Source organism: Dermacentor variabilis, chromosome 7 (assembly GCF_050947875.1).
Source record: "Dermacentor variabilis isolate Ectoservices chromosome 7, ASM5094787v1, whole genome shotgun sequence".
Classification (NCBI taxonomy): domain Eukaryota; kingdom Metazoa; phylum Arthropoda; class Arachnida; order Ixodida; family Ixodidae; genus Dermacentor; species Dermacentor variabilis.
In genome coordinates, this window is record NC_134574.1 from 125,676,873 (window position 1) to 125,748,961 (window position 72,089).

General features: G+C 46.1%; 2 protein-coding genes across 2 annotated transcripts; one reads left to right on the top strand and one right to left on the bottom strand.

The window, feature by feature from the left end:
* Positions 1-18,214: 18,214 nt before the first annotated feature.
* LOC142588836 (endothelin-converting enzyme 1-like) lies at positions 18,215-25,231 on the bottom strand. The gene is made up of 2 exons (XM_075700656.1): positions 25,196-25,231; positions 18,215-20,224 (listed from the first exon to the last, which is right to left on the bottom strand). The coding sequence occupies exons 1-2, from the start codon at positions 25,229-25,231 to the stop codon at positions 18,215-18,217; spliced, it is 2,046 nt and encodes a 681-aa protein (XP_075556771.1).
* Positions 25,232-28,241: 3,010 nt separating this feature from the next.
* Positions 28,242-35,360, top strand: LOC142588837 (endothelin-converting enzyme 1-like). Its single transcript, XM_075700657.1, has 2 exons — positions 28,242-28,277; positions 33,351-35,360. Exons 1-2 carry the CDS (start codon positions 28,242-28,244, stop codon positions 35,358-35,360), a joined length of 2,046 nt encoding a protein of 681 aa, XP_075556772.1.
* The last annotated feature ends 36,729 nt before the right edge of the window (positions 35,361-72,089 follow it).

The following is a 72,089-nucleotide window of genomic DNA, read 5'->3' on the forward strand; positions in this document are numbered from 1 at the left end:
TGGGAGCCGCCTTCTCTTCAGTGTTGCTTGCGGGAGCGCTTGAAATAGAAGCAGCGGACCCGGCAGTCACTCTGGAGGAGGTCACGGCGAACGAAAGCATGCCAACACCACACAAAGCCGCCTCCATGTCCAGACCTCGAAGTCCACTCCCCGAGAGCGCAGCGCCAGGCTTCCTTCCGGCTTTTCGCGCCTTCCAGGCGCACCAGGAGCACCTAGCGAACGACAAGACATTCTCTCCGGAAATGATGTTCTTCATCAGCTACTGTCACAGTCAGAGCAGGGTGCGGATTTCCTTCGACTGCAACGCGGCGCTTCGAGGGACCGCGAGCTTCGTCTCGGCGTTTCACTGCAATAAGGGTTCCAGTATGAACCCCTGATGCCCCGAACGCAACGAGAAGGCACGCGATTCCGGTTGTACACTGCATATATACCACCATCAGCGGAATCACGTGCGCGTCTTGTTTGCGATTTCTTCTCACGCTTTCTTTCGTCGACAGTGGTCTTTCGGGAGCTTAATTTAGTGCGGCGACCTAATACTGCGACTGAAACCAGCCGTTTTTATCAAGAAACCAGCGGAATTCTCCCTGCAATTATGTGGAACATTTTGTTTTGTTTTCGGTCCGGAATTCCTACGAACATGAACAGACTCGAAACGGGAGAAGTTGCTCTGAATTAACTGTTAGCATCTAATCTCGCATATACGCGTATTGCACCAAACGCCGCGACATTTGACATTAAATGATATCCATGCGGGGTGCAGTATTAGGGGTGATAGTCATAGATGCCTCCTAGCGCAAGTAAACAAGAATTGAGGAGGCCAGTGCACCACGCAATAAATCGAAACAAAAGCTACAAAACACCTTAATATAGCTTAGAAAGTAGAAGCGCCAGTAAAGCTTCCCGCAAAAAGAAAAGGTAGCGCAAATTTGGAGCTGCAAACGGAAGCTGCAAGCATGGCGGTTTAGCCTGCATGCGAAAGGCGTCTAGTACAATGGTGATGATGATTATTAGCTTTCTGAATATGACACGTATTAACTAAGGTTCGCATAAACTTTGTTTGTCTACTTCCAAACGAATTTGACGGCATTGCATGTTGGCCGTCTCTACCGAAGCACAGCTTTGAAGTTGTTGTAGTTGCCTCAAAACATAGCTCGTACCCACAGGTGATATTGGCCACAACAGTTTGATTGAAAAGACCATCCAACAAAATATCAAAATGAGTGGAGGCAAACATTCACACACACCCGACGCTTCAATGAATTTGCGTATAGCAGCAATCACCGCGCCATGGCTTGTTCCTAAGTGACAGGAACCAACGCACAAAATGTTTGTTGCAGTAAGTGCTAATCCCAGATTACTGGTTGTAAATACGCGAAACACTCCACTAATCGAGACGAATCGGCGGAAAAAAAAGAAATCCTCCATAGTATCCGGTTCATTGCAAAAAGAACACGTTAAGCAATGGACAAACGAAATCTCTGAACATAAACATTTTGATTTATTTATTTATTTATTTATTTATTTATTTATTTATTTATTTATTTATTATACCTCAAAGGCCCCAGAGATGGGGTATTACATGAGGGATGGGCTTTAACAAAACACTGTTTCGAGAGCAGCCTTGAAGTGATCAGTGTCGGAGTGGTGCGTGATGTCGGCGGACAGACCGTTCAGTCCCTGGCGGTTTTAACAAAAAATGATCGTAGATGAAAGGTAGTCTGCGCCGGGGGAGAATACACGGCTTTGCTGTGGTTAATGCGGCTGGACTGACCATGAGCTGGTAATATAGGTGAAATGTGGAGTGGTGAATGATAGAATTTGTGAAAAAGACACAGTCTAGAAATAAGACGTCGCGATTCTAGATTAGTAAGACCGGCACGGGATTTTAGTTCAGACACGCTTGCATGATAAGAATATTCAGAGTAGTTAAACCGGGCTGCACGGTTTTGAATTGATTCCAGTGTATTAGATAGGTTATGTTGATGAGGATCCCAGACAGAGCATGCATATTCTAACTTAGGGCGGACATATGTAACATAAGCTAACAATTTTACTGATGGGGCAGCAAGCCTTAGATTCCGGCGGAGAAAACCGAGGGTTCGATTCGCGGCATTGGCTAAGTTAATGACATGATGTGACCAATTTAGGGTAGTGGAAAAGGTTATGCCGAGGTACTTATACGAGTCTACGGATGAGATTTCGGCGCCGTATATGGTGTATTTCCCCGATTGGTGATGCTGTCTACGATGGAAAGAAACTAGCGAGGTTTTTTTAGTATTCAAAGACATCAACCATTTGTTACACCATAATTCAATGCGTTTTAGGTCATCTTGAAGCAAATGCACGTCTGAAGTGTTAGTTATGCGTTGATAAACTACACAATCGTCTGCGAATAATCGAATGTTAGAAGAGATCGCAGTAGGAAGATCATTAATGTAAATTAGAAAGAGTAGTGGTCCGAGAACTGTGCCTTGTGGTACGCCCGAAAGGACAGAAGATCTTTTAGATGACTGTGTGTTAGCAAATACAAACTGTTGTCGGTTAGTGAGGAAGCTACGTATCCAGTCTAGTACAAATGGATTAATCTTGAGACGGGAAAGTTTTAGGAGTAGCCGTTGGTGTGGAACTTTGTCAAATGCCTTTTCAAAATCTAAGAAAATAGCATCTACAGGTACGTTCAAGTCGAGGTTAGAGCTTAGATCATGAAAAAATAAAGCTAGTTGGGTGTCACATGAGAGACCTTTACGGAAGCCATGTTGAGCTGGGTGAAAGAGGTTATTGGATACTAAAAACTTTACGATCTGAGAGTAAATAACATGCTCCATTAATTTGCAACAAACACTGGTGAGTGAAATGGGGCGATAACTAGAGCACAGCGATGGAGGACCTTTTTTGGGGACTGGAACAATCTTGCCTACTCTCCAGTCTTCCGGCACCACTCCTGATGACAATGATTGCTGAAAAATAGCACATAACATCGCGCTCACATTTGTTTTGGTGTTTTTCAGCATTTTAGCATTTATTTCATCGACGCCAGAGGATGATGTAAGTTTTAATGAATCAATTAGTTTCTCAATGCCGTAAGGACAAAAGGTAATATCAGGCATGGCTTCATGATCCGAAAGAGGGAAGCGAGGTAATATGTTCACTGGTTCAGTTGTGAAGACGGAAGAAAAAGTACGGTTAAGTTGTTCAGCAATTTCGCAATCGGGAATACGATTGTTTTGATCGTCAAACAGAGCTAATGGTTGGGAGTTATTAGGGTTAATAACCTTCCAGAATTTTTGGGGGTTATTTCTTAACATAGACGGCAGCGTTTGCGAAAAAAAAGTGCGTTTTTCTTTATTTGCTACAGCTTCGAATTCTTTTTCTGCAAGGTAATACTTATTCCATGCGCCTGCATTGTTAAATCGTTTAGCCGAGCGAAAAAGCCTTTTCTTTTTATTGTTAAGACGCTTTAGTGTGATATTAAACCATGGGGATGACTGTTTTTCGGTTAGGGTAATAACGGGTACGTATCTCGCGAACACATCGAGCATCTTGTTTTTAAAAAGCAGCCAGTTAGTTTCGACCGAACGCATAAAAAAACTGGCGTGGAATGAAGCAGCAAAATGTGCGAGTTCCGAGTTAATTGCCGAGTAATTTCCTTTGTCATACAGTTTGATCACTTTGGTTATCTTTGTAGGTTGTGTAAGCTGACAGGAGTACGATGCATGGATTATAGAATGATCACAAAGACCAGGCAAATGCGTCATTGCATAAACTTTGTCAGGAACAGAGGCAAAAATGAGGTCGAGTATGTTAGAAGAATTACAACTTTGACGTGTAGGTTCAGTGACAAGTTGCGTTAATCCAAAGGATAGGCAGGAGTTAACAAAATCGCTTTCGGTACTGTGTTGCGAAGTTGCTGATGTTAGGTTAGTCGAGTTTATGGCGGGGAAGTTAAAATCACCGAACAGTAACATCGGAGAGTGGTGATGCAATTCAGTTACCGAACGCAATGTTTCGTGGAATTCTGCAACAAAGTTAGGATCATTACCAGGGGGGCGATAGCAGACTGCGATTATTGTGGGTGGGTAAGAGGCATTACACAGGACGAACAGAATTTCTAGGGAGGACGATGTCTTAATTTCTGTACATTGAAGGTCCTTATGAGCGCCAATGAATACGCCGCCACCACGTTTGGTAGTTCGATCATGTCTGAAGATATTGAAATTAGGGAAAAATGGCAATATTTCAGAGTCTTCTATTGTAGAATTCAGCCAAGTTTCAGTAATAACAATTAGGTCAGACTCTGTTGTGTCGGCAAGATTACTGAGAGCGTCAAGCTTCGGAAAAATGCTTCTAATGTTAGTAAAAACAAACGAAAACAATTTTTCTTGGAGTTAGCATTGCAGGGGCCTAGGCATTTAAAGCATGATGGACAACCTTTTGGGCGTTGCGGTCAAACGTGTAAGGTTTCTTTCCAATAGTTAGCTTGTCATGTCGGAGCTTGAATGGTTTCTGTTGTGTCTTGGCGAATTCGACTAAGCGCCTTCTAGCTGTTAGAGTGTTAGGAGAGTAATCTTCTGAAATTCTATATTCAGTGCCCTTCAGTTTCCTACCCTGTGAAAGAATTTGTTCTTTTACTTTGAAATGTAAAAGTTTTACAATAATTGGCCGGTTGTTGTTTACTTTGAATTTGCCCAAACGGTGGGCACGTTCGATGTCCACCGACTGAATAGTTATATTTAATTCTTTACGGCATAGATCTATTATTAACGATTCTGACTCGGCCCACGTTTAACGTTCGCGATCTGTTAATCCCAAGAATACTAGGTTTGAGCGTCGCGCGCGGTCTTCCGAGTCGTCCAGCCTGGCCTTAATCAATCATATATCTTTTGCATTTTGATCGGCAAGCGTCCGGATATCGTGAACTTGTTCTTTTATTACTACCAGGGATGCGCAGTCTTCTTCAATTTTGACAAGGCGGTCTTTAATCTCCTTTATAGTGCTGTCGCTCTGGGACAGCTTACGTTGCAGGGATTTCATTTCTTTTAGTAGTGAAGCTTGGCCAGATTGAATTTCAGTCAGTGCTGTCATTATGTCACTGGATGTTTGCGTTTCGCTTGCACGGGTGCTTGGACCTGGGTTTAACTCGACGTCTCCGGGCAGTATTAGTAGTTGATGAAGGACACGTGCACATGGCACACTACAACGGAAGCTTGATAAGGTCACCTCGCATTGTCCTGAAATGCATTTGCTCGTGTTCGGCCCGAAATTTAGTTGTTGAAAATTATCTGCGTAAAGTAGGCATCGTTAATAGCAATTTAGAGATAAAAGTTGCTTAAATCTAGCTTCTGTTATCACGGCGAAATCAGGAAGAATACTTAAGACTGCGCCATTTAGTGACGACGATGCGAGTGAGACAGCTGACTAATTTAATAAACATTTAACTATGACCGGTGATCCAGACAAAGCGAACGTCGGACAAACTGTCGGGAGCAATATTCGAAAATATGCTCAGCAGCTGGGACCAATTATTTGAAGTCTGTACAAAGCGAAAGCGCATCGATAATAATTGTTACTTTAAATGTCTGTCAACACAATTTTCTGATGTCCAGAATAATTGCCTAAAATTCTACAAGAAATATTTGGGTGTAATCAGAGCGACAGAGAGCAAAAGAGCAGTTAAGCTGATTTGAAAAGATGGCAACTCCTGCCATCTCTAAATTTTGTATCGCATCCGTAGATATCACCAAGTGAGACGGAAACTAGCTAAGCTGGCACACTTGAAGGCGACCTTCAAGTGCGGCTACGGGAAGCTTTGCGTGTTTTGGAAAAAATCTAAAAAATTAGTTTCACCTTTAACGCATTACTGTTTGGAAAACTCTGGCGAGGTAGCCGAATATGAAGTTTTGATAACAGCGTCTGAAAAAAACGAACTTGTGGTTGTCGATAATGCCGTGAACGTGCTGGGAAAAATGAATCGGGAGAATTTGTGAAAACGGACTGCAAACGGAAGAGGGATGCATTGTAGGGCTTTTGAGAAAAGTCCGGACAGTAAATTGCTTACATCTGCAGTCAAGGGTAAGAATTACAGCTTCCAGATAGATCACATCCTCACCCACAAAACTTGCAGCCCAAGGCAAGGCTTGCATTTCTAATAATATTAAAGATCTCACCTTGGTTTGCTGCACATCCCGAAAAAAGGACACCACCGAATTGGAGAACGGGGCGGACGTAAAGCTCATAAATAATCAGCAACGTAGCCCTACGCAAACCAGTCATTTTATTACTTAAACGGCGTAACAAACCCATTGCATGTTCTCCTTTATTACCATCTCTTTCGATTTGCAGCTGCCAGTTCAGCGTGCCATCACATGTTATCCCTAAGTTCTTCAAGGCGGCAACTTGCGGTATCACCTCATGCCGATAATGAAGAGAAATTAAATCAAGGTTTGATAATGAAAACACTAATAACGGCCATTTCTTGACGTTAAGCAAGAGAGTGACAGAGAGAGAGAGAGAGAAAAGATTTATTTCGAATACCGAGGTCGCTGCTCTTGAGGCCGGTGAATGTGTCCTTATTCTAGGACTTCACTGGCCATGGCTGGACTTGCTGGATGAGCGCTTCTTGGCTCGCCAGGGTATCAGCGGTCATCTGTGCCTCCTACCTCTAAAATGACGTGCTAGGCGTCTTTGAGCGTTCAGATTTGCCCCCTCACCCCCAAGAGATGTCGAAGAGTGTAGGGCGTGTGTAGTCGCAGCAATGCCAGATCAAGTTCCGGCTGGACAGGCTATTTTTCCCTTGAAGGGCCCCTCGCCAACCCCCATAGCAAATTTTGGTTATACTCTGGAAGTTGTTACGTGTCCTCTAGGGAGCGTTCTCCAGCAAAAAGTTTTCAAATCGGCTCATTATTAGCCAATATGGAAATATTTCACTGCCACGAACGCATGATTTCAGGAAACGAGCTACGCTGCCAAGCGAGATACTCTCTCCCCTTTCCCCGTCTAGCCTCCACAAGCGAAATGCCTTCCCTGCACTCTCCCATACAGCACCTCGAGAATCACGTGACGTATACGTCAGGAGCGCCGTCTTCATTTGCTTTCCCCTCGCTTTTTTGCGCCACGGCGCACTTCCGCTGACGGTCTCTCGCGCAAGCTGTTGCGTTTGTCTCGTTTCGCGCAGCGCATCATTTTGCGCGCTGTGCACGCGGACACCTGACTATCGCTATAAGTCAGTGCTACTCGAATACTGAGGCAGACACAAGCGGATCTCCAGTGCACGACGTGGGAGCGTGATCTCGAGCGCAATTGCACGACGGGGGAACAAGCAGACGAAACTGAAGTACATCTCTCTTGCTGCGGTGCGAAGTAAAACGAAAACATGCATACATCTGGTTTGTGTGTTTTATTATTTTTCTAAGCTTTATTTCGTCTATTCAAACACCATATTACATAAATAACAGATGTTACCTAGAATAATTCTCGAGGTCACGTGTCGCCACCTGTGACGTCACAGCAAACACGTGTACGTAGGCCCACTAGCACGTGCACGTCCACCTCCGGCTTGGAGCGCAGCGGCTGCGAGGGGAAGGGAAAGCTGCGTTCGCTTTGAAATTTAAGATTTTTGCGCTGCGCGTAGGGATGTAATACTTTGTAGAGACAACCGTTATCGCGCATTGTATGCTCTGCTTGTTAACTCAAAATAACCAGACCTGGTTAGGAGCCCTTACTGTCGCAAAATGTAGACACTCACATATCGTGACGTTCAGGCAGAAAGAGTCCCTGCAGACAGCACTGGAGTGCAGACAAATAAGATTGCAAAATTTGGCCTAACGTAGTGCCATGCCACGATGAGAAGGAAAATGCAATTTCATCAGCATAAAAATAAAGAATTGTACATCCCGCGGAACTAGTCCATAACATAATAAAGTATACAACAAAAGCCGAGCAAGATCTGACCCCTGCGGAACGCCTTTTGTCTGTTTATGTGAGCCCGATGTAACCCCATCCTTGAAATAAAAGAATTGACTGTAAGAAAGCAACTCTTCTAATCTAGGCCACTATAGAGTGTGGAGCAGCACGGCTGGCTAATCTAGAAATTAAAAGTCCATCCTCGACATGTGTCATATGCTTTTGCAACATCTAAAGTTACCAAAGTTAATACATATCCTGATAGTCCTGGCAGTCGAATACAGCTTTCTAAGTCAATGTGAGCTGACCATATGGAACATTGAGACCTTAATACGATTTTTGTCGAGCACAGAATAACCTCAGAAGAATTAAATTCATTGCACCGGACATGAATTACGTTTTTTCTGTTATTTTGACTCGATTCACTGTAAGGGAAATTTGCTGAATGTTGTCCAAGATATATCAGACGATTTGATGTTTAAGTAATCGCACAATTCATGCAATTTTCCAAGAGTCCGAGATCAATGTATATTGAAGTGAACAGTTAACCATATGCAATACGTAATTTGGGTGTATTTTGGCGTATTGAACAGTTCAGTTGGTAGCCTCTGTTCGTAATCGGGAAGGCCGGTTGCGCAGAGCAGGAACAGCTGGTTGCCCGAATGGCTCACGCTCGTGCTAAGCACTGGTGATCCGGCTGGCCTACAGGTTCCAATGCAGGCACGGAACAGACGATCTCGCTGGCCTTGTTCTTGCGCTCTTCTTCTTCATTGCAATTTCCCCGGTGCAAAAGCGAAGCCATCCTAACGACTTACGACGTGGAGACGAGCGGCGTAACATTAGCTGTTAAAAAGTAGCACTATAACGTTTAATCACGATTCAAATCTTAGAACTATAAAATTCTTAGCAACATTCGGAAGGTCTTGAAGCATGCATGATTCCAGTTGCAAATTTCTAATAGGAAGTAAGAGAAATGCTGGTGGTGTATCAACTTGTAGCTGTACTAATGACGTGTTTTACGTGTGGTTAAATATTTACGTAAGGTATTGGCGAATTTCCAAGCTAATCTTTGAACAAACTGCGGATATAAAAGCGTTGGTCTCCGCTTAGAGTGCCGGCATGTTAAGCGTTAACGAGGGGATATGGTGGCCCGGAACGTCAGTGGCTTGAACCCCATCGCCGTACACCCACCAGTTCGTAAGATGGGCAAAAGGATACCCGGGCGGAAGGTCGTGCGGCTCTCTCCAGGATGCGCTGCTTAAGAGTGGACTCGTGGCGACTCTCAGGTTCTCCTTGCAAAAACTAAAACAGAACACGGCGACGGTCTTAACGCCTTGCCACCGACGTGCGTAGGGCCTAAGAAAAACGAATTCAGCCGCGCCGTCACTCGCTGCGCGACCATAGCCACGATCGATGTGCCGCGTGCACAAGGGTTGGCAAATAAATAAATAAACACCGCGACAGTTTTGTATCCCGTTTCGTAGCCTACTACACACAGGGATACACAAAGTGGCCCAGCGACAAATAGCAAAACAAATATCCATTGTCGTATCCTACTACACACAGGGATACGCCAACTGGCCCAGCGACAGAGAGGCCATAGCAGCCATCTGGGCCTGTTCTGGGCCAATCAGAAGTGAACGAGATGGTTTTTTGTTTTGCTACTTGTCGCTGGGCCAGTTGGCGTATCTCTGTGTGTAGTAGGATACGACAATGGATTTTTGTTTTGGTACTTGTCGCTGGGCCAGTTAGCGTATCCCTGTGTGTAGTGGGATACGAAAGGGGATACGAAACTATCGCGGTGTTTATTTATTTATTTGCCAACCCGTTTGGACGCGGCACATCGATCAAGGCTATGGTCGCGCAGCGAGTGACGGCGTGGCTGAATTCGTTTTTCTTAGGCCCTACGCACATTGGTGGCAAGGCGTTAAGACCATCGCCGTGTTCTGTTTTAGTTTTTGCAAAGAGAACCTGAGAGTCGCCACGAGTCCACTCTTAAGCAGCGCATCCTGGAGAGAGCCGCACGACCTGCCGCCCGGGTATCCTATTGCCCATCTTACGAACTGGTGGGTGTCCGGCGATGGGGTTCAAACCACTGACGTTCCGGGCCACCATATCCCCTCGTTAACGCTTAACGTGCCGGCACTCTAAGCGGAGACCAACGCTTTTATATCCGCAGTTTGTTCAAAGATTAGCTTGGAAATTCGCCAATACCTTACGTAAATATTTAACCACACGTAAAACACGTCATTAGTACAGCTACAAGTTGATACGCCACCAGCATTTCTCTTACTTCCTATTAGAAATTTGCAACTGGAATCATGCATGCTTCAAGACCTTCCGAATGTTGCTAAGAATTTTATACTTCTAAGATTTGAATCGTGATTAAACGTTATAATGCTACTTTTTAACAGCTAATGTTACGCCGCTCGCCTGCACGTCGTAAGTCGTTAGGATGGCTTCGCTTTTGCACCGGGGAAATTGCAATGAAGAAGAAGAGCGCAAGAACAAGGCCAGCGAGATCGTCTGTTCCGTGCCTGCATTGGAACCTGTAGGCCAGCCGGATCACCAGTGCTTAGCACGAGCGTGAGCCATTCGGGCAACCAGCTGTTCCTGCTCTGCGCAACCGGCCTTCCCGATTACGAACAGAGGCTACCAACTGAACTGTTCAATACGCCAAAATACACCCAAATTACGTATTGCACATGGTTAACTGTTCACTTCAATATACATTGATCTCGGACTCTTGGAAAATTGCATGAATTGTGCGATTACTTAAACATCAAATCGTCTGATATATCTTGGACAACATTCAGCAAATTTCCCTTACAGTGAATCGAGTCAAAATAACAGAAAAAACGTAATTCATGTCCGGTGCAATGAATTTAATTCTTCAGAGGTTATTTTGTGCTCGACAAAAATCGTATTAAGGTCTCAATGTTCCATATGGTCAGCTCACATTGACTTAGAAAGCTGTATTCGACTGCCAGGACTATCAGGATATGTATTAACTTCGGTAACTTTAGATGTTGCAAAAGCATATGGCACATGTCGAGGATTTACTTTTAATTTCTAGATTAGCCAGCCGTGCTGCTCTACACTCTATAGTGGCCTAGATTAGAAAAGTTGCTTTCTTACAGTCAATTCTTTTATTTCAAGGATGGGGTTACATCGGGCTCACATAAACAGACAAAAGGCGTTCCGCAGGGGTCAGATCTTGCTCGGCTTTTGTTGTATACTTTATTATGTTATGGACTAGTTCCGCGGGATGTACAATTCTTTATTTTTATGCTGATGAAATTGCATTTTCCTTCTCATCGTGGCATGGCACTACGTTAGGCCAAATTTTGCAATCTTATTTGGCTGCACTCCAGTGCTGTCTGCACGGACTCTTTCTGCCTTAACGTCACGATATGTGAGTGTCTACATTTTGCGACAGTAAGGGCTCCTAACCAGGTCTGGTTATTTTGAGTTAACAAGCAGAGCATACAATGCGCGATAACGGTTGTCTCTACAAAGTATTACATCCCTTCGCGCGGCGCAAAAATCTTAAATTTCAAAGCGAACGCAGCTTTCCCTTCCCCTCGCAGCCGCTGCGCTCCAAGCCGGAGGTGGACGTGCACGTGCTAGTGGGCCTACGTACACGTGTTTGCTGTGACGTCACAGGTGGCGACACGTGACCTCGAGAATTATTCTAGGTAACATCTGTTATTTATGTAATATGGTGTTTAAATAGACGAAATAAAGCTTAGAAAAATAATAAAACACACAAACCAGATGTATGCATGTTTTTGTTTTACTTCGCACCGCAGCAAGAGAGATGTACTTCAGTTTCGTCTGCTTGTTCCCCCGTCGTGCAATTGCGCTCGAGATCACGCTCCCATGTCGTGCACTGGAGATCCGCTTGTGTCGGCCTGAGTATTCGAGTAGCACTGACTTATAGCGTTAGTCAGGTGTCCGCGTGCACAGCGCGCAAAATGATGCGCTGCGCGAAACGAGACAAACGCAACAGCTTGCGCGAGAGACCGTCAGCGGAAGTGCGCCGTGGCGCAAAAAAGCGAGGGGAAAGCAAATGAAGACGGCGCTCCTGACGTATACGTCACGTGATTCTCGAGGTGCTGTATGGGAGAGTGCAGGGAAGGCATTTCGCTTGTGGAGGCTAGACGGGGAAAGCGGAGAGAGTATCTCGCTTGGCAGCGTAGCTCGCTTCCTGAAATCATGCGTTCGTGGCAGTGAAATATTTCCATATTGGCTAATAATGAGCCGATTTGAAAACTTTTTGCTGGAGAACGCTCCCTAGAGGACACGTAACAACTTCCAGAGTATAACCAAAATTTGCTATGGGGGTTGGCGAGGGGCCCTTCAAGGGAAAAATAGCCTGTCCAGCCGGAACTTGATCTGGCATTGCTGCGACTACACACGCCCTACACTCTTCGACATCTCTTGGGGGTGAGGGGGCAAATCTGAACGCTCAAAGACGCCTAGCACGTCATTTTAGAGGTAGGAGGCACAGATGACCGCTGATACCCTGGCGAGCCAAGAAACGCTCATCCAGCAAGTCCAGCCATGGCCAGTGAAGTCCTAGAATAAGGACACATTCACCGGCCTCAAGAGCAGCGACCTCGGTATTCGAAATAAATGTTTTCTCTCTCTCTCTCTCTGTCACTCTCTTGCTTAACGTGAAGAAATGGCCGTTATTAGTGTTTTCATTATGAAACCTTGATTTAATTTCTCTTCATTATCGGCATGAGGTGATACCGCAAGTTGCCGCCTTGAAGAACTTAGGGATAACATGTGATGGCACGCTGAACTGGCAGCTGCAAATCGAAAGAGATGGTAATAAAGGAGAACATGCAATGGGTTTGTTACGCCGTTTAAGTAATAAAATGACTGGTTTGCGTAGGGCTACGTTGCTGATTATTTATGAGCTTTACGTCCGCCCCGTTCTCCAATTCGGTGGTGTCCTTTTTTCGGGATGTGCAGCAAACCAAGGTGAGATCTTTAATATTATTAGAAATGCAAGCCTCGCCTTGGGCTGCAAGTGTTGTGGGTGAGAATGTGACTTATCTGGAAGCTGTAATTCTTACTCTTGACTGCAGATGTAAGCAATTTACTGTCCGGACTTTTCTCAAAAGCTCTACAATGCATCCCTCTTCCGTTTGCAGTCCGTTTTCACAAATTCTCCCGATTCATTTTTCCCAACACGTTGACGGCATTATCGACAACCACAAGTTCGTTTTCTTCAGACGCTGTTATCAAAACTTCATATTCGGCTACCTCGCCAGAGTTTTCCAAACAGTAATGCGTTAAAGGTGAAACTAATTTTTTAGATTTTTTCCAAAACACGCAAAGCTTCCCGTAGCCGCACTTGAAGGTCGCCTTCAAGTGTGCCAGCTTAGCTAGTTTCCGTCTCACTTGGTGATATCTACGGATGCGATACAAAATTTAGAGATGGCAGGAGTTGCCATCTTTTCAAATCAGCTTACTGCTCTTTTGCTCTCTGTCGCTCTGATTACACCCCAATATTTCTTGTAGAATTTTAGGCAATTATTCTGGACATCAGAAAATTGTGTTGACAGACATCTAAAGTAACAATTATTATCGATGCGCTTTCGCTTTGTACAGACTTCAAATAATTGGTCCCAGCTGCTGAGCATATTTTCGAATATTGCTCCCGACAGTTTGTCCGACGTTCGCTTTGTCTGGATCACCGGTCATAGTTAAATGTTTATTAAATTAGTCAGCTGTCTCACTCGCATCGTCGTCACTAAATGGCGCAGTCTTAAGTATTCTTCCTGATTTCGCCTTGATAACAGAAGCTAGATTTAAGCAACTTTTATCTCTAAATTGCTATTAACGATGCCTACTTTACGCAAATAATTTTCAACACCTAAATTTCGGGCCGAACACGAGCAAATGCATTTCAGGACAATGCGAGGTGACCTTATCAAGCTTCCGTTGTAGTGTGCCATGTGCACGTGTCCTTCATCAACTACTAATACTGTCCGGAGACGTCGAGTTAAACCCAGGTCCAAGCACCCGTGCAAGCGAAACGCAAACATCCAGTGACATAATGACAGCAGTGACTGAAATTCAATCTGGCCAAGCTTCACTACTAAAAGAAATGAAATCCCTGCAACGTGAGCTGTCCCAGAGCGACAGCGCTATAAAGGAGATTAAAGACCGCCTTGTCAAAATTGAAGAAGACTGCGCATCCCTGGTAGTAATAAAAGAACAAGTTCACGATATCCGGACGCTTGCCGATCAAAATGCAAAAGATATATCATTGATTAAGGCCAGGCTGGACGACTCGGATGACCGCGCGCGACGCTCAAACCTAGTATTCTTTGGATTAACAGATCGCGAACGTTAAACGTGGGCCGAGTCAGAATCGTTAATAATAGATCTATGCCGTAAAGAATTAAATATAACTATTCGAACTATTCGACATCGAACGTGCCCACCGTTTGGGAAAATTCAAAGTAAACAACAACCGGCCAATTATTGTAAAACTTTCACATTTCAAAGTAAAAGAACAAATTCTTTCACAGGGTAGGAAACTGAAGGGCACTGTATATAGAATTTCGGAAGATTACTCTCCTAACACTCTAACCGCTAGAAGGCGTTTAGTCGAATTCGCCAAGACACAACAGAAACCATTCAAGCTCCGACATGACAAGCTAACTATTGGAAACAAACCTTACACGTTTGACCGCAACGCCCAAAAGGTTGTCCATCGTGCTTTAAATGCCTAGGCCCCTGCAATGCTAACTCCAAGAAAAATTGTTTTCGTTTGTTTTTACTAACATTAGAAGCATTTTTCCGAAACTTGACGCTCTCAGTAATCTAGCCGACACAACAGAGTCTGACCTAATTGTTATTACTGAAACTTGGCTGAATTCTACAATAGAAGACTCTGAAATATTGCCATTTTTCCCTAATTTCAATATCTTCAGCCATGATCGAACTACCAAACGTGGTGGCGGCGTATTCATTGGCGCTCATAAGGACCTTCAATGTACAGAAATTAAGACATCGTCCTCCCTAGAAATTCTGTTCGTCCTGTGTAATGCCTCTTACCCACCCACAATAATCGCAGTCTGCTATCGCCCCCCTGGTAATGATCCTAACTTTGTTGCAGAATTCCACGAAACATTGCGTTCGGTAACTGAATTGCATCACCACTCTCCGATGTTACTGTTCGGTGATTTTAACTTCCCCGCCATAAACTGGACTAACCTAACATCAGCAACTTCGCAACACAGTACCGAAAGCGATTTTGTTAACTCCTGCCTATCCTTTGGATTAACGCAACTTGTCACTGAACCTACACGTCAAAGTTGTAATTCTTCTAACATACTCGACCTCATTTTTGCCTCTGATCCTGACAAAGTTTATGCAATGACGCATTTGCCTGGTCTTTGTGATCATTCTATAATCCATGCATCGTACTCCTGTCAGCTTACACAACCTACAGAGATAATCAAAGTGATCAAACTGTATGACAAAGGAAATTACTCGGCAATTAACTCGGAACTCGCACATTTTGCTGCTTCATTCCACGCCAGTTTTTTTATGCGTTCTGTCGAAACTAACTGGCTGCTTTTTAAAAACAAGATGCTCGATGTGTTCGCGAGATACGTACCCGTTATTACCCTAACCGAAAAACAGTCATCCCCATGGTTTAATATCACACTAAAGCGTCTTAACAATAAAAAGAAAAGGCTTTTTCGCTCGGCTAAACGATTTAACAATGCAGGCGCATGGAATAAGTATTACCTTGCAGAAAAAGAATTCGAAGCTGTAGCAAATAAAGAAAAACGCACTTTTTTTTCGCAAACGCTGCCGTCTATGTTAAGAAATAACCCCCAAAAATTCTGGAAGGTTATTAACCCTAATAACTCCCAACCATTAGCTCTGTTTGACGATCAAAATAATCGTATTCCCGATTGCGAAATTTCTGAACAACTTAACCGTACTTTTTCTTCCGTCTTCACAACTGAACCAGTGAACATATTACCTCGCTTCCCTCTTTCGGATCATGAAGCCATGCCTGATATTACCTTTTGTCCTTACGGCATTGAGAAACTAATTGATTCATTAAAACTTACATCATCCTCTGGCGTCGATGAAATAAATGCTAAAATGCTGAAAAACACCAAAACAAATGTGAGCGCGATGTTATGTGCTATTTTTCAGCAATCATTGTCATCAGGAGTGGTGCCGGAAGACTGGAGAGTAGGCAAGATTGTTCCAGTCCCCAAAAAAGGTCCTCCATCGCTGTGCTCTATTTATCGCCCCATTTCACTCACCAGTGTTTGTTGCAAATTAATGGAGCATGTTATTTACTCTCAGATCGTAAAGTTTTTAGTATCCAATAACCTCTTTCACCCAGCTCAACATGGCTTCCGTAAATGTCTCTCATGTGACACCCAACTAGCTTTATTTTTTCATGATCTAAGCTCTAACCTCGACTTGAACGTACCTGTAGATGCTATTTTCTTAGATTTTGAAAAGGCATTTGACAAAGTTCCACACCAACGGCTACTCCTAAAACTTTCCCGTCTCAAGATTAATCCATTTGTACTAGACTGGATACGTAGCTTCCTCACTAACCGACAACAGTTTGTATTTGCTAACACACAGTCATCTAAAAGATCTTCTGTCCTTTCGGGCGTACCACAAGGCACAGTTCTCGGACCACTACTCTTTCTAATTTACATTAATGATCTTCCTACTGCGATCTCTTCTAACATTCGATTATTCGCAGACGATTGTGTAGTTTATCGACGCATAACTAACACTTCAGACATGCATTTGCTTCAAGATGACCTAAAACGCATTGAATTACGGTGTAACAAATGGTTGATGTCTTTGAATACTAAAAAAACCTCGCTAGTTTCTTTCCATCGCAGACAGCATCACCAATCGGGGAAATACACCATATACGGCGCCGAAATCTCATCCGTAGACTCGTATAAGTACCTCGGCATAACCTTTTCCACTACCCTAAATTGGTCACATCATGTCATTAACTTAGCCAATGCCGCGAATCGAACCCTCGGTTTTCTCCGCCAGAATCTAAGGCTTGCTCCCCCATCAGTAAAATTGTTAGCTTATGTTACATATGTCCGCCCTAAGTTAGAATATGCATGCTCTGTCTGGGATCCTCATCAACATAACCTATCTAATACACTGGAATCAATTCAAAACCGTGCAGCCCGGTTTATCTACTCTGAATATTCTTATCATGCAAGCGTGTCTGAACTAAAATCCCGTGCCGGTCTTACTAATCTAGAATCGCGACGTCTTATTTCTAGACTGTGTCTTTTTCACAAATTCTATCATTCACCACTCCACATTTCCCCTATATTACCAGCTCATCGTCAGTCCAGCCGCATTAACCACAGCAAAGCCGTGTATCCTCCCCCGGCGCAGACTACCTTACATCTACGATCATTTTTTGTTAAAACCGCCAGGGACTGAACGGTCTGTCCGCCGACATCACGCACCACTCCGACACTGATCACTTCAAGGCTGCTCTCGAAACAGTGTTTTGTTAAAGCCCATCCCTCATGTAATACCCCATCTCTGGGGCCTTTGAGGTATAATAAATAAATAAATAAATAAATAAATAAATAAATAAATAAATAAATAAATAAATAAATAAATCAAAATGTTTATGTTCAGAGATTTCGTTTATCCATTGCTTAACGTGTTCTTTTTGCAATGAACCGGATACTATGGAGGATTTTTTTTTTCCGCCGATTCGTCTCGATTAGTGGAGTGTTTCGCGTATTTACAACCAGTAATCTGGGATTAGCACTTACTGCAACAAACATTTTGTGCGTTGGTTCCTGTCAATTAGGAACAAGCCATGGCGCGGTGATTGCTGCTATACGCAAATTCATTGAAGCGTCGGGTGTGTGTGAATGTTTGCCTCCACCCATTTTGATATTTTGTTGGATGGTCTTTTCAATCAAACTACGCGTATATGCGAGATTAGATGCTAACAGTTAATTCTGAGCAACTTCTCCCGTTTCGAGTCTGTTCATGTTCGTAGGAATTCCGGACCGAAAACAAAACAAAATGTTCCACATAATTGCAGGGAGAATTCCGCTGGTTTCTTGATAAAAACGGCTGGTTTCAGTCGCAGTATTAGGTCGCCGCCCTAAATTAAGCTCCCGAAAGACCACTGTCGACGAAACAAAGCGTGAGAAGAAATCGCAAACAAGACGCGCACGTGATTCCGCTGATGGTGGTATATATGCAGTGTACAACCGGAATCGCGTGCCTTCTCGTTGCGTTCGGGGCATCAGGGGTTCATACTGGAACCCTTATTGCAGTGAAACGCCGAGACGAAGCTCGCGGTCCCTCGAAGCGCCGCGTTGCAGTCGAAGGAAATCCGCACCCTGCTCTGACTGTGACAGTAGCTGATGAAGAACATCATTTCCGGAGAGAATGTCTTGTCGTTCGCTAGGTGCTCCTGGTGCGCCTGGAAGGCGCGAAAAGCCGGAAGGAAGCCTGGCGCTGCGCTCTCGGGGAGTGGACCTCGAGGCCTGGACATGGAGGCGGCTTTGTGTGGTGTTGGCATGCTTTCGTTCGCCGTGACCTCCTCCAGAGTGACTGCCGGGTCCGCTGCTTCTATTTCAAGCGCTCCCGCAAGCAACACTGAAGAGAAGGCGGCTCCCAGACCTCCGTAGTTGACGGCAACGTCACCGTCGAGATTGAAGAACGGCTCGCGTGCGAGCAACATCGACACCGTGGCTTCGTTGAGAAGCGAATCGTAATAGATCGGTTCCTTCGAGAACGAGTGAGGCAGCCTCTTGTCTTCGAAGTAGGCGTCGCTTCCGATGAGCTTCGCGTTGGCTCGACGCTCAGTGATCCAGTGGTCTAGCGACGTCGCCTTGCTCGTGTAGTGCGAGGCATAGATGCGCTGAAGTTTCTCCCGAGAGCGGTACTCGGGCTTCGGCCATAAGTTGATGTTCATACTTCGCAGCTTGTGTCCGACGTTCTTGCCGGCGAGCGAGCCCGACTTCTCGAACAGGGCGGCTGTCTCTTCGCGAACGTTGCGGAAAATTTCGTCGACTTGCTGCCTGACTTGGTGGGGAAAGTTGAGGGCGACGTGCTTGGAGAAGAGCAGGATCTTGAAGGAACTCTCCATCTGAGTCTCGCAGAATAGCGGTCTGATTAGGTCGGCCAGTTCTTTCGTGCCGTACTTTTGGACGAAAAAGTGGGCGTCCGCGATCGGTGCGTATATCTGGAGCACCCACCAGCCCATGTGACTGCGGAGAAGTGCGGAGTCGTGGTTGGCCGTGATGTAGCGTACGGCTTCGCTGGTGCCTCTTTTCTGGACGATGGCCGCATCACCTGGCCCGAGGGCTTTTGCAGGTCGAAAATACTCGTTCATTAGGTTTATAAAGTGATCGGGAGGCTGACCGAAGGCCTTCGCCAGCGACTCGAAGGTGTGGAACTCGGGGCCGGCGTTTTTGTGAACGGCCTCCAGCATGAACGTCACGTTTCGTGTGAAGTTGAACGTCAAGTAGGAGTCGATGATCTGCGACGCGTTTTCCCCGTAGTCCTCATCGAAGTAGAAGAGGTACTGGCCGATGTACTGGCGTATCTCGGCTTCGCTTCCCATCGACCTGTACTGGCTGCCCCAGAACTTTGCGTACACGCTCGGACCGATGTAGACCGCACGTCTGCTTTTGAGCGCGTCTTCTGGAAGGAGCCTGACGTCGAACCACAAGGGGATGTTCCAACGAACGCAGAGGCTGAAATGGACGTCGAACGGGTCAGCGTTTCCTGTGGGCACTTCGGGCCACGGAATGTTGTGGACTCGCAACAGCATCTTGAACATGGCGCGAGTCTCGAGCGCGTTCTCGGCGGACCGGCTTTCGCAGGACCTGAAGGACGACGCCACTATGCTCTCCGGCGGCGAGGCGTAGTGCGGGCCGCTAATCTGTTTGGCCAACGAGCGCATCCATATGTACTTGACGTCCCACTTGGATTTCCAGTACTCAGTCGCGTCGCTGTGTGGGTCCGGCAGCCAGCGTGACGTCACGAACGCCTTGAAGTCATGGCACGGATCCGCGCTAACGTTGAGCATTTCGACTAGCAGCCGTCCGGGCGAGAAGCAGTCGTGGCAGTCGAGGCTTCCGAGGTACTCCTGTCGACTGGACTTGCCGAGCGCACCCGCGAAGAGGTAGGAGACGAGGATTCCCGTGACCAGCGCGCATCCGGCCACGAAACATAGAAAGCTGCAGACCCAGCAGTTCAGGTTGCCGAGACACTTCCTGTCCATGTCGCTGTCCCGTGGCGTGCACTGCGAGGGAAGAGAAAGGGCACGGATCAATACAGCAAAGAGACAGGGCGGCGAGAAGGGGCGGGCCTTTGGCGTGCTCGCATCTGGGTAAAAAGTGTTGAGTAAAGCTCAAAAAAGTAGAAAGGGGCGAGAAATGGTGGAATATTACGATATCACAAGCATCGGCTGTTCGATATGTCAGATTCTGCCATGTGTCGCTGACAACGACACCGCGATAACATAGGCGAGGAGACGCGTTTGTGGTCACAGCATACACTTCGTTAGCTGTGTGAACCATAAATTGTTCATTTGCACCTAACGAGACACAATAGAGGGATATTTCGCTAAAAGGGCCTTGTATAAATGGAAACCCAAAACAAATATATACTGGCATATACATTGCTTTTGAAATTTCACTTTGAAACACCCGCGTCGTTACCTAACTGTGACGTCATGAATGTTTGTGGCGTTCCGCATTCTGGGGTCTCCGTAGTGGTGGAGTGAAAGCTCTCGAATCTTGTTAAATTCGGTCTTTTGTTCACTTAAATGTAATGCATATCATTTTTACCAATAAAGAATTACTTAGGCCCAAGCAGGAGCCGTACATATTCACGTCTAGAAGGCGAGCTGGTGTCAGAACATTAGTATGGCGATGCCAGCCGCGTTTGGTTCTTGAGCCTTATCTAGCTCCGAATGGTGTTAGCATTACTTTGGAGCTTCATCTAGTTTGCGGTTTGTCCCTACGTTTTTTGTCCACGCCTAACATCTTTCCGGCCCAGTTGTGTCCCTCGGTAGTCCACTGTCTAATGGGACGACAATTGGGCTGCTGTTCAGAGGGAACCGGGTTTCTACCCACTTCCGGACCTTTTGGATATGTCCCGCTTTTCGTTGAACCTTTTTGATGCCAACTTTTTGATGCCAGCTTTAATGCGATTGGCACCCTTAAGGTATTTCACGTACTTTCCGAGGGTTAAGTGTCTAATTCCCTAACTTTCTCGCGCCAACCTGACTTACTGTGCAGCCCGTGGCTCTATGCAGCCCATGCTACTGTGCAGCCCTTGGCTCCATGCGCCGCTCTTTAAGTAACCTCTTTCACGCCGAGATCAGTATTTAAAATCAGTATGTTCCATTAGTTATGCACCTCTTTTCAACGGGCCTCTTTGATGCCAACTTGTGCCATTAGATGGCTGCCGCTCATCAGTGAACGTTTCTTACGCCCGCTTGAGCCACTGTTTATGCACCACTGGGAATTTGCCGCTTTCTTTGGCCCTCTTGGACAGCTCACTATGGCACTATGGCAATGACAGAAGAATTATTTAAAAGTTCTGCGCGGCTTGAGTGGAATCGTCCAAGTCATTGATGGAGTGTTAGCTAAAAGGCCGAACCATTTCGATTAAGCATATTTACATAACCTACATGAAATACGAGAGCCTACGCTAACAATCACATTAACCTGCCTTCTTGAAAACATTTTTATGGGAAGAGATCATTGAAATGTAATTGGACCATAATTTGAAATTATACACCGTATAATGTTAAAACTGATCGCTTTTTACCAGCAATGACCCCCCCAAAAATTAAAGGGCTTTACGTGCCAAAACCACTTTCTGATTATGAGGCACGCCATGTTGGAGGACTCCGGAAATTTTCACCACCTGGGGTTTTTTAACGTGTTCCTAAATCTAAGTACATGGGTGTTTTCGCCTCCATCGAAAATGCGGTCGCCGTGGCCGGGATTCGATGCCGCGACCTCGTGCTCAGTAGCCCAACACCATAGCCACTGAGCACACCAGCAATGACGAACTTCTCATTCAATATTTGAATAATTATTTTTTGACTACAAATTATGAGCTTAATGCGCAGTTATTGGTATCTTGATAAGTTTTGTTATGCGCCATATATTATGTTGCTGCAAATAAAAAGTACGCGTTTCGCTAAAAGGTTGCACCATTAGCCGCGAAGGTTGTAGGCTGCAAGAATAATTTATGTAGGTTTAGTGAATTCCTTGTCGGAAATAAATGAAAGGAAAATAAAAACTGAAATGAATCGGCAATAAATGCATATAAATTAAAGTTGTCTGAATGTACATTCAGACAACCATCACAAGCGCGGACTTCGCGGCGTCGTCACTGAATGACGCAGCGTGTTCAGTCGGAAGCGCAAGGTTATGAATACGCACACACCCACGTCTCAAACGCAACGCGTCTCTGCGGCAGCAATACAGTGGATCGCCGCATTGCGTCAGTGCTAATCGCATTACCGTCGACATTCATCGTGAGGCGAGTTCTGCCGGACCTCCTGTTATTGTGCCTTTAAGAAGCAGCCTAACTTTAGCGTGGTCTCTACTCTAATGCCACCCATTGAAGCATTGTAATATGCAAAAACGCTTTTTCTGAGGTAACGTTTAGGCTAATATTATTAGATTATTGTTATTATTATTATTATTATTATTTTTTATTTTTTAATATTAATATAATAATAATAATAATAATAATAATAATAATAATAATAATAATAATAATAATAATAATAAATATTATTATCATTATTATTAGTTGCAATTCAGAAAGAAAGTTATATTGGAGTACTGTGGGCAGCGGAATGTTGACTTAGAACATGAATGTTTTTACATAAGTGAGAACTTTACGAATACGTAACTTTGCAAAGAAAACAAATATTGTAGTTCTATAAACTGTATCCGGTAAATAAATTTAAAGCACGCAAATTTGATGTACTAGTTAATGTTACGTGATTCTTTCACAACATTTAGAAGGGTTTCGCAAACGTCCACTCATATAATATTGGTGTTATGAAGAGCCATGTGTCACAAATCAAATTTCTCTGCTTTAGATGTACCGCTAGATGGAATTTACAGAGTTGTTATATCAGTATTCATCGCTGAGTTGGAGATTCAAACTTGACAGTATCATTTTCTGAAACGTTGCAATATTAAACAAATTTTTGTTGAAATATTACGGCCTAAATAAAAAAAAATCCGCTTGCAACAATCACTGGAGGCTGTAACTCTTTTTCGTTTACACGCAACAAATCTCGTCAAATTTCGTGGAATGCTTAGCGGAAAAGCGATTTCTCATTTCCCATGTATTTACATAGAAGCCCCGAGGCGAGAGCTCCGTCTCAAACTGCATGTGGAGATAGTACCGATGGACGTCTTGTCACCAAGAACGAAGGGGTCGCAAATGATAAGATACGTAGGGACGCCACGTTAACCTTTGGGCGGCTACTCCAAACGGCGTTGTTGTTTATGACCTGTCTTGCAAAAAACTAATTGTGCACCCACAAGGAAGGCTTGCATTGTTATTCGAATGGTACCAACGACTGAACGTAGCTAGCACAGATAACTTTTCCTCGCCCAATATCCAACAATTATATATAAAAGACTTTGAAAGCCGTGACGTCACATTCACGTAACGAAGCAAAGGTTTGGTCGCAAATGGGAAAAATAAAGCTAGGATCTTCATTTCTGTCACCAGTAATCTGCTGTTCCCGCCAAAGAAACTGCCAAACAACTGTTAAGTAATATTTTTTTTCCGATATGACTTTGCTTTGTGTTGCCCAATAGTGTCTTTTTAGGCAACGTCCTCCCAGTTACAGTTACAGCTGCTGCAGCCGCAGTTGTGCTCTCAAGTAGTTCTCAATAATAAAAGCGCTCGTCTCCGCATTTTTCGTAGATTCCGACATCAGGACTGCCTCCGTCGCGTCGTAGGGCAGAAAGTGTTCTGCAACAATCACGATCCCAGTGGCTTCACTTCTTTCTGTACATTATGTGTTACAAAAGTGATAAAGCGTCGTCACTTCACTTTCGTTTGATTTGCGAAGGTGGTGCTCAAAAAAATTCGTGGTTTCATGTACGGAGGCTTTCACGATTCGGCACGTAGTTGTAGAAGCGCAGCGTACGGAAGCACTGTCACGTTCCGAAGCTGTGCTAGATAATTTTGAAGACAAGGTCTTCTAAGCCAATTTTACACGGTGTTGGCGCATTTGGGATCTGGTAACCTTGTAACCACTTCCAGATGAAAAACGGCCCTTTTGCGCCCCCAGAACATCGTAGCTAGTCGGAACAAATAGGAAAATGTATTTAGCGAATACAGTTAGGCTAGTCGGGGTTTAGTATAGACTTGATACACTAACCAGCACGAGAAAAACATCGGACGACAGGACGAAAGCGCACTGTCCTTTGTGGTTCTTGCTGTTGTCCGATGTTTCTTACGCTATTGTTAATGATGCCTGCAGTATGAAACTCTAAGTGTCAACGCGACAAAAAACAAGGACGACTTAGTCGCAAAGTAGGTAAAAGAAAATATGATGCGGGCGTAATTAGCGCCAATATAGTCGAAATTCACCGCATGCGGGCATAGTGCCCCTCTAAAGCGTGCACCGCCCCAGGGAGAGTCATGCTGAGGCAAAGCCGCCACACGGCATATTTTTGTGAAATAGAGCGATCTCGTTTGGGCTAAGTTGGGTTCGCGCGAATCAATCATGTCTGGAAAGCAGCCTCGCGGGTGCCTTCATGAAGCGAGAATTAGTCGCTGAGTAGATAAAATTAAGAGAACGAGGGTAATTAGCTCCAATATTGTGGAAATTTAAGCACATTGCACCATAGACTACGTTATCTGCGGAATTGGCTCGCCTGGTGGTCTCTTGGCAAGACAAATTTAGGTTCGACCAAGCGCCCACACTAAGCAGGAAAGGTCCCCGTAATGGCGAGTGAAATGAATAAGGTACGAAGTGAGCGAATCATGAACATGGAAAAAGAGACATCGAGAGATATCGTCAACATCGAATCAATAATTGAAGTATTTGAGTCGCCGCCTGCCTACATTAGGCCCGGGTCAATTACCACCAGGTGACCGCGCCTGGCCCGACGGTCCGAATTTCGCCTCTTCGTCAAGAAACCTCAACGAGAAGCTAAGGCACTCCAGCTTGCCTTGTTCACTGTCGAAGATGCACGCACGCTGCCCTCGTACTTACTGGCATCGCCGATATCCGGTGGTGCTCGGGTCTCATCACGGCAGCCGTTTTGCTTTGCTTCGCTTTGCTTCGCTTTGCTTTCCTCCGAGACTGGCTCACACCCACTATGGGGTATAGGCCACGAATGGGGTGATTTAACAAAAAGATCATCAGAGTCTCAAAACAATCACCATTGAGAAATTTTAATCAATAAAGAAATGAATTGCGAAAAAAAAATTTTGAGTTTAAGAAGGAACTCGTCCTGATTTAATTATATACCCCGTGACGGCTGCACCAACATCCATATGATAATATTCTTGTTCCTGGTCTTGTTCCCTAGGGAATTTGAGGAAACCACCTTGGGGGATCGGCCGTGAATCGCGCGGTGGAGGAAGTGTTAGCATATTTTAAAAATAAGTTAGGGTGAAGTGAAAGAAGTATCTTGCGAATGGAATTTAAGATGTCTACTGTTTCAGGTATGATAAATGAATTATCTGGATATTTTTTGAATTTTGTGAGCATATTAAGTATTTGGAAGAATTCTAACATGCAATGCGTTTTGTCTCATGCAGAAAGATGCAGAAGGCTTCACAAACGTTCCTGTGGCTGTAACCCAGTACTAGCCCACAAGAAAGAACTACAGGAGAAGTCAAATTCAAGCCAAAGTTTTGCAAGAGTCCTTCTCAGAAATCTGTTCCGCTGAGTAATGAAACGGTGGCATGTCGAAAGGAATTGTTCCGGAGATTCATTCTCATTGCATAAGGGGCACAAGGGCGATATAGGCAGAGCACACCTGTGGAGGTAAAAGTTCTTTGGGGGGTCTCGGCACCGTTGTCTTGTAATCGTTACTTTAATTCTTCTAGAGGAGCACCATTTGTTGCTACAAGAAAACTGCGATGCGGGAAATCACATGTTGATATTAATGATGAGTGCGCGAATTTATTTGTAGTAGTACATTTTATGAATCGCGCCGCAGTGATTAAAGCTGACGTAGGTAACGTGGGGCTTATAGGACCGTCGTCGGATGCTACTGCTAGGGTGTCTGCATATTCGTTCACCGCTAGAGAAGAGTTTTTGGGCTTGCTCTTCTACTTCAGCTAAAGCTATGGCGCATGCCCACTGCGGCAGGCTGCCGAAAATGATGTACCAAATTTGTTCAAAGTGGCACGATTGAAACGGAGGATGAAGAACATCATGTTAGCTTTAATTTAAACGACGAAGTATTAAGGATGGCGTAAGAATGAAATTGGAGGAAAACATGCGTTGTCGCAGTCGGGCGCCGGATCCAAATCTCTTGCACGCGGCCATATTACACAAATCTTGCGGCTCTTTAGCTTTTAGGCTATCGCGACTGCTACCCCTTCCATCAACGTTTTCTGGGCATTTCTGTATGCGTACAAGATTAGTTAGCGGAGTTTTAACTGGGAGACAGCGAAGGAACACACGTTGTGGATGCTATAGTCGAAGCAAAGGGAGAAATTGACACTGACGATTGCGTTCTGACAGCATTATAGTATATTTATTATAATGAAAAATATATTTCGATGAAACGCTCCTAAGACGGCATTTTAGTGCTTACAGTGTATAACCGAAATTGTAATGGTGTGTTGGAAGGGGCCCTTTAACCGCGGGCCGCACGTAGTATGTCAGTATAACAACAGCCAACTTATCGGTCAGTTACCTGAATGAAGGTCACTTATTGGTTAAATAGACACTAAAGGCGAGCGATTAAATCAGTTTTGAATAAAAAGTGATTTCACCGAAAGCTACATTCTTTAATTTGATGTAAGATCATCATTACAAAAAAAAAACTTTTTTTATTATTTTCACGACGAAACACCATTGCCAGCCCGTTAGCATGATGAAATTTATTTTCCTGTATTTCTTTAGTACGGCTGCCGTTGTAGAGCCTAGCAGACGTTGTGAAAACATGCTAAGTTCAGTGTTTGACACATTAAGAGTACAATGTAATCTAAATTTAGTGATACAATGTGATCTATGTTTAGCAATAAAGTACCTACAACGCCCAAACAGGGAATGTTAAACATGCGTGACGTCATAGCAGGCTTGTGCGGAAACTTCAGGACGGTGGCGCCGGCCGTCTTCTGTTCGTGGCCGCTATTCGAGACCTTGTCACAATCCACCATATTATTACATTTGGTGATGGCGGCATTTTGAATCAATCAGACAGGCCATAGCAGCCATCTGGGCCTGTTCTGGGCCAATCAGAAGTGAACCAGATGGTTTTTTGTTTTGCTACTTGTCGCTGGGCCAGTTGGCGTATCAAGACAACGGTGCCGAGTCCCCCCAAAGAACTTTTACCTCCACATGTGTGCTCTGCCTATATCGCCCTTGTGCCCCTTATGCAATGAGAATGAATCTCCGGAACACTTCCTTTCGACATGCCGCCGTTACATTACTCAGCGGAAAAGCTTTCTGAGAAGGACTCTCGCAAAACTTTGGCTTGAAATTGACTTTTCCTGTAGCTCTTTCTTGGGGGCAAGTACTGGGTTACAGCCACAGGAACGTTTGTGAAGCCATCTGCATCTTTCTGCATGAGACAAAACGTACTGCATGTTAGAATTCTTCCAAATACTTAATATGCTCACAAAATTCACAAAATACCTAGATAATTCATTTATAATACCTGCAACGGTAGACATCTTAAATTCCATTTGCAAGATGCTTATTTCACTTCACCGTAGCTTAATTTTAAAAAATGCTAACAGTTGCTCCACCGCGCAATCCACGGCCGATCCCCCAAGGTGGGTTGCTCCATTTCCCTAGGGAAGAAGACCAGGAACATGAATATTATCATATGGATGTTGGTGCAGCTGTCATGGGGTATATAATTAAATCAGGACGAGTTCCTTCTTCAATTCAAAAATTTTTTTTCGCAATTCATTTCTTTATTGATTCAAAATTTCTCAATGGTGATTCTTTTGAGACTCTGATGATCTTTTTCTTAAATCACCCCATTCTTGGCCAATAGCCCATAGTGGGTGTGAGCCAGTCTCGGAGGAAAGCAAAGCGAAGCAAAGCGAAGCAAAGCAAAACGGCTGCCGTGATGAGACCCGAGCACCACCGGATATCGGCGATGCCAGTAAGTACGAGGGCAGCGTGCCTGCATCTTCGACAGTGAACAAGGGAAGCTGGAGTGCCTTAGCTTCTCGTTGAGGTTTCTTGACGAAGAGGCGAAATTGGGACTGTCAGGCCAGGCGTGGTCACATGGTGGTAATAGACCCGGGCCTAATGTAGGCACGCGCCGGCTCAAATACTTCGATTATTGATTCGACGTTCACGATATCTCTCTATTCTGTCTCCTTATGTCTCTTTTTCAATGTTGATTCGCTCACTTCTTACCTTATTCATTTCACTTGCAATTACGGCGAGCTTTCCTGCTTAGTGTGGGCGCTTGCTCGAACCTAAATTTGTCTTGCCATGAGACAACCAGGCGAGCCAATTCGGCAGAAAACGTAGTCTAGGGTGCAATGTGCTTAAATTTCGACAATATTGGAGTTAATTACCCCGTTCTCTTAATTTTATCTACTCAGCGACTAATTCTCGCTTCATGAAGGCACCCGCGAGGCTGCTTTCCAGATATGATTGATTCGCGCGAACCCAACTTAGCCCAAACGAGATCGCTCTATTTCTCAAAAATATGCCGTATGGCGGCTTTGCCTCAGCATGACTCTTTCTGCGGCGGTGCACGCTTTAGAGGGGCACTATGCCCCCCATGAGGTGAATTTCGACTATATTGGCGCTAATTACGCCCGCATCATATTTTCTTTTACCTACTTTGCGACTATGTCTTCCTTCTGTCTTGTCGCGTTGACACCTAGGTTTTCATACTGCAGACATCATTAACTATAGCGTGAGAAACATCGGACAACAGCAAGAACCAGAAAGGACAGTGCGCTTTCGTCCTGTCGTCCTTTGTTTTTCTCGCGCTGGTTAGTGCATCAAGTCTATACTAAACACCGACTAGCCTAACTGTATTCGCTAAATACATTTTCCTATTTGTTCCGACTAGCTACGATGTTCTGGGGGCGCAAAAGGGCCGTTTTTCATCTGGAAGTGCTTACAAGGTTACCAGATCCCAGATGCGCCAACACCGTGTGAAATCGGCTTAGAAGACCTTGTCTTCAAAATTATCTAGCACAGCTACGGAACGTGACAGTGCTTCCGTACGCTGCGCTTCTAGAACTACGTGCCAAATCGTGAAAGCCTCCGCACTTGAAACCACGAATTATTTTGAGCGCCACCTTCGGAAATCAAACGAAAGTGAAGTGACGTCGCTTTATCACATTTGTAACACATAATGTACAGAAAGAAGTGAAGCCACTGTAAGAGTGATTGTTGCGAACACTTTCTGCCCTACGACGCGACGGAGGCAGTCCTGATGTCGGAATCTACGAAAAATGCGGGGACGAGCGCTTTTATTATTAAGAACTACCTGAGGGCACAACAGCTGCAGCAGCTGTAACTGTAACTTGGAGGGTCGTTGCCTAAAAAGACACTATTGGGCAACACTAAGCAAAGTCATATCGGAAAAAAAATATTATTTAAGAGTTGTTTGGCAGTTTCTTTGGCGGGAACTGCAGATTACTGGGGAAGGAAATGGAGATCCTAGGTTTATTTTTTCCACTTGCACCCAAACCTTTGCTTCGTTATGTGAATGTAACGTCACGGTTTTCAAAGTTTTTTATATTTAACTGTTGGATATTGGGCGAGGGAAAGTTATCTGTGCTAGCTAAGTTCAGTCGCTGGTACCATACGAATATCAATGCAAGCCTTCCTTGTGGGTGCACAATTAGTTTATGGCAAGACAGTTCATAAACAACAACGCTGGTTGGAGTAGGCGCCCAAAGGTTAAGGTGGCGTCCCTCCGTATCTTATCATTTGCGACCCCTTTGTTCTTGGTGACAAGACATCCATCGGAACTATCTCCACGTGCAGTATGAGACGGAGCTCTCGCCCCGGGGCTTCTATGTAAATACATGGGAAATGAGAAATCGACTTTCTCGCTAAGCACTCCACCAAATTTCACGAGATTTGTTGCGTGTAAACGAAAAAGAGTTATAGTCTGCAGTGACTCTTGCAAGCGGATTTTTTTTTTATTTAGGCAGTAATAGTTCAACAAAAATTTGTTTAATATTGCAAACTTTCAGAAAATGACACTGTCAAGTTTGAATCTCCAACTCAGCGATGAATACTGATATAACAACTCTGTAAATTGCATCTAGCGGTACATATAAAGCAGAGAAATTTGATTTATGACACATGGCTTTTAATAACACCAATATTATATCAGTGGACGTTTGCGACACACTTCTAAACGTTGTGAAAGAATCACGTAACATTAACTAGTACATCAAATTTGCGCGCTTTAAATTTATTTAGCGGATACAGTTTATACATCTACAATATTTGGTTTCGTTGCAAAGTTACGTATTCGTAAGCTTCTAACTTATGTAAAAACATTGATGTTCTAAGTCAACATTCCGCTGCCCGCAGTGACTCCAATATAACTTTCTTTCTGAATTGCAAGTAATAATAATAATAATAATAATAATAATAATAATCTAATAACATTAGCCTAGACGTTACCTCAGAAAAAACATTTTTGCATATTACAATGTTTCAATGGGTGGCATTAGAGTAGAGACCACGCTAAAGTTAGGCTGCTTCTTAAAGGCACAATAACAGGAGGTCCGGCATAACTCGTCTCACGATGAATGTCGACGGTAATGCGATTAGCACTGACGCAATGCGGCGATCCACTGTATTGCCGCCGCAGAGACGCGTAGCGTTTGAGACGTGGCTGTGTGCGTATTCATAACCTTGCGCTTCCGACTGAACACGCTGCGTCATTCAGTGACGACGCCGCGAAGTCCGCGCTTGTGATGGTTGTCTGAATGTACATTCAGACAACTTTAATTTATATAGATTTATTGCCGATTCATTTTAGTTTTTATTTTCCTTTCATTTATTTCCGCCAAGGAATTCACTAAACATACATAAATTATTCTTGCAGCCTACAACCTTCGCGGCTAATGGTGGATCCATTTAGCGAAACGCGTACTTTTTATTTGCAGCAACCTAATATACGGCGCATAACAAAACCTATAAAAATACCAATAACTGGACATTAAGCTCGTAATTTCTTGTCAAATATACTTATTTAAATATTGAATGAGAACCTCGTCATTGCTGGTTTACCCAGTGGCTATGGTGTTCGGCTGCTGAGCACGAGGTCGCGGCAACGAATCCCGGCCACGGCAGCCGCATTTCGATGGAGGCGAAAACGGCCATGTACTTATATTTAGGAGCACGTTAAAGAATCCCAGGTGGTGAAAATTTCCGGAGTCCTCAAACACGGCGTGCCTCATAATCAGAAAGTGGTTTTGGCACGTAAAGCCCCATATTTTTTTTTCGTGATTGCTGGTAAAAAGCGATCAGCTTTAACATTATACGGCATATAATTTCAAATGTTGGTCCAATTAAATTTCAATGATCTCTTCCCATAAAGATGTTTACAAGAAGGCAGGTTAATGTGATTGTTAGCGTATGCTCTCGTATTCTATGTAGGTAATGTAAATATGCTTAATGGTTCGCCTTTTTAGCTAACACTCCATCAATGACTTGGACGATTCCACTCAAGCCGCGCAGAAATTTTAAATAATTCTTCTGTCATAGCCATAGTGCCATAGTGAGCTGTCCGAGAGGGCCAATGAAAGCGGCCAATTCCAAGAGGTGCATAAACAGTGCATAAAGCGGGCGTAAGAAACGTTCACTGAAGAGCGGCAGCCATCTAATGGGACAAGTTGGCATCAAAGAGGTCCGTTGAAAAGAGATGCATAACTAATAGAACATACTGATTTTGAATACTGATGTCGGCGTGAAAGAGGTTCCTTAAAGAGCGGCGCATGAAGCCAAGGGCTGCACAGTAGCATGGGCTGCATAGAGCCACGGGCTGCACAGTAAGTCAGGTTGGCGCGAAAATGTTAGGAAATTAGACACTTAACCCTCGGAAAGTACGTGAAATACCTTAAAAGTGCCAATCGCATTAAAGCTGGCCACACATACACCATTTAGGGACGATTTCTGACTTTAGTGACATCAGACATCAATCTTAGGGTGGTTGGGTAACTGCTCCTGATATGTTTTATAAAATGATTAATAGAAACGGCGGAACATACCCCTGGTACATACCCGGTGACCAAAGCTGGCATCACAGATGTTTATTGACGAGCTGCACGCATACAGTGACAAATGCACTTTGACCCAAGTTGGCATCAGAGAGGTTCAACGAAAAGCGGGACATATCCAAAAGGTCCGGAAGTGGGTAGAAACCCGGTTCCCTCTGAACAGCAGCCCAATTCTCGTCCCATTAGACAGTGGACTACCGAGGGACACAACTGGGCCGGAAAGATGTTAGGCGTGGACAAACGTAGGGACAAACCGCAAACTAGATGAAGCTCCAAAGTAATGCTAACACCATTCGGAGCTAGATAAGTCTCAAGAACCAAACGCGGCTGGCATCGCCATACTAATGTTCTGACACCAGCTCGCCTTCTAGACGTGAATATGTACGGCTCCTGCTTGGGCCTAAATAATTCTTTATTGGTAAAAATGATATGCATTACATTTAAGTGAACAAAAGACCGAATTTAACAAGATTCGAGAGCTTTCACTCCACCACTACGGAGACTCCAGTATGCGGAACGCCACTAACATTCATGACGTCACAGTTAGGTAACGACGCGGGTGTTTCAAAGTGAAATTTCAAAAGCAATGTACATGCCAGTATATATTTGTTTTGGGTTTCCATTTATACAAGGCCCTTTTAACGAAATATCCCTCTATTGTGTCTCGTTAGGTGCAAATGAGCAATTTATGGTTCACACAGCTAACGAAGTGTATGCTGTGACCACAAACGCGTCTCCTCGCCTATGTTATCGCGGTGTCGTTGTCAGCGACACATGGCAGAATCTGACATATCGAACAGCCGATGCTTATGATATCGTAATATTCCACCATTTCTCGCCCTTTTCAAATTTTTTGAGCTTTACTCAACACTTTTTACCCAGATGCGAGCACGCCAAAGGCCCGCCCCTTCTCGCCGCCCTCTCTCTTTGCTGTATTGATCCGTGCCCTTTCTCTTCCCTCGCAGTGCACGCCACGGGACAGCGACATGGACAGGAAGTGTCTCGGCAACCTGAACTGCTGGGTCTGCAGCTTTCTATGTTTCGTGGCCGGATGCGCGCTGGTCACGGGAATCCTCGTCTCCTACCTCTTCGCGGGTGCGCTCGGCAAGTCCAGTCGACAGGAGTACCTCGGAAGCCTCGACTGCCGCGACTGCTTCTCGACCGGAGGGCTGCTCGTCGAAACGCTCAACGTTAGCGCGGATCCGTGCCATGACTTCAAGGCGTTCGTGACGTCACGCTGGCTGCCGGACCCACACAGCGACGCGACTGAGTACTGGAAATGCAAGTGGGACGTCAAGTACATATGGATGCGCTCGTCGGCCAAACAGATTAGCGGCCCGCACTACGCCTCGCCGCCGGAGAGCATAGTGGCGTCGTCCTTCAGGTCCTGCGAAAGCCGGTCCGCCGAGAACGCGCTCGAGACTCGCGCCATGTTCAAGATGCTGTTGCGAATCCTCAACATTCCATGGCCCGAAGTGCCCACAGGAAACGCTGACCCGTTCGACGTCCATTTCAGCCTCTGCGTTCGTTGGAACATCCCCTTGTGGTTCGATGTCAGGCTCCTTCCAAAAGACGCGCTCAAAACCAGACGTGCGGTCTACATCGGTCCGAGCGTGTACGCAAAGTTCTGGGGCAGCCAGTACAGGTCCATGAGAAGCGAAGCCGAGATACGCCAGTACATCGGCCAGTACCTCTTCTACTTCAACGAGGACTACGGGGAAAACGCGTCGCAGATCATCGACTCCTACTTGACGTTCAACTTCACACGAAACGTGACGTTCATGCTGGAGGCCCTTCACAAAAACGCCGGCCCCGAGTTCCACACCTTCGAGTCGCTGGCGAAGGCCTTCGGTCAGCCTCCCGATCACTTTATAAACCTAATGAACGAGTATTTTCGACCTGCAAAAGCCCTCGGGCCAGGTGATGCGGCCATCGTCCAGAAAAGAGGCACCAGCGAAGCCGTACGCTACATCACGGCCAACCACGACTCCGCACTTCTCCGCAGTCACATGGGCTGGTGGGTGCTCCAGATATACGCACCGATCGCGGACGCCCGCTTTTTCGTCCAAAAGTACGGCACGAAAGAACTGGCCGACCTTATCAGACCGCTATTCTGCGAGACTCAGATGGAGAGTTCCTTCAAGATCCTGCTCTTCTCCAAGCACGTCGCCCTCAACTTTCCCCAACAAGTCAGGCAGCAAGTCGACGAAATTTTCCGCAACGTTCGCGAAGAGACAGCCGCCCTGTTCGAGAAGTCGGGCTCGCTCGCCGGCAAGAACGTCGGACACAAGCTGCCAAGTATGAACATCAACTTAAGGCCGAAGCCCGAGTACCGCTCTCGGGAGAAACTTCCGCGCATCTATGCCTCGCACTACACGAGCAAGGCGACGTCGCTAGACCACTGGATCACTGAGCGTCGAGCCAACGCGAAGCTTATCGGAAGCGACGCCTACTTCGAAGACAAGAGGCTGCCTCACTCGTTTTCGAAGGAACCGATCTATTACGATTCGCTTCTCAACGAAGCCACGGTTTCGATGTTGCTCGCACGCGAGCCGTTCTTCAATCTCGACGGTGACGTTGCCGTCAACTACGGAGGTCTGGGAGCCGCCTTCTCTTCAGTGTTGCTTGCGGGAGCGCTTGAAATAGAAGCAGCGGACCCGGCAATCACTCTGGAGGAGGTCGCGGCGAACGAAAGCATACCAACACCACACAAAGCCGCCTCCATGTCCAGGCCTCGAGGTCCACTCCCCGAGAGCGCAGCGCCAGGCTTCCTTCCGGCTTTTCGCGTCTTCCAGGCGCACCAGGAGCACCTAGCGAACGACCAGACATTCTCTCCGGAAATGATGTTCTTCATCAGCTACTGTCACAGTCAGAGCAGGGTGCGGATTTCCTTCGACTGCAACGCGGCGCTTCGAGGGACCGCGAGCTTCGTCTCGGCGTTTCACTGCAATAAGGGTTCCAGTATGAACCCCTGATGCCCCGAACGCAACGAGAAGGCACGCGATTCCGGTTGTACACTGCATATATACCACCATCAGCGGAATCACGTGCGCGTCTTGTTTGCGATTTCTTCTCACGCTTTGTTTCGTCGACAGTCGTCTTTCAGGAGCTTTATTTAGGGCGGCGACATAATACTGCGACTGAAACCAGCCGTTTTTATCAAGAAACGAGCGGAATTCTCCCTGCAATTATGTGGAACATTTTGTTTTGTTTTCGGTCTGGAATTCCTACGAACATGAACAGACTCGAAACGGGAGAAGTTGCTCAGAATTAACTGTTAGCATCTAATCTCGTATATACGCGTATTGCACCAAACGCCGCGACATTTGACATTAAATGATATCCATGCGGGGTGCAGTATTAGGGGTGATAGTCATAGATGCCTCCTAGCGCAAGTAAACAAGAATTGAGGAGGCCAGTGCACCACGCAATAAATCTAAACAAAAGCTACAAAACACCTTAATATAGCTTAGAAAGTAGAAGCGCCAGTAAAGCTTCCCGCAAAAAGAAAAGGTAGCGCAAATTTGGAGCTGCAAACGGAAGCTGCAAGCATGGCGGTTTAACCTGCATGCGAAAGGCGTCTAGTAAAATGGTGATGATGATAATTAGCTTTCTGAATATGACACGTATTAACTAAGGTTCGCATAAACTTTGTTTGTCTACTTCCAAACGAATTTGACGGCATTGCATGTTGGCCGTCTCTACCGAAGCACAGCTTTGAAGTTGTTGTAGCTGCCTCAAAACATGGCTCGTACCCACAGGTGATATTGGCCACAACAGTTTGATTGAAAAGACCATCCAACAAAATATCAAAATGAGTGGAGGCAAACATTCACACACACCCGACGCTTCAATGAATTTGCGTATAGCAGCAATCAACGAGCCATGGCTTGTTCCTAATTGACAGGAACCAACGCACAAAATGTTTGTTGCAGTAAGTGCTAATCCCAGATTACTGGTTGTAAATACGCGAAACACTGCACTAATCGAGACGAATCGGCGGCAAAAAAAGAAATCCTCCATAGTATCCGAGGAAGAAGAAGAAGTCGACCTGTGCGGCTGTGGCATTTTCGGCTCCCGCTTCTGTACACGTTTTCGGACTGATTTGTGTGCTTCCTAGCAACGAAATGTTCACTATTCGACGCACTTTCTTCTAAGGAACACGCCGATGTCCGATTTTTCTTCCGGTCAGTGAACTCTTTTCAATTTCCGAGACTCTTTAGTTCAGACCACGCTGCGGCTCAGCTAGCCCTACCCGACTAGGCCTATCGCCGGGGGCGAGGAGCGAGCAGGCCCAGGCCTCGCTCGGACGTGTGCTCGGCAGGATGCCCGCTATGGAGACCGTCGTGGAGGGAGAGGACATCTCCCAAGAGGAAGCGAATAGCCCAGGCTGGACGACGGCCATGGGCAGAAACAAGAAGGCCAGAGCGGGACCGACAGTTCCGGACCGAGGCAACGAGGGACGAGCAGAGACGAAGGGCGGCCGCCGCACGGCTGGCCCGCAGAGCGCGATCAAGCGCCTCGTCGCCGCATCGAGGCTCCCCCGGCTACCGAGGGACCACATTCGCATCATAGTGAGGCCGAGAGACGGCCTCGACGTGAAAAAAGTGAGTCAGATTCGCCTGGCGCAAGCGCTAGCAATGGCGGCCTCGCTCCCGCCGAACGAGACCGAGGAAGACATCGTTTGTCCGAACGCAACCCAGAACATTCTCGTCGTGTCCACGCCGACTGAGAAGAACACGCCAACGCATACGCCGGAATTCACAAGCTTCACCTAAGAGAAGGCGCATACAATGTGGCCGCATACATTGCGGCGCCGGACAACACGTGCAAGGGGGTCATCAGAGGAGTGGACCCCGAAATCAACGAGGCCCAGCTTCAGGCCCTGATCGTGAACCAAAGAAATCCCAAGGCCTTGGAAGCCAAGCGGATCAAAAACAGCTCGACGGTGGTAGTGCTCTTCGACGGCATGAAAGTGCCGAACTATATCATGTGTGGCCTAAGCCTAATACGTTGCACGCTCTGCAAGCGACAAAACGATGTGTGCTACGGGTGCGGTGACTTGGGCCACAGAGTCGACGTGTGTCCAAATCCTCACAAGAAGAGGTGCCGCGGCTGCAGAGTCAACGACCCGGCTGAAGACCACCAGTGCTCGCCCAAGTGCGCCCTCTGCGCGGGCCAACACCCGACGGCGGACAAGTGCAAGCAACGATACCAAATCCCTTACGTCGTGCGGCGCAGGAGGCGCCAACGCAGAAATGCCAAGAAATCGCGGCTGCAAAGCCAGCCGCAACAGGTTGAAGGTAGATCACGCGATTCCAGCGTGGCAAGCGCCCCCAGACGGGGACGTTCGACAACGCCGACACTACGACAGCGCAGCCGATCGAGAGGCCGTTCCCTCTCCAGGGGGCGCTCCCGCTCCCAAGTGCGCATTCAAGAGGGGCCGACCTGGGCGGACCGGGCCAGGCCAAAGCCGCAACCGAAATCACAATCAAAGGTAACGCAGGTAGCATTGCCAAAGCATAACAAGGAAGACCCTAGAATAGCTCAGCTAGCGGAAGACAACGCGCGCCTCAAAGAGTAGATTAAGAAAATGAGGGCGGATTTCGAATTGTTTCGAAAACAAGGTTCCACTTCTCAGCTAGCCGAACAACAGCAGCAGCAGGTGGCGCAAAGTACACCGACCCCGCAAGGGGAGCAGTCGGTTCGCTCCGTCAAACGCAGGGCCCCTCCCCTGACGGAGGAGGGAAACCTGGCGGAACACGAGTCCAGCAGCATCCTATTGGGAATTAAGCAGTCGATTAGCTCTTTGCAGCTAATGGTCCAGCAACTATCGGAAAGCATAGTAGCGCTCGCGGCAAGAGTGACGCGCATCGAAGCACACATGGCGCCTGCAGGTGCTACACAACTCCGATGTATCAATCATGGCGAACAACCCAACTAGAGAGCTGGTCGTGTGGCAGTGGAATTGCGCTAGCATCAAAAAGCGCAAGGCTCCGCTGCTACAGTTCGTTGCCTCACAGGCGGACAAACCGCACGTCATAATCTTACAAGAAACCTTGGGTAGCGAGGCGACCTTGCCCGGCTACCGGGTCGCCTCGTCGAAATTCGAACAGGGTAAGCGCGGAGTGGCAACGCTCGTCGCGAACAAATGCTCTTTTCAGGAACGAGATCTCAAATTAGGCAACGTGAAAGCGGAGGTAACCGCGATCGAAATCATACCGAACAGTTGGCTGAAAAACAGCGTATTCGTAGTGAACGTGTACAGCCCGCCGTCTGACCGCAGACAATCGTTCACGTCGATCATAACGAAGGCGGCCTCAATGGACAGGGGGGCACCGCTAATAGTGGCAGGAGATTTTAACGCGCCCCACGGAGCCTGGGGTTATGCAAGGCCAATGCCTAAGGGAGAACGGCTATTGGAGGCGGTCACTATGTGCTCGCTAGAGCTGGTGACCGACCCCCGCCATCCAACTCGACTAGGCACGTCGGTGGCGCGGGACACGACGCCCGACCTGACCTTCGTAAAGAACGTGCGAGGGGCAGAGTGGCGCAACCTGCACGAGAACCTCGGCAGCGACCACTGCATACTGGCGGTGACGATCCCCGTCAAGGCGACACCACCGAGGGAATTTAAGGTCACCGACTGGGACGCCTTCCGCAAAATAAGGAAGGAAGACAAAAGCGAATATGCGGACCTAGACAGCCTTTTTAGAAGGCTCAAAGAGGACGTTAGCACCGCGACGTGGGTTGTCCAAACTGAACTGAACGTGGAAAGGATGGACGCGAGATTGGCCCACCTATTAGAGGCAAAGAATTCCCTCACGGCCAGGTGGAAAACGCAAAGACTAAATCGCAGACTGCGAAAGAAAGTAGCTGCACTAAACCGGGAAATCGAAGCGCACTCGATCGAGCTTTCCAAGCAACAGTGGAACGAGGTGTGCGCGTCGGTAGACGGACAAATGAGAACCGGGCGCAAATGGAACCTTTTAAAGAAACTGTTAGACGACAAGCAATCCAAAGGGAATCAGAGATTGGCAATTGATAGGATTTTACACAAACAAAAGGAGCAGGGCAAAACGGAGAGCGAGTTCCTAAAGGAGCTGGCGGAGACGTATCTGCCACTGGGCCCGTCAGGCGATGGCGACTATCCGCAATACGCCGGCACAGAGGTCGAAGAACTCGACGCGCCCTTCACGGAATCGGAAATTTGGGATGCCACAAGGCCTCAATGGACGCTCCGCGACGGGCCCTGACGGGGTCTCGAATAAACTGTTAAGAAACCTAGACGGGAAGTCGGTCGAGAAGCTCACCGAAGAAATCAACAGAGCGTGGGAAACGGGACAAGTACCAGAGGTCTGGAAAGAGGCCTCGGTCATACTAATACCGAAACCCGGTAAACCACTTTCGGCGGAAAACATGCGGCCAATATCGCTGACCTCGTGCGTAGGCAAGACGGCGGAACATGCCATACACAACCGAGTATCGCAGTACATAGAGAGAGAGGGCCTCTTCCCACATAACATGGTGGGCTTCAGACCGGGCCTCTCCACACAGGACGTAATGTTACAACTCAAAAAGCACATAATCGACGGCATAACCAGAGACACCAGGGGCATACTGGCCCTGGACCTAACGAAAGCGTTTGACACGGTGAAACACAGATTTCTAATGGAAACGATCTCGGTGATGGGGCTCGGCCGGAAATTCCACTCTTACATAGGCTCCTTCCTCAGAGACAGGAAAGCCACGATCAAAATAGGACAGGCCACGTCCGATTGGTACACGCTGGGGGCGAGGGGCACCCCACAAGGGGCGGTGCTCTCCCCGCTATTATTCAATCTAGCATTGAAAGGGCTATCGGACCGGCTGACGAGAGTGACCAACGTCAATCACGCCCTGTACGCAGACGATATTACGGTGTGGTGCCCGGGAGGGTCCGACGCAGAAGTCGAGCGGGCTCTTCAAGAAGCGCTGGACACAACGGAAGAGTACCTGAAGGAAACGGGACTCCGTCTGTCACCCAGCAAATCGGAACTGTTGCTCTACAGGCCCTCGAAACAAGGCATGAGGAATTTGACGCCGATCGATCAAATACCAATCAAATTACACACGAGTGACGGCCAGCCGATCCCCAGAGTGGACACTATAAGAATCCTGGGGCTGCTAATTGAGGCTAAAGGCGGTAACACCCAAACGGTCATGAGTCTCACGTCCAAAACGGAGAACATGCTCCGGCTGATCCTCAGGGTGACCAACCGCAGGGGAGGGCTCAGCGAGAGCAATCTCATCAGACTTTACCACGCCTTCCTCATGAGTCACGTAAATTACATAGCCTCGGCGCTAAAATGGACCAAGAGAGACGCGGCCAAGATAGACACACTGATGCGCAAGAGCATCAAGAGGGTGCTAGGTCTTCCGATCAGTACAAGCACGGAGCGGCTCGATCGGCTAGGGGTCCACAATTCGCTAGCAGAAATAATCGAAGCACAGACCAAGGCACAGGTCGTGCGGCTGTCGACCACCAGGGCCGGCAGACGCATCCTAGAAGAAGCAGGAATAAATGCCGAGGCAGAGTGCACCGCACGCAGCGTCGCGCTCAGCGCGGCGGTCAGGGGCACTTTCAAGGTAGAACCGCTTCCGAGAAACGTCCACCCGCAATTCAACGAGGGGCGCCGAAGGGCGAGGGCCCGAGCACTGCTGAAATCAACCGCCAGCTGTCCGGGACTGGCGGCATTTGTAGACGCGGCCCAGTACGGGCGCAGCGACCGGTACGCGGCCGTCTCGATACGCTGGGATGGCACGATCGTCAACGCAGCATCGGTCAAGGGGGTAACGTCCGAGGTGGCCGAGCAGGTGGCAATAGCCATGGCAATGAGGGACCCCGAACGCCCTTACGTATACACAGATTCGCGATCGGCGGCCAGAGCATTCGCCTCGGGCTCGATATCGCGGAAAGCGGCGGCCATCCTCGGCAGTGCGGGAGCCGCGGGTCATCACATCCTCAAATGGTTCCCAGCCCACATGGGGGCCGACGTGCACCCCGACTTTCCCAACGCCAACGAGCTGGCACACGGACGCGCGCGAGGACTCACGCACCGCGGCGATCGTGGCGAGCGAAGTGGCGGGGAGGGAGGGGAGCACCGAGACCCGCTGCTCACCTTCAACGAAATAACAACGCATTATCAGCTGTCGAGGAGGACCTTCCCGCTCCCCCACGCTAAACTTACTAGACCACAGTCATCTATATTCAGAATGTTGCAAACAAGGTCGTTCCCCTCGAGAGGCAGAATGAGCCTTTATTCATCGGACGTAGAGCCGCAATGTCCGGATTGCGGCGAATCGTACTGCTCGCTATCGCACATGCTTTGGCAATGCTCCGCGTTAAGCGGCACCGTGTTCAGCTAAGAAGAAGACTGGATGGACGCCCTGCGAAGCGACGACCACCAGACCCAGCTCCGGGCCGTCCAGAGGGCTCACGAAAGGGCGGAGGCTCACGGGCTTCCCGTCCCAACGTGGGTGCGGCCCGCGACCCCTGCCGACCACTAAACCAAGAGTGGGTGGCAAGGGGTTCCTCAGGACCCAATAAAGTTCTTTCCTCCTCCTCCTCCTCCATAGTATCCGGTTCATTGCAAAAAGAACACATTAAGCAATGGATAAACGAAATCTCTGAACATAAACATTTTGATTTATTTATTTATTTATTTATTTATTTATTTATTTATTTATTTATTTATTATACCTCAAAGGCCCCAGAGATGGGGTGTTACATGAGGGATGGGCTTTAACAAAACACTGTTTCGAGAGCAGCCTTGAAGTGATCAGTGTCGGAGTGGTGCGTGATGTCGGCGGACAGACCGTTCAGTCCCTGGCGGTTTTAACAAAAAATGATCGTAGATGAAAGGTAGTCTGCGCCGGGGGAGGATACACGGCTTTGCTGTGGTTAATGCGGCTGGACTGACGATGAGCTGGTAATATAGGTGAAATGTGGAGTGGTGAATGATAGAATTTGTGAAAAAGACACAGTCTAGAAATAAGACGTCGCGATTCTAGATTAGTAAGACCGGCACGGGATTTTAGTTCAGACACGCTTGCATGATAAGAATATTCAGAGTAGATAAACCGGGCTGCACGGTTTTGAATTGATTCCAGTGTATTAGATAGGTTATGTTGATGAGGATCCCAGACAGAGCATGCATATTCTAACTTAGGGCGGACATATGTAACATAAGCTAACAATTTTACTGATGGGGGAGCAAGCCTTAGATTCCGGCGGAGAAAACCGAGGATTCGATTCGCGGCATTGGCTAAGTTAATGACATGATGTGACCAATTTAGGGTAGTGGAAAAGGTTATGCCGAGGTACTTATACGAGTCTACGGATGAGATTTCGGCGCCGTATATGGTGTATTTCCCCGATTGGTGATGCTGTCTGCGATGGAAAGAAACTAGCGAGGTTTTTTTAGTATTCAAAGACATCAACCATTTGTTACACCATAATTCAATGCGTTTTAGGTCATCTTGAAGCAAATGCATGTCTGAAGTGTTAGTTATGCGTCGATAAACTACACAATCGTCTGCGAATAATCGAATGTTAGAAGAGATCGCAGTAGGAAGATCATTAATGTAAATTAAAAAGAGTAGTGGTCCGAGAACTGTGCCTTGAGGTACGCCCGAAAGGACAGAAGATCTTTTAGATGACTGTGTGTTAGCAAATACAAACTGTTGTCGGTTAGTGAGGAAGCTACGTATCCAGTCTAGTACAAATGGATTAATCTTGAGACGGGAAAGTTTTAGGAGTTGGTGTGGAACTTTGTCAAATGCCTTTTCAAAATCTAAGAAAATAGCATCTACAGGTACGTTCAAGTCGAGGTTAGAGCTTAGATCATGAAAAAATAAAGCTAGTTGGGTGTCACATGAGAGACCTTTACGGAAGCCATGTTGAGCTGGGTGAAAGAGGTTATTGGATACTAAAAAGTTTACGATCTGAGAGTAAATAACATGCTCCATTAATTTGCAACAAACACTGGTGAGTGAAATGGGGCGATAACTAGAGCACAGCGACGGAGGACCTTTTTTGGGGACTGGAACAATCTTGCCTACTCTCCAGTCTTCCGGCACCACTTCTGATGACAATGATTGCTGAAAAATAGCACATAACATCGCGCTCACATTTGTTTTGGTGTTTTTCAGCATTTTAGCATTTATTTCATCGACGCCAGAGGATGATGTAAGTTTTAATGAATCAATTAGTTTCTCAATGCCGTAAGGACAAAAGGTAATATCAGGCATGGCTTCATAATCCGAAAGAGGGAAGCGAGGTAATATGTTAACTGGTTCAGTTGTGAAGACGGAAGAAAAAGTACGGTTAAGTTGTTCAGCAATTTCGCAATCGGGAATACGATTGTTTTGATCGTCAAACAGAGCTAATGGTTCGGAGTTATTAGGGTTAATAACCTTCCAGAATTTTTGGGGGTTATTTCTTAACATAGACGGCAGCGTTTGCGAAAAAAAAGTGCGTTTTTCTTTATTTGCTAGAGCTTCGAATTCTTTTTCTGCAAGGTAATACTTATTCCATGCGCCTGCATTGTTAAATCGTTTAGCCGAGCGAAAAAGCCTTTTCTTTTTATTGTTAAGACGCTTTAGTGTGATATTAAACCATGGGGATGACTGTTTTTCGGTTAGGATAATAACGGGTACGTATCTCGCGAACACATCGAGCATCTTGTTTTTAAAAAGCAGCCAGTTAGTTTCGACAGAACGCATAAAAAAACTGGCGTGGAATGAAGCAGCAAAATGTGCGAGTTCCGAGTTAATTGCCGACTAATTTCCTTTGTCATACAGTTTGATCACTTTGGTTATCTTTGTAGGTTGTGTAAGCTGACAGGAGTAAGATGCATGGATTATAGAATGATCACAAAGACCAGGCAAATGCGTCATTGCATAAACTTTGTCAGGATCAGAGGCAAAAATGAGGTCGAGTATGTTAGAAGAATTACAACTTTGACGTGTAGGTTCAGTGACAAGTTGCGTTAATCCAAAGGATAGGCAGGAGTTAACAAAATCGCTTTCGGTACTGTGTTGCGAAGTTGCTGATGTTAGGTTAGTCCAGTTTATGGCGGGGAAGTTAAAATCACCAAACAGTAACATCGGAGAGTGGTGATGCAATTCAGTTACCGAACGCAATGTTTCGTGGAATTCTGCAACAAAGTTAGGATCATTACCAGGGGGGCAATAGCAGACTGCGATTATTGTGGGTGGGTAAGAGGCATTACACAGGACGAACAGAATTTCTAGGGAGGACGATGTCTTAATTTCTGTACATTGAAGGTCCTTATGAGCGCCAATGAATACGCCGCCACCACGTTTGGTAGTTCGATCATGTCTGAAGATATTGAAATTAGGGAAAAATGGCAATATTTCAGAGTCTTCTATTGTAGAATTCAGCCAAGTTTCAGTAATAACAATTAGGTCAGACTCTGTTGTGTCGGCAAGATTACTGAGAGCGTCAAGCTTCGGAAAAATGCTTCTAATGTTAGTAAAAACAAACGAAAACAATTGTTCTTGGAGTTAGCATTGCAGGGGCCTAGGCATTTAAAGCACGATGGACAACCTTTTGGGCGTTGCGGTCAAACGTGTAAGGTTTGTTTCCAATAGTTAGCTTGTCATGTCGGAGCTTGAATGGTTTCTGTTGTGTCTTGGCGAATTCGACTAAACGCCTTCTAGCTGTTAGAGTGTTAGGAGAGTAATCTTCTGAAATTCTATATTCAGTGCCCTTCAGTTTCCTACCCTGTGAAAGAATTTGTTCTTTTACTTTGAAATGTGAAAGTTTTACAATAATTGGCCTGTTGTTGTTTACTTTGAATTTGCCCAAACGGTGGGCACGTTCGATGTCCACCGACTGAATAGTTATATTTAATTCTTTACGGCATAAATCTATTATTAACGATTCTGACTCGGCCCACGTTTAACGTTCGCGATCTGTTAATCCAAAGAATACTAGGTTTGAGCGTCGCGCGCGGTCTTCCGAGTCGTCCAGCCTGGCCTTAATCAATGATATATCTTTTGCATTTTGATCCGCAAGCGTCCGGATATCGTGAACTTGTTCTTTTATTACTACCAGGGATGCGCAGTCTTCTTCAATTTTGACAAGGCGGTCTTTAATCTCCTTTATAGCGCTGTCGCTCTGGGACAGCTTACGTTGCAGGGATTTCATTTCTTTTAGTAGTGAAGCTTGGCCAGATTGAATTTCAGTCAGTGCTGTCATTATGTCACTGGATGTTTGCGTTTCGCTTGCACGGGTGCTTGGACCTGGGTTTAACTCGACGTCTCCGGACAGTATTAGTAGTTGATGAAGGACAAGTGCACATGGCACACTACAACGGAAGCTTGATAAGGTCACCTCGCATTGTCCTGAAATGCATTTGCTCGTGTTCGGCCCGAAATTTAGGTGTTGAAAATTATCTGCGTAAAGTAGGCATCGTTAATAGCAACTTAGAGATAAAAGTTGCTTAAATCTAGCTTCTGTTATCAAGGCGAAATCAGGAAGAATACTTAAGACTGCGCCATTTAGTGACGACGATGCGAGTGAGACAGCTGACTAATTTAATAAACATTTAACTATGACCGGTGATCCAGACAATGCGAACGTCGGACAAACTGTCGGGAGCAATATTCGAAAATATGCTCAGCAGCTGGGACCAATTATTTGAAGTCTGTACAAAGCGAAAGCGCATCGGTAATAATTGTTACTTTAGATGTCTGTCAACACAATTTTCTGATGTCCAGAATAATTGCCTAAAATTCTACAAGAAATATTGGGGTGTAATCAGAGCGACAGAGAGCAAAAGAGCAGTTAAGCTGATTTGAAAAGATGGCAACTCCTGCCATCTCTAAATTTTGTATCGCATCCGTAGATATCACCAAGTGATACGGAAACTAGCTAAGCTGGCACACTTGAAGGCGACCTTCAAGTGCGGCTACGGGAAGCTTTGCGTGTTTTGGAAAAAATCTACAAAATTAGTTTCACCTTTAACGCATTACTGTTTGGAAAACTCTGGCGAGGTAGCCGAATATGAAGTTTTGATAACAGCGTCTGAAGAAAACGAACTTGTGGTTGTCGATAATGCCGTCAACGTGTTGGGAAAAATGAATCGGGAGAATTTGTGAAAACGGACTGCAAACGGAAGAGGGATGCATTGTAGAGCTTTTGAGAAAAGTCCGGACAGTAAATTGCTTACATCTGCAGTCAAGGGTAAGACTTACAGCTTCCAGATAAATCACATTCTCAACCACAAAACTTGCAGCCCAAGGCAAGGCTTGCATTTCTAATAATATTAAAGATCTCACCTTGGTTTGCTGCACATCCCGAAAAAAGGACACCACCGAATTGGAGAACGGGGCGGACGTAAAGCTCATAAATAATCAGCAACGTAGCCCTACGCAAACCAGTCATTTTATTACTTAAACGGCGTAACAAACCCATTGCATGTTCTCCTTTATTACCATCTCTTTCGATTTGCAGCTGCCAGTTCAGCGTGCCATCACATGTTATCCCTAAGTTCTTCAAGGCGGCAACTTGGGGTATCACCTCATGCCGATAATGAAGAGAAATTAAATCAAGGTTTGATAATGAAAACACTAATAACGGTCATTTCTTGACGTTAAGCAAGAGAGTGACAGAGAGAGAGAGAGAGAAAACATTTATTTCGAATACCGAGGTCGCTGCTCTTGAGGCAGGTGAATGTGTCCTTATTCTAGGACTTCACTGGCCATGGCTGGACTTGCTGGATGAGCGCTTCTTGGCTCGCCAGGGTATCAGCGGTCATCTGTGCCTCCTACCTCTAAAATGACGTGCTAGGCGTCTTTGAGCGTTCAGATTTGCCCCCTCACCCCCAAGAGATGTCGGAGAGTGTAGGGCGTGTGTAGTCGCAGCAATGCCAGATCAAGTTCCGGCTGGACAGGCTATTTTTCCCTTGAAGGGCCCCTCGCCAACCCCCATAGCAAATTTTGGTTATACTCTGGAAGTTGTTACGTGTCCTCTAGGGAGCGTTCTCCAGCAAAAAGTTTTCAAATCGGCTCATTATTAGCCAATATGGAAATATTTCACTGCAACGAACGCATGATTTCAGGAAGCGAGCTACGCTGCCAAGCGAGATACTCTCTCCCCTTTCCCCGTCTAACCTCCACAAGCGAAATGCCTTCCCTGCACTCTCCCATACAGCACCTCGAGAATCACGTGACGTATACGTCAGGAGCGCCGTCTTCATTTGCTTTCCCCTCGCTTTTTTGCGCCACAGCGCACTTCCGCTGACGGTCTCTCGCGCAAGCTCTTGCGTTTGTCTCGTTTCGCGCAGCGCATCATTTTGCGCGCTGTGCACGCGGACACCTGACTAACGCTATAAGTCAGTGCTACTCGAATACTGAGGCAGACACAAGCGGATCTCCAGTGCACGACGTGGGAGCGTGATCTCGAGCGCAATTGCACGACGGGGGAACAAGCAGACGAAACTGAAGTACATCTCTCTTGCTGCGGTGCGAAGTAAAACAAAAACATGCATACATCTGGTTTGTGTGTTTTATTATTTTTCTAAGCTTTATTTCGTCTATTCAAACACCATATTACATAAATAACAGATGTTACCTAGAATAATTCTCGAGGTCACGTGTCGCCACCTGTGACGTCACAGCAAACACGTGTACGTAGGCCCACTAGCACGTGCACGTCCACCTCCGGCTTGGAGCGCAGCGGCTGCGAGGGGAAGGGAAAGCTGCGTTCGCTTTGAAATTTAAGATTTTTGCGCCGCGCGTAGGGATGTAATACTTTGTAGAGACAACCGTTATCGCGCATTGTATGCTCTGCTTGTTAACTCAAAATAACCAGACCTGGTTAGGAGCCCTTACTGTCGCAAAATGTAGACACTCACATATCGTGACGTTAAGGCAGAAAGAGTCCGTGCAGACAGCACTGGAGTGCAGACAAATAAGATTGCAAAATTTGGCCTAACGTAGTGCCATGCCACGATGAGAAGGAAAATGCAATTTCATCAGCATAAAAATAAAGAATTGTACATCCCGCGGAACTAGTCCATAACATAATAAAGTATACAACAAAAGCCGAGCAAGATCTGACCCCTGCGGAACGCCTTTTGTCTGTTTATGTGAGCCCGATGTAACCCCATCCTTGAAATAAAAGAATTGACTGTAAGAAAGCAACTCTTCTAATCTAGGCCACTATAGAGTGTAGAGCAGCACAGCTGGCTAATCTAGAAATTAAACGTCCATCCTCGACATGTGTCATATGCTTTTGCAACATCTAAAGTTACCAAAGTTAATACATATCCTGATAGTCCTGGCAGTCGAATACAGCTTTCTAAGTCAATGTGAGCTGACCATATGGAACATTGAGACCTTAATACGATTTTTGTCGAGCACAGAATAACCTCAGAAGAATTAAATTCATTGCACCGGACATGAATTACGTTTTTTCTGTTATTTTGACTCGATTCACTGTAAGGGAAATTTGCTGAATGTTGTCCAAGATATATCAGACGATTTGATGTTTAAGTAAACGCACAATTCATGCAATTTTCCAAGAGTCCGGGATCAATGTATATTGAAGTGAACAGTTAACCATATCCAATACGTAATTTGGGTGTAATTTGGCGTATTGAACAGTTCAGTTGGTAGCCTCTGTTCGTAATCGGGAAGGCCGGTTGCGCAGAGCAGGAACAGCTGGTTGCCCGAATGGCTCACGCTCGTGCTAAGCACTGGTGATCCGGCTGGCCTACAGGTTCCAATGCAGGCACGGAACAGACGATCTGGCTGGCCTTGTTCTTGCGCTCTTCTTCTTCATTGCAATTTCCCCGGTGCAAAAGCGAAGCCATCCTAACGACTTACGACGTGGAGACGAGCGGCGTAACATTAGCTGTTAAAAAGTAGCATTATAACGTTTAATCACGATTCAAATCTTAGAACTATAAAATTCTTAGCAACATTCGGAAGGTCTTGAAGCATGCATGATTCCAGTTGCAAATTTCTAATAGGAAGTAAGAGAAATGCTGGTGGTGTATCAACTTGTAGCTGTACTAATGACGTGTTTTACGTGTGGTTAAATATTTACGTAAGGTATTGGCGAATTTCCAAGCTAATCTTTGAACAAACTGCGGATATAAAAGCGTTGGTCTCCGCTTAGAGTGCCGGCACGTTAAGCGTTAACGAGGGGATATGGTGGCCCGGAACGTCAGTGGCTTGAACCCCATCGCCGGACACCCACCAGTTCGTAAGATGGGCAATAGGATACCCGGGCGGCAGGTCGTGCGGCTCTCTCCAGGATGCGCTGCTTAAGAGTGGATTCGTGGCGACTCTCAGGTTCTCTTTGCAAAAACTAAAACAGAACACGGCGATGGTCTTAACGCCTTGCCACCAACGTGCGTAGGGCCTAACAAAAACGAATTCAGCCGCGCCGTCACTCGCTGCGCGACCATAGCCACGATCGATGTGCCGCGTGCACAAGGGTTGGCAAATAAATAAATATACACCGCGCCACAAGGGTCGGTCTTGTCACCTATGCTTTTCAACCTGGCCATGTCAAAAGTGGCAAAGGGACTAAAAGGGATAGAGGGCATTCACTTTACCATTTATGCAGACGATGTGACTATATGGACCGCTGATGGAAGTATGGGACATGCGGAAAGCAGACTTCAGAAGAGCATTTATGAGGTAGAGTCTATTTTAGAAGGCATGGGACTCAAATGCTCTGCTAATAAGTCTGAACTCCTTGTACTCAAGAACAGAAGAAGGGGTAGAAAACCGAGGGGATACGTTCCCGAGGAAGAACCCAGGTTAGTACTGACCACGAAGGCAGGCGAATCTATTAAGCAAGCAGAATCCATTAGAGTCTTCGGGTTATTCCTGGAGGCAAACGGGGCAAATGGAAGAACAATACGACACATCACAAGCAAGACTGTGGAGGTAATAAGACTGCTAAGGAGAATCACTAACAGACACAGAGGGCTGGGAGAGGAGAGCGCCATGAGACTGGTCCACGCTTTCGCCTTGTGTCACTTCTCATATGTAGCTGGGATGCTCACTTGGACACAGACAGAGATAAACAAGTTGAACAGATTAATTAAAAGGCTAGTCAAAACAACAGTGGGGTTACCGATTAAAACTCCGGATAACAAATTAATGAAACTCGGGCTCCACAACACAATAGCCGAGATAATTGAAGCTCAGCAAATTGCCCACAGAGAGAGGCTCTCTGGAACAAGGCCAGGTAGAGCAATACTAGAAGAGGTAGGATGGTGCCCAACCGAATCCAAAATTTCAGGTGAAGGCACAGTAGAACTAAAAGATAGCATAAGAAAGGTAATCAAGACGACTCCTTTCCCCAGAAATATGCACCCGGTGCACAACCTGGAAAGACGAAAGGCAAGGGCCAAAGCTCTCCTACAAGAGATAGAACACGACAGAGAACATGCGGCATTTGTAGATGCTGCGTGGGTCAGAGGAAAGAAAGCCTTTACGGCAGTAGTAGTAGATGCAGATGGTCTCACTCGGGATGCTATTACAATCATGACTAAAGACATGACAGTCGCGGAACAAGTAGCGATAGCATTGGCTTTAAGGAATAATAAGTGGACGAAGATTTACAGTGACTCTAAGATGGCCATTAGACACTTTACCAATGACTTTGTAACCAAAAGGGCTGCCCAGCTGATCGGTGAGTTGGACAGCCAAGAGATCGAAATCCGCTGGTTTCCTGCGCACATGGGGTCTGTCGATCCATCTCGGAAGAATTTAAACGAGATGGCTAACGCAGCTGCACGAGGACTTACTATCCGTGCACTACGCGACCAGAACCTTAATAATATACAGGAGGAGAACAGGGACCAATTACTAACATATAATGAAATCACGAGGCATTATTACATCAACAGAAGGGAATTCCCAGTGCCACACGCTAAGCTCAATAGAGCTCAAGCGGTGACTCTGAGATTGTTGCAAACAGGAACTTATCCAAGTCCAAACTTTATTAACAAGATATATCCTGAAAGAGAGACACCAATCAATTGCGAGAAGTGTAATGGCATCATTACTCTGGATCACATGCTTTGGCAGTGTCCTGTGACTTTCACAGACTGTGACAAGGAGAGAGACTGGTGGCAGCGAGTCCTACACAGTGGAGGTCTTTTCGATCAAGTACAGGCCGTCCAGAAGGCCCATGATACGGCGGTAAAGTTAAACCTTACTGTCCCGACGTGGGAGCCGCCTGCGTCAACCTAAGGGTTGATCTTCAGGACATTAAATAAAGTTCATCATACCATACCATACCATACCATACCGCGACAGTTTTGTATCCCGTTTCGTAGCCTACTACACACAGGTATACACAAAGTGGCCCAGCGACAAATAGCAAAACAAATATCCATTGTCGTATCCTACTACACACAGGGATACGCCAACTGGCCCAGCGACAAGTAGCAAAACAAAAATCCATTGTCGTATCCTACTACACACAGAGATACGCCAACTGGCCCAGCGACAAGTAGCAAGACAAAAAACCATCTCGTTCAGTTCTGATTGGCCCAGAACAGGCCCAGATGGCTGCTATGGCCTCTCTTATTGGTTCAAAATGCCGCCATCACCAAATGTAATAATATGGTGGATTGTGAGAAGGTCTCGAGTAGCGGCCACGAACAGAAGACGGCCGGCGCCACCGTCCTGAAGTTTCCGCACTAGCCTGCTATGACGTCACGCATATTTAACATTCCCTGTCTGGGTGTTGTAGGCACTTTATCGCTAAACATAGATCACATTTTAGCACTAAATTTAGACTACATTGTACTCTGAATGAGTCAAACACTGAACTTAGCACGTTTTCACAACGTCTGCTAGGCTCTACAACGGCAGGCGTACTAAACAAATACAGGAAAATAAATGTCATTTTGCTAACGGCCTGGCAATGGTGCTTCGTCGTGAAAATATTAAAAAACGTTTTTTTTTGGAATGATGATGTTACATCAAATTAAAGAATGTAGCTTTCGGCGAAATCACATTTTAGTCAAAACTGATTTAAGCGTTTATCTTTAGTGTCTATTTAACCAATAAGTGAGCTTCATTCAGGTAACTGACCGATAAGTTGGCTGTTGTTATACTGACATACTACGTGCGGCCCGCGGTTACAGGGCCCCTTCCAACACACCATTACAATTTCGGTTATACACTGTAAGCACTAAAATGCCGTTTCATCGAAATACATTTTTCATTATAATAAATATAATATAATGCTGCCAGAACGCAATCGTCAGTGTCAATTTCTCCCTTTGCTTCCACTATGCCATCCACAAGGCGTGTTCCTTCACTGCATCCCAGTTAAAACTCCGCCAACTAATCTTGTACGCCTACAAAAATACCCAGAAAACGTTGATGGAAGGGGTAGCAGTCGCGATAGCTTAATAGCTAAAGAGCCGCAAGATTTGTGTACTACGGCCGCGCGCGAGCGATTTGGATTCGTCGCCCGATTGCGGCAACGCATGTTTCCCTCCAATTTCATTCTTACGCCGTCCTTAATACTTCGTCGTTTAAATTAAAGCTAACATGATGTTCTTCATCCTTCGTTTCAATCGTGCCACTTTGAAAAAATTTGGTACATCATATACGGCAACCTGCCGCAGTGGGCATGCGCCATAGCCTTAGCTGAAGTAGAAGAGCAAGCCAACAAACTCTTCTCTAGCGTTGAACGAATATGCAGACACCCTCGCAGTAGCATCCCACGATGGTCCTATAATCCCCACTTTACCTACGTCAGCTTTAATCACTGTGGCGCGATTCATAAAATGTACTACTACAAATAAATTCGCGCACTCATTATTAATATCAACATCTGATTTCCCGCCTCGCAGTTTTCTTGTAACAACAAATGGTGCTCCTCCAGAAGAATTAAGGTAACGATTGCAAGACAAGGGTGCCGAGTCCCCCCAAAGAACTTTTACCTCCACAGGTGTGGTCTGGTTATATCGCCCTTGTGCCCCTTATGCAATTAGAATGAATCTCCAGAGCACTTCCTTTCGACATGCCGCCGTTTCATTACTCAGCGGAACAGATTTCTGAGAAGGACTCTTGCAAAACTTTGGCTTGAATTTGACTTTTCCTGTAGCTCTTTCTTGGGGGCAAGTACTGGGTTACAGCCACAGGAACGTTTGCGAAGCCATCTGCATCTTTCTGCATGAGACAAAACGTACTGCATGTTAGAATTCTTCCAAATACTTAATATGCTCACAAAATTCACAAAATACCTAGATAATTCATTTATCATACCTGCAACGGTAGACATCTTAAATTCCATTTGCAAGATGCTTATTTCACTTCACCCTAGCTTATTTTTAAAAAATGCTAACTGTTCCTCCACCGCGCGATCCGCGGCCGATCCCCCAAGGTGGGTTGCTCCATTTCCCTAGGGAAGAAGACCAGGAACATGAATATTATCATATGGATGTTGGTGCAGCTGTCATGGGGTATATAATTAAATCAGGACGAGTTCCTTCTAAAATTCAAATTTTTTTGCAATTCATTTTTTTATTCATTCAAAATTTATCAATGGTGATTCTTTTGAGACTCTGATGATCTTTTTCTTAAATCACCCCATTCTTGGCCAATAGGCCATAGTGGGTGTGAGCCAGTCTCGGAGGAAAGCAAAGCGAAGCAAAGCGACATCGCATAAGGAATACCATACCATACCATACCGAAGTAAAGCGAAGCAAAGCGAACCAAAGCAAGACGGTTGCCGTGATGAGACCCGAGCACCACCGGATATCGGCGATGCCAGTAAGTACGAGGGCAGCGTGCGTGCATCTTCGACAGTGAACAAGGGACGCTGGAGCGCCTTAGCTTCTCGTTGAGGTTTTTTAAAGAGGTGAGACTGGGACCGTCGGGCCCGGTGCGGTCACCTGGTCGTAATAGACCCGCGTTTAATGTAGGCACGCGGCGGCTCAAATACTTCGATTATTGATTCGACGTTGACGACATCTCTCTCTACTGTCTCCTTAGGTCTCTCTTTCCATCTTGATTCGCTCACTTCGTACCTTGTTCATTTCACTCGCAATTACGGCGACCTTTCCTGCTTAGTGCGGGCGCTTGGTGGAACCTAAATTTGTCTTGCCAAGAGACCGCCAGGCGAGCCAATTCGGCAAATAACGTAGTCTATGGTGCAATGTGCTTAAATTTCGACAATACTGGAGCTAATTACGCTCGTTCTCTTAATTTTATCTACTCAGCGACTAATTCTCGCTTCATGAAGGCACCCGCGAGGCTGCTTTCCAGACATGATTGATTCGCGCGAACGCAACTTAGCCCAAACGAGATCGCTCTATTTCACAAAAATATGCCGTATGGCGGCTTTGCCTCAGCATGACGCTCCCTGGGGCGGTGCACGCTTTAGAGGGGCACTATGCCCGCATGCGGTGAATTTCGACTATATTGGCGCTAATTACGCCCGCATCATATTTTCTTTTACCTACTTTGCGACTATGTCTTCCTTTTCTTTTGTCGCGTTGACACCTAGGTTTTCATACTGCAGACATCATTAACTATAGCGTGAGAAACATCGGACAACAGCAAGAACCAGAAAGGACAGTGCGCTTTCGTCCTGTCGTCCTTTGTTTTTCTCGCGCTGGTAAGTGCATCAAGTCTATACTAAACACCGACTAGCCTAACTGTATTCGCTAAATACATTTTCCTATTTGTTCCGACTAGCTACGATGTTCTGGGGGCGCAAAAGGGCCGTTTTTATCTGGAAGTGCTTACAAGGTTACCAGATCCCAGATGCGCCAACACCGTGTGAAATCGGCTTAGAAGACCTTGTCTTCAAAATTATCTAGCACAGCTACGGAACGTGACAGTGCTTCCGGACGCTGCACTTCTAGAACTACGTGCCAAATCGTGAAAGTCTCCGCACTTGAAACCACGCATTATTTTGAGCACCACCTTCGGAAATCAAACGAAAGTGAAGTGACGTCGCTTTATCACATTTGTAACACATAATGTACAGAAAGAAGTGAAGCCACTGGAAGAGTGATTGTTGCGAACACTTTCTGCCCTACGACGCGACGGAGGCAGTCCTGATGTCGGAATCTACGAAAAATGCGGAGACGAGCGCTTTTATTATTAAGAACTACCTGAGGGCACAACAGCTGCAGCAGCTGTAACTGTAACTAGGAGGGTCGTTGCCTAAAAAGACACTATTGGGCAACACTAAGCAAAGTCATAACGGAAAAAAAATATTACTTAAGAGTTGTTTGGCAGTTTCTTTGGCGGGAACTGCAGATTACTGGGGAAGGAAATGGAGATCCTAGGTTTATTTTTTCCACTTGCGCCCAAACCTTTGCTTCGTTATGTGAATGTGACGTCACGGTTTTCAAAGTTTTTTATATATAACTGTTGGATATTGGGTGAGGGAAAGTTATCTGTCCTAGCTAAGTTCAGTCGCTGGTACCATTCGAATATCAATGCAAGCCTTCCTTGTGGGTGCAATATTAGTTTATGGCACGACAGTTCATAAACAACAACGCTGGTTGGAGTAGGCGCCCAAAGGTTAAGGTGGCGTCCCTCCGTATCTTATCATTTGCGACCCCTTTATTCTTGGTGACAAGACATCCATCGGAACTATCTCCACGTGCAGTTTGAGATGGAGCTCTTGCCCCGGGGCTTCTATGTAAATACATGGGAAATGAGAAATCGACTTTCTCGCTAAGCACTCCACCAAATTTCACGAGATTTGTTGCGTGTAAACGAAAAAGAGTTATAGTCTGCAGTGACTCTTGCAAGCGGATTTTTTTTATTTAGGCAGTAATAGTTCAACAAAAATTTGTTTAATATTGCAAACTTTCAGAAAATGACACTGTCAAGTTTGAATCTCCAACTCAGCGACGAATACTGATATAACAACTCTGTAAATTGCATCTAGCGGTACATATAAAGCAGAGAAATTTGATTTATGACACATGGCTTTTAATAACACCAATATTATATCAGTGGACGTTTGCGAAACACTTCTAAACGTTGTGAAAGAATCACGTAACATTAACTAGTACATCAAATTTGCGCGCTTTAAATTTATTTACCAGATACAGCTTATACATCTACAATATTTGTTTTCGTTGCAAAGTTACGTATTCGTAAGCTTCTAACTTAAGTAAAAACATTGATGTTCTAAGTCAACATTCCGCTGCCCACAGTGACTCCAATATAACTTTCTTTCTGAATTGCAACTAAAAATAATAATAATAGTAATAATAAGAATATTCTAATAATATTAGCCGAGACGTTACCTCAGAAAAAGCATTTTTGCATATTACAATGTTTCAATGGGTGGAATTAGAGTAGAGACCACGCTAAAGTTAGGCTGCTTCTTAAAGGCACAATAACAGGAGGTCCGGCAGAATTCGTCTCACGATGAATGTCGACGGTAATGCGATTAGCACTGACGCAATGCGGCGATCCACTGTATTGCCGCCGCAGAGACGCGTTGCGTTTGAGACGTGGGTGTGTGCGTATTCATAACCTTGCGCTTCCGACTGAACACGCAGCGTCATTCAGTGACGACGCCGCGAAGTCCGCGCTTGTGATGGTTGTCTGAATGTACATTCAGACAACTTTAATTTATATAGATTTATTGCAGATTCATTTCAGTTTTTATTTTGCTTTCATTTATTTCCGCCAAGGAATTCACTAAACATACATAAATTATTCTTGCAGCCTACAACCTTCGCGGCTAATGGTGGATCCATTTAGCGAAACGCGTACTTTTTATTTGCAGCAACCTAATATACGGCGCATAACAAAACCTATAAAAATACCAATAACTGGACATTAAGCTCGTAATTTCTTGTCAAAAATACTTATTTAAATATTGAATGAGAACCTCGTCATTGCTGGTTTACCCAGTGGCTATGGTGTTCGGCTGCTGAGCACGAGGTCGCGGCAACGAATCCCGGCCACGGCAGCCGCATTTCGATGGAGGCGAAAACGGCCATGTACTTATATTTAGGAGCACGTTAAAGAACCCCAGGTGGTGCAAATTTCCGGAGTCCTCCAACACGGCATGCCTCATAATCAGAAAGTGATTTTGGCACGTAAAGCCCTATAATTTATATTTGTTCGTCATTGCTGGTAAAAAGCGATCAGCTTTAACATTATTCGGCGTATAATTTCAAATTATGGCCCAATTAAATTTCAATGATCTCTTCCTATAAAAATGTTTACAAGAAGGCACTTTAATGTGATTGTTAGCGTAGGCTCTCGTATTCCATGTATGTAATGCAAATAAGCTTAATGGAAATGGTTCGCCTTTTTAGCTAACACTCCATCAATGACTTGGACGATTCCACTCAAGCCGCGCAGAAATTTTAAAGAATTCTTCTGTCATTGCCATAGTGCCATAGTGAGCTGTCCGAGAGGGGAAATGAAAGCGGCCAATTCCCAGTGGTGCATCAACAGTGCATAAAGCGGGCGTAGGAAACGTTCACTGAAGAGCGGCAGCCATCTAATGGCACAAGTTGGCATCAAAGAAGTCCTTTGAAAAGAGGTGCATAACTAATGGAACATACTGATTTTGAATACTGATGTCGGCGTGAAAGAGGTTCCTTAAAGAGCGGCGCATGGAGCCAAGGGCTGCACAGTAGCATGGACTGCGTAGAGCCACGGGCTGCACAGTAAGTCAGGTTGGCGCGAAAAAGTTAGGGAATTAGACACTTAACCCTCGGAAAGTACGTGAAATACCTTAAAAGTGCCAATCGCATTAAAGCTGGTCACACATACACCATTTAGGGACGATTTCTGACTTTAGTGACATCAGACATCAATCTTGGGGTGGTTGGGTAACTGTTCATGATATGTTTTATAAAAGATTACTAGAACGGCGAAACGGCGGATGTTAGGCGTGGACAAACGTAGGGACAAACCGCAAGCTAGATGAAGCTCCAAAGTAATGCTAACACCATTCGGAGCTAGATAAGGCTCAAGAACCAAGCGCGGCTGGCATCACCATACTAATGTTCCGACACCAGCTCGCCTTCTAGGCGTGAATATGTACGGCTCCTGCTTGTGCCTAAGTAATTATTTATGGGTAAAAATGATATGCATTACATTTTAGGTGAACAAAGGACCGAATTTAACAAGATTCGAGAGATTTCACTCCACCACAAGGGACCCAAGTACGCGGAACGCCACTAACATTCATGACGTCACAGTTAGGTAACGACGCGGGTGTTTCAAACTGACATTTCAAAAGTAATGTACATGCCAGTATATATTTGTTTTGGGTTTCCATTTATACAAGACCCTTTTAACGAAATATATCTCTGTTGTGTCTCGTTAGGTGCAAATGAACAATTTATGGTTCTCACAGCTAACGAAGTGCATGCTGTGACCACAAACGCGTCTCCTCGCCTATGTTATCGCGGTGTCCTTCTCAGCGACACATGGCAGAATCTGACATATCGAACAGGCGATGCTTATGATATCGTATTATTCCACCCTTTCTCGCCCCTTTCTACTTTTTTGAGCTTTACTGAACCCTTTTTTCCCCCAGATGCTAGCACGCCAAAAGCCCGCCCCTTCTCGCCGCCCTCTCTCTTTGCTGTATTGATTCGTGCCCTTTCTCTTACCTCGCAGTGCACGCCACGGGACAGCGACATGGACAGGAAGTGTCTCGGCAACCTGAACTGCTGGGTGTGCAGCTTTCTATGTTTCGTGGCCGCATGCGCGCTGGTCACGGGACTCCTGGTGTCCTACCTCTTCGCGGGTGCGCTCGGCAAGTCCAGTCGACAGGAGTACCTCGGAAGCCTCGACTGCCACGACTGCTTCTCGCCCGGAGGGCTGCTAGTCGAAATGCTCAACGTTAGCGCGGATCCGTGCCATGACTTCAAGGCGTTCGTGACGTCACGCTGGCTGCCGGACCCAAACAGCGACGCGACTGAGTACTGGAAATACAAGTGGGACGTCAAGTACATATGGATGCGCTCGTCGGCCAGACAGATTAGCGGCCCGCACTACGCCTCGCCGCCGGAGAGCATAGTGGCGTCGTCCTTCAGGTCCTGCGAAAGCCGGTCCGCCGAGAACGCGCTCGAGACTCGCGCCATGTTCAAGATGCTGTTGCGAATCCTCAACATTCCGTGGCCCGAAGTGCCCACAGGAAACGCGGACTCGTTCAACGTCCATTTCAACCTCTGCGTTCGTTGGAACATCCCCTTGTGGTTCGACGTCAGGCTCCTTCCAGAAGACGCGCTCAAAAGCAGACGTGCGGTCTACATCGGTCCGAGCGTGTACGCAAAGTTCTGGGGCAGCCAGTACAGGTCGATGGGAAGCGAAGCCGAGATACGCCAGTACATCGGCCAGTACCTCTTCTACTTCGACGAGGACTACGGGGAAAACGCATCGCAGATCATCGACTCCTACTTGACGTTCAACTTCACACGAAACGTGACGTTCATGCTGGAGGCCGTTCACAAAAACGCCGGACCCGAGTTCCACACCTTCGAGTCGCTGGCGAAGGCCTTCGGTCAGCCTCCCGATCACTTTATAAACCTAATGAACGAGTATTTTCGACCTGCAAAAGCCCTCGGGCCAGGTGATGCAGCCATCGTCCAGAAAAGAGGCACCAGCGAAGCCGTACGCTACATCACGGCCAACCACGACTCCGCACTTCTCCGCAGTCACATGGGCTGGTGGGTGCTCCAGATATACGCACCGATCGCGGACGCCCGCTTTTTCGTCCAAAAGTACGGCACCAAAGAACTGGCCGACCTGATCAGACCGCTATTCTGCGAGACTCAGATGGAGAGTTCCTTCAAGATCCTGCTCTTCTCCAAGCACGTCGCCCTCAACTTTCCCCACCAAGTCAGGCAGCAAGTCGACGAAATTTTCCGCAACGTTCGCGAAGAGACAGCCGCCCTGTTCGAGAAGTCGGGCTCGCTCGCCGGCAAGAACGTCGGACACAAGCTGCGAAGTATGAACATCAACTTATGGCCGAAGCCCGAGTACCGCTCTCGGGAGAAACTTCAGCGCATCTATGCCTCGCACTACACGAGCAAGGCGACGTCGCTAGACCACTGGATCACTGAGCGTCGAGCCAACGCGAAGCTCATCGGAAGCGACGCCTACTTCGAAGACAAGAGGCTGCCTCACTCGTTCTCGAAGGAACCGATCTATTACGATTCGCTTCTTAACGAAGCCACGGTGTCGATGTTGCTCGCACGCGAGCCGTTCTTCAATCCCGACGGTGACGTTGCCGTCAACTACGGAGGTCTGGGAGCCGCCTTCTCTTCAGTGTTGCTGGCGGGAGCGCTTGAAATAGAAGCAGCGGACCCGGCAGTCACTCTGGAGGAGGTCACGGCGAACGAAAGCATGCCAACACCACACAAAGCCGCCTCCACGTCCAGGCCTCGAGATCCACTCCCTGAGAGCGCAGCGCCAGGCTTCCTTCCGGCTTTTCGCGCCTTCCAGGCACACCAGGAGCACCGAGCGAACGACCAGGCATTCACTCCGGAAATGATGTTCTTCATCAGCTACTGTCACAGTCAGAGCAGGGTGCGGATTTCCTTCGACTGCAACGCGGCGCTTCGAGGGACCACGAGCTTCGTGTCGGCGTTTCACTGCAATAAGGGTTCCAATATGAACCCCTGATGCCCCGAACGCAACGAGAAGGCACGCGATTTCGGTTGTACACTGCATATATACCACCATCAGCGGAATCACGTGCTAGTCTTGTTTGCGATTTCTTCTCAAGCTTTGTTTCGTCGACAGTGGTCTTTCGGGAGCTTAATTTAGGGCGGCGACCTAATACTACGACTGAAACCAGCCGTTTTCATCACGAAACCAGCGGAATTATACCTGCAATTCTGTGGAACATTTTGTTTTGTTTTCCGTCCGGAATTCCTATAAACATGAACAGACTCGAAACGGGAGAAGTTGCTCAAAGTTAACTTCTCGCATCTAATCTCGGATATACGCGTATTGCACCAAACGCCGCGACATTTGACATTAAACGATATCCATGCGGGGTGCAGTATTAGGGGTGAAAGTCATAGATGCCTCTTAGCGCAAGTAAACAAGAATTGAGGAGGCCAGTGCACCACGCAATAAATCGAAACAAAAGTTACAAAACACCTTAATATAGCATAGAAAGTAGAAGCGCCAGAAAAGCCTCCCGCAAGAAGAAAAGGCAGCGCTAATTCGGAACTGCAAACGGAAGCTGCAAGCATGGCGGTTTAGCCTGCATGCGAATGGCGTCTAGTACAATGGTGATGATTATTATTAGCTTTCTAGATATGACACTTATTAACTAAGGTTCGCATAAACTTTGTTTGTCTACTTCCAAACGAATTTGACGGCATTGCATATTGGCCGTCTTTACCGAAGCATAGCTTTGAAGTTAGTTGTATGTGCTCAAAACACGGCTCGTACCCACAGGAGATATTGGCCACACCAGTTTGAAAAGACCATCCAACAAAATATAATGAGTGGAGGCAAACATTCACACACACCGGACGCTTCAATGAACTTGCGTATAGCAGCAATCACCGAGCCAAGGCTTGTTCCTAACTGACAGGAACCAACGCGCAAAATGATCGTTGCAGTAAGTGCTATTCTATTGCGTTCTAATGCTATCTATTGCGTTTCAGGACTGGCACCTTTCGGACTTCTGGATTTTTGTCTGCCTAAATCGTAAATTATACACAAAATACTGCTCAGGTGGAATCTAACTATACCTTCTTACGTTACAACCTAAAGCTTTCAGCTGGGCCATTTAGAGTTCACCAAAGTCATTAGAAAGCATTTCCTTACCTTTCTTTGCGAAACTCTACAGTGTTACCGGTATAAATTATTATACGTCATGTGCAAAGTCGCTTGCGACCTTCCTCGTTGTACAAATTACACGTTCAGGCATGTCCATCACCCGCCGTGGTTGCATACTGGTTTTGGTGTTGCGCTACCAGGTGCGACATCGCGGGGTTGAATCCCGGCCACGGCGTCCGCATTTCGATAGAGGCGAATTGCAAAAACACCTTTGTACTTAATTTCAGGTGCACCTTAATGAATCCAAGGTGATCAGAATTATTGCTGAATCGCCCACTACGGCGTGCCTAATAATAAGGTTGTGGTTTGGGTACGTAAAACGCAATATTATATTCCTTAAGGCATATCCATGTACCCCTCATGTTGTCTAAGCAGCTATGGCATGGAGCTGCTAAGCACGAGGTCACGGGATCAAATTCCGGCCATGGTGGTCACATTTCGATGGGGGCGAAATGCGAAATCACATGCGTGCTTAGAATAATGTGCACGTTAAAACACCCCAGTTGGTCATCCTTATTTCGGCGTTCCCCACTCCAGCGTTTCTTGTAATCAGATCGTGGTTTGGACCCGTATTACCTCAGAATTCACTTCATCTCCCCTCTCTCGACTTTATGAATATTTGTTAAAAACTATTCACATTTCACATAGTTGCCGTGATGTATATCGATATTTTTTCATGATGTTACAATTGTTCGGGACCTTTGGAGAATTTTATTCGAACCGGGCAAGTGTCTAAAGTGCATTGTGCAGTTCAAGCAGGTCTACGTCATCATCAAAAAAAGAGCGGTGGTGGACGAGCAACGACCTGCCACCCCCCCCCCATCCCCAAAAAAAAAGAAGAAAGAGAAAAATTGCACGATTAAATAGAGGGTAGCCGGTACATGCAAGATCCTTATGTAAAAGAACTCACCACTCATGGATGACATCTCTGAAACAAAAAAAAAACTCAAATAAATAAAAAGCGAGCATAATGTATGGTAACAACGGGAGTGCAGGACGCTGCTTCGAAGCTACACTTTACATTTTCCTACTTAACCCAAAGCTCCCACGCCTAGATGTGCTAGTCTTGTAATACACACACGCGTCTTCTTCAATCGACACACGGTGTTTGCAATCTTGTCTTGCCCTTGCGCAATCTGAAGCCCTTACCTACGCAATAGCGGGTGTTTTAGCAGACTCTTTCAAAAAGAAATTTTAGGTGTACGTGGCAGATACCACAATTCTAGTCCATGAGCTGGTCTACTCTAGGAAGCGGGCATTACTTGCACCAACAACTGAAACGCATAATCTGCTAAATACTAAAAATTTACTAATTACGTTGTAATTCCTTTTTGCGCGTATTGCAATTTAGAAATTTTCGACAGGGCGTTCGCAAGGAAGATTCACTTGGAACGAATTCTGAGGAGGACACCAGTTTTTAGATATCTATTGCCAAACTTTGCGCAGAAATGCATTGGCGTTAAGATATTTTTGCGCTTCAATGCATAAAACGACGTTTGGTTAAGAAAGTAAGTGGATCGACAGTGAATTCTTGCTGCAAGTTCTACTGTCCATATATCGTAAATGGTGTCATCCACACAATTTTTTTCAAGTCGAAATGCCTTGCAGTCTCAACCGCTAGAATTAGTAATCGGAAATATGTGCTATGGGGCAATTAGTTATAATCCTAATTCATGAATTTTCGGTAATTATTCCAATATGATTGGCAATTTTGCGTGGATATAATGTCGGTGCCATTGTGAAGACTAGCTAATGGACTTTAATTCAGCTGTCTGCCACAGGCACTTGAAATGTCTTTTTTTGTTTTTCGAAGTTTTCCCCGGCACATCCTGTATAGTGACTCGCAATAGCGACATGCGCTGAATGAGCTATCAAGAGCTTTGCGGGTTACGGACACATGCTACGTTTTAGATTTAGTTTTGAGGGCCTCGTTTTTAGCGTGGCTGGCGTAAAAGCGCCGCAGAGCACAGAGGCGTCCCGCATACATGCGAATTATGCCTTGTTTCTTGCTCTTAATGAGAAACCTAAATGCAGAAATTAGCGTACTCTAAACTCCCACTGAAAACCAAGTTTTGGCCGCATTCGGTTGTTTTCATTCAGGTGAGCCGTTTGTTCTGACACTGAATGCCTAAGAAGAGGCGCCGCCAATGTCTCGAAAATGCGTTCGTTTATATATAGTGTGTCCAAACTAACTCGAGGCAACCTGCGTAAAAAGATAGTGCAACGAGATACGAACATGCGACTACTAGCGTTCCGTTAATAGTAGTGCCTGGCATACTGGTAAATTTTATCGTTAACTATGAATCGGTACCAAAATTTTGACAAATTAACTAGTGCAAATTAATTGTCTATATAACGAATTCCTTGCATATTTGCCAAAACTTGGACTCCGCATTGTGTATCTCATGCAACAACGTCATAGCAAAAAAAGTTCAGGCTCGGAAATTTATTTTAGTTTTTTTGCGTTTGAAGTTTGTGGCGCAAAAGGCGAAGAAACGTGCTACCGAGCGCGCAGCCACACCTCTCGTGCGAGCTGCTGTTGCACGTTCGAAAGTGGCTACAGAGGACGTCTGTGGTAAAGTGAGCACCAGAGACTCAAATAACGTTTTAAGCGGCGCTTTGTCCTGGAGTCTGTGGCGTTCCAGTAACTAGCATGGCGCAAGTTGTTGCATCGCCGACCCGCGAATGGTTCGCATCGTCCGTCCATATTATCTTCTGTAAGAAATTCTGATCTTCTTCTGTTCTTTGCAATAATCCATCTGTGATTGGAAATCTTGGGCCTCAAGTACCTGATGCAAATAGACGTGGCAATGACGGAGGTTGCTGCTTCTCAAGATCCTCCATACCGTTGATTTGGAGGCCAGAGCATCGGCGCTCACACTTCTCTCATGAAGTGGGTGAAAAAGATGTAATTCTATGTCGTGGTGTCTCGTAGCATCGAACGTGTGTCGTCGGACTAACTCGCGTTCCAGGATGCCAAGCAAGAAACAATGTCGTTGAATCGCTGCTGTTTTCCCTCACGACTCCTAAGGCAAGAGTCGTACTGGCTCCATGGAGAAATAATTTCAACGAGAGAGGACACTCGGCGAAAACTACCAACAGAATACAAGTCACGCCTAGTCACGCGACATCGAAAAAAGAAAAGATTGTGAAATGAACTTACGAAGTATGTTTCCTTTTTTTTACAGAGATGTTGTCTATGGCTAGGATCCGGGATCTATGGCTAGGATCCGAGCCAATAACAAAAGCAAGCGCATATCCCCGCCCGTGTTGGAGATCGGTTTAACGGCCGCGTGTGGGTAAAACGGCGATCTGTCGAAGGAGTGTCTCTGTGACTGTATGACGTAGAGCTTGACGTAGTGGCGTGACGTAGTGCGCACCTGATAAAGCGACAACGGAGAATTTTCGGTACCATTTCACCGCACCATTGCTATGGGAATGGCACGCGTGATCCGTACGTCTGAAGAGCAGCGTATCTACGAGGTGCGACCGCGTAGTTGCGATCGGCGAGAGACAGTCGACGTCGTGCCAACCTGGCGGCCCGAAAAGAAAAGCGTTCCCACGATGTGGTACGTAAGCGACAAGCAAGAGGCAACGACGCATATCGCGACGCCAAGAATGCCGCAAAGAGGCGTCGACGCCATGAGGACACAGTTCCGGGGTTCGACGGTGTCTTTCTCGATCGCAACTTCGGATCAAGCTGCCGATTATATGTTCGCCTACGGTTCAATAATGACCTCTCGGAAATCAACGGCATACGGTCGGAAGAGCGACGGCAGAAGGCGGTGGATGTGTTGACGCGGTTTTTTCGCGGCGAAAACGTTGGGCAGTTTCGAAGGAGGCGCTGATGAAGCGTATCGTCCCTTGGCTCAGTACAACGCGTGCATGCTGCTTGAAGGTGCGGTTCCACGTTTCTCGACGACGAACGGTTACGCGTACGCGCATGTGCGGGCGCATCTCCCGAAGCTCAACGCCGATGGGATCAGCTTCGCTGGTCATATACCTTCAGAGAGTGCATTGGCTCATGGACAAATTTTTATTCTTTCCCGCAAAAAGTAAAAAAAGTTTTGCGTATAAATGAACTTATACTCTGCGACTTATTTTTCTTGCGTCACCTAGCGACAAGCTAAGGACACCCCTGACGCGCCAGATGCATGCGTCAAGCGCCAATCACGCCAACCAAGCGAGCGCGGCCGGCTGCGCATATGAAGTTCGCCTGTTTGGCAACCCGTCTCTCTTGTTTTTTCATTTCCTTTCTTTTTACGTATCGTGTTTGTTGGGCTCCCAGCGCATTCTTGCGTTCCTTCCGCACTTCTACACGGCACCATTGCACTAATTTAGAGATAATTTGCTAATAGATAATAATTGATAATAATTGATAATAGCAATTTAGAGATAAAAGTTGCTTAAATCTAGCTTCTGTTATCAAGGCGAAATCAGGAAGAATACTTAAGACTGCGCCATTTAGTGACGACGATGCGAGTGAAACAGCTGACTAAGTTAATAAGCATTTAACTATGACCGGTGATCCAGACAAAGCGAACGTCGGACAAACTGTCGGCAGCAATATTCGAAAATATGCTCAGCAGCTGGGACCAATTATTTGAAGTCTGTACAAAGCGAAAGCGCATCGGTAATAATTGTTACTTTAGATGTATGTCAACACAATTTTCTGATGTCCAGAATAATTGCCTAAAATTTTACAAGAAATATTGGGGTGTAATCAGAGCGACAGAGAGCAAAAGAGCAGTTAAGCTGATTTGAAAAGATGGCAACTCCTGCCATCTCTAAATTTTGTATCGCATCCGTAGATATCACCAAGTGAGACGGAAACTAGCTAAGCTGGCACACTTGAAGGCCACCTTCAAGTGCGGCTACGGGAAGCTTTGCGTGATTTGGAAAAAATCTAAAAAATTAGTTTCACCTTTAACGCATTACTCTTTGGAAAACTCTGGCGAGGTAGCCGAATATGAAGTTTTGATAACAGCGTCTGAAGAAAACGAACTTGTGGTTGTCGATAATGCCGTCAACGTGTTGGGAAAAATGAATCGGGAGAATTTGTGAAAACGGACTGCAAACGGAAGAGGGATGCATTGTAGAGCTTTTGAGAAAAGTCCGGACAGTAAATTGCTTACATCTGCAGTCAAGGGTAAGAATTACAGCTTCCAGATAAATCACATTCTCACCCACAAAACTTGCAGCCCAAGGCGAGGCTTGCATTTCTAATAATATTAAAGATCTCACCTTGCTTTGCTGCACATCCCGAAAAAAGGACACCACCGAATTGGAGAACGGGGCAGACGTAAAGCTCATAAATAATCAGCTAGGTAGCCCTACGCAAACCAGTCATTTTATTACTTAAACGGCGTAACAAATCCATTGCATGTTCTCCTTTATTACCATCTCTTTCGATTTGCAGCTGCCAGTTCAGCGTGGCATCACATGTTATCCCTAAGTTCTTCAAGGCGGCAACTTGCGGTATCACCTCATGCCGATAATGAAGAGAAATTAAATCAAGGTTTGATAATGAAAACACTAATAACGGCCATTTCTTGACGTTAAGCAAGAGAGTGACAGAGAGAGAGAGAAAACATTTATTTCGAATACCGAGGTCGCTGCTCTTGAGGCAGGTGAATGTGTCCTTATTCTAGGACTTCACTGGCCATGGCTGGACTTGCTGGATCAGCGCTTCTTGGCTCGCCAGGGTATCAGCGGTCATCTGTGCCTCCTACCTCTAAAATGACGTGCTAGGCGTCTTTGAGCGTTCAGATTTGCCCCCTCACCCCCAAGAGATGTCGAAGAGTGTAGGGCGTGTGTAGTCGCAGCAATGCCAGATCAAGTTCCGGCTGGACAGGCTATTTTTCCCTTGAAGGGCCCCTCGCCAACCCCCATAGAAAATTTTGGTTATACTCTGGAAGTTGTTACGTGTCCTCTAGGGAGCGTTCTCCAGCAAAAATTTTTCGAATCGGCTCATTATTAGCCAACATGGAAATATTTCACTGCCACGAACGCATGATTTCAGCAAGCGAGCTACGCTGCCAAGCGAGATACTCTCTCCCCTTTCCCCGTCTAGCCTCCACAAGCGAAATGCCTTCCCTGCACTCTCCCATACAGCGCCTCGAGAATCACGTGACGTATACGTCAGGAGCGCCGTCTTCATTTGCTTTGCCCTCGCTTTTTTGCGCCACGGCGCACTTCCGCTGACGGTCTCTCGCGCAAGCTCTTGCGTTTGTCTCGTTTCGCGCAGCGCATCATTTTGCGCGCTGTGCACGCGGACACCTGACTATCGCTATAAGTCAGTGCTACTCGAATACTGAGGCAGACACAAGCGGATCTCCAGTGCACGACGTGGGAGCGTGATCTCGAGCGCAATTGCACGACGGGGGAACAAGCAGACGAAACTGAAGTACATCTCTCTTGCTGCGGTGCGAAGTAAAACAAAAACATGCATACATCTGGTTTGTGTGTTTTATTATTTTTCTAAGCTTTGTTTCGTCTATTCAAACACCATATTACATAAATAACAGATTTTACCTAGAATAATTCTCGAGGTCACGTGTCGCCACCTGTGACGTCACAGCAAACACGTGTACGTAGGCCCACTAGCACGTGCACGTCCACCTCCGGCTTGGAGCGCAGCGGCTGCGAGGGGAAGGGAAAGCTGCGTTCGCTTTGAAATTTAAGATTTTTGCGCCGCGCGTAGGGATGTAATACTTTGTAGAGACAACCGTTATCGCGCATTGTATGCTCTGCTTGTTAACTCAAAATAACCAGACCTGGTTAGGAGCCCTTACTGTCGCAAAATGTAGACACTCACATATCGTGACGTTAAGGCAGAAAGAGTCCGTGCAGACAGCACTGGAGTGCAGACAAATAAGATTGCAAAATTTGGCCTAACGTAGTGCCATGCCACGATGAGAAGGAAAATGCAATTTCATCAGCATAAAAATAAAGAATTGTACATCCCGCAGAACTAGTCCATAACATAATAAAGTATACAACAAAAGCCGAGCAAGATCTGACCCCTGCGGAACGCCTTTTGTCTGTTTATGTGAGCCCGATGTAACCCCATCCTTGAAATAAAAGAATTGACTGTAAGAAAGCAACTCTTCTAATCTAGGCCACTATAGAGTGTAGAGCAGCACGGCTGGCTAATCTAGAAATTAAAAGTCCATCCTCGACATGTGTCATATGCTTTTGCAACATCTAAAGTTACCAAAGTTAATACATATCCTGATAGTCCTGGCAGTCGAATACAGCTTTCTAAGTCAATGTGAGCTGACCATATGGAACATTGAGACCTTAATACGATTTTTGTCGAGCACAGAATAACCTCAGAAGAATTAAATTCATTGCACCGGACATGAATTACGTTTTTTCTGTTATTTTGACTCGATTCACTGTAAGGGAAATTTGCTGAATGTTGTCCAAGATATATCAGACGATTTGATGCTTAAGTAATCGCACAATTCATGCAATTTTCCAAGAGTCCGGGATCAATGTATATTGAAGTGAACAGTTAACCATATGCAATACGTAATTTGGGTGTAATTTGGCGTATTGAACAGTTCAGTTGGTAGCCTCTGTTCCTAATCGGGCTAAGCACTGCCGATCCGGCTAGCCTACTGGTTCCAATGCAGGCACGGAACCGACGATCTGGATGGCCTTGTTCTTGTGCTCTTCTTCTTCATTACAATTACCCCGGTGCAAAAGCGAAGCCATCCTAACGACTTACGACGTGGAGACGAGCGGCGTAACATTAGCTGTTAAAAAGTAGCATTATAACGTTTAATCACGATTCAAATGTTAGAAGTATAAAATTCTTAGCAATATTCGGAAGGTCTTGAAGCATGCATGATTCCAGTTGCAAATTTCTAATAGGAAGTAAGAGAAATACTTGTGGTGTATCAACTTGTAGCTGTACTAATGACGTGTTTTACGTGTCGGTAAATTTTTAAGTTGGGTATTGGCGAATTTCCAAGCTAATCTTTGAACAAACTGCGGAAATAAAAGCGTTGGTCGCCGCTTAGAGTGCCGGCACGTTAAGCGTTAACGAGGGGATATGGTGGCCCGGAACGTCAGTGGTTTGAACCCCATCGCCGGACACCCACCAGTTCGTAAGATGGGCAATAGGATACCCGGGCGGCAGGTCGTGCGGCTCTCTCCAGGATGCGCTGCTTAGAAGTGGACTCGTGGTGACTCTCAGGTTCTCTTTGCAAAAACTAAAACAGAACGCGGCGATGGTCTTAACGCCTTGCCACCAATGTGCGTAGGGCCTAAGAAAAACGAATTCAGCCACGCGGTCACTCGATGCGCTACCATAGCCATGATCGATGTGCCGCGTCCAAACGTGTTGGCAAATAAATAAATAAACACCGCGACAGTTTCGTATCCCGTTTCTCATCCTACTACACATAAGGATACGCCAACTGGCCCAGCGACAAGTACCAAAACAAAAATCCATTGTCGTATCCTACTACACACAGAGATACGCCAACTGGCCCAGCGACAAGTAGCAAGACAAAAAACCATCTCGTTCAGTTCTGATTGGCCCAGAACAGGCCCAGATGGCTGCTATGGCCTCTCTTATTGGTTCAAAATGCCCCCATCACCAAATGTAATAATATGGTGGATTGTGACAAGGTCTCGAATAGCGGCCACGAACAGAAGACAGCCGGCGCCACCGTCCTGAAGTTTCCGCACTAGCCTGCTATGACGTCACGCATATTTAACATTCCCTGTTTGGGTGTTGTAGGCACTTTATCGCTAAACATAGATTACATTTTATCACTAAATTTAGACTACATTGTACTCTGAATGAGTCAAACACTGAACTTAGCACGTTTTCACAACGTCTTCTAGGCTCTACAACGGCAGCCGTACTAAAGAAATACAGGAAAATAAATTTCATTTTGCTAACGGCCTGGCAATGGTGCTTCGTCGTGAAAATATTCAAAAACGTTTTTTTTTTTGGAATGATGATGTTACATCAAATTAAAGAATGTAGCTTTCGGCGAAATCACATTTTAGTCAAAACTGATTTAAGCGTTTATCTTTAGTGTCTATTTAACCAATAAGTGAGCTTCATTCAGGTAACTGGCCGATAAGTTGGCTGTTGTTATACTGACATACTACGTGCGGCCCGCGGTTACAGGGCCCCTTCCAACACACCATTACAATTTCGGTTATACACTGTAAGCACTACAATGCCGTTTCATCGAAATATATTTTTCATTATAATAAATATAATATAATGCTGCCAGAACGCAATCGTCAGTGTCAATTTCTCCCTTTGCTTCCACTATTGCATCCACAAGGCGTGTTCCTTCACTGCCTCCCAGTTAAAACTCCGCCAACTAATCTTGTACGCCTACAAAAATACCCAGAAAACGTTGATGGAAGGGGTAGCAGTCGCGATAGCTTAATAGCTAAAGAGCCGCAAGATTTGTGTACTATGGCCGCGCGCGAGCGATTTGGATTCGTCGCCCGATTGCGGCAACGCATGTTTCCCTCCAATTTCATTCTTACGCCGTCCTTAATACTTCGTCGTTTAAATTAAAGCTAACATGATGTTCTTCATCCTTCGTTTCAATCGTGCCACTTTGAAAAAATTTGGTACATCATTTACGGCAACCTGCCGCAGTGGGCATGCGCCATAGCCTTAGCTGAAGTAGAAGAGCAAGCCAACAAACTCTTCTCTAGCGTTGAACGAATATGCAGACACCCTCGCAGTAGCATCCCACGATGGTCCTATAATCCCCACTTTACCTACGTCAGCTTTAATCACTGTGGCGCGATTCATAAAATGTACTACTACAAATAAATTCGCGCACTCATTATTAATATCA

Bases quoted from the DNA above. Each gene is read 5' to 3' on its own strand.
- LOC142588837 (XM_075700657.1), top strand. From the start codon at position 28,242: ATGAGACCCGAGCACCACCGGATATCGGCGATGCCA. The intron at 28,278-33,350 runs GTAAGTACGAGG...CTTCCCTCGCAG, and splicing joins ACCGGATATCGGCGATGCCA to TGCACGCCACGGGACAGCGA.
- LOC142588836 (XM_075700656.1), bottom strand. From the start codon at position 25,231: ATGAGACCCGAGCACCACCGGATATCGGCGATGCCA. The intron at 20,225-25,195 runs GTAAGTACGAGG...CTTCCCTCGCAG, and splicing joins ACCGGATATCGGCGATGCCA to TGCACGCCACGGGACAGCGA.